Here is a 72,089-nt window from a genome sequence, read left to right as displayed (position 1 = left end):
CGAGAACATAATATGTCAAAAAGCCTTTTTCCAATTAATTTTCAAGTTTTCAATTTCTTTCATAAAGAAATGCAGTGCTGCTGGTACTCTTAAATGTTATAACCGCAACTGTCTTAAAGTAGTTTCTGATTGGCAACCTTGAAATGTGTGTTCAATAGACGGAAGGATTGTTTGAGTTGAATAGAGCTTCTTGTTTTTGGCTCAGTGGTCGCTGTCTGGCCTAATAATGAACAGCTCTCAGAGGTAGGCCTGCAGAGACAGTCTGCCCTAGTCGTGTCTTGTTGAATTTGACTCTTTTTGTAGATAAGTACTTATACAGATCCCACTCTTTTTCTTACACCAGGTTTTGGTTGGTCAAATCAACATTGCACAGGAATTAAGTAAAATAATCATAAACATTTTACAAATTTACACATTGTTTTTTTTTTTCTGCAAATGTTTGCAAGCATGAACTAAAACCAGCGCTGGCTGGTCCTCAGGCAAAGTCATAGTGGTTGTTGTCCACTTCCACATCCACGCCCTTAAAATAAAGAACACATAGTGTGCAGCAGGATACAATGTATTGTATAATGCAGTATCTCAACAACCTCCACCAGTATGAGCCAATACTTTGGATATTTTTACCTTACTGTTTATTATGTTCAGGTATTGCCCATAAGTGCTCTTCTGAAGTTTTGATGTATAGAGGCATCCTGAAAACTGCTGACATCAAAAAACAGCACAGATGGGAATTACAGTGCATGCATGCTGTACCTCCACCAAAGCACAATAGAACCATGAACCACGGGTGGAACTGAACATAAAATAAATAGAAGTCTGTGACATTCATATGATGTTTATCGGGTAAACACCTGTTTCTTTTTTTTTTTTTCTAGAGATGTTAAATTAGACTATTGATTAATATCTAAAATCAGAAGCCCTAATGATTTATTTACAATAATGTATTACTGTCCAGTGTATTTCAAAAAAAAGTTACTGGGACCAAGCATATTTATTTATTGCAAAGAAGATTATGAATCCTGTACAAAATTTCCTTTCCAGTATTTACTGACTTGTCTGTACCCAAAAAAAAAAAAAAAAAAAAACTTTTTTTTTTTTTAAAGTCAGTATTAACAATGTATCTGTCGTTCATTTTTAACTGGGCTTGTCTGTACCCAGTTTAATACACACATAATAAAAGCCTTATTAAATGATAGCATCGCATTTAAAATATTCTGTTCCTAGCCAACAATAGATGACAGAAGAAATGTTTTACATACTCCGATGACCTGCTGAGATGTCATATTATGTAGCTAAGGATATTACATTTGTGTCTTAGAACTTGTGGATGATGCACCTTGCGTCAAAGAACTCCATTCCCATGTTATCATTTACAAAGTAATTATGAAAGTAAGCCTTGCTCTCTCTACAGAACATACGGCTGTGGGTTGGATTTATTCTTAAGACATCTCATTTTAATTATTATCCTTAGGGTCTACACCCAATTATTATTTTTTTTAATAAAATGACATTCATTATTTTAAGGTGCCGTTATTTTATTCCCCCAGTTCTTACGACAAACATGAAAGCAGGAGTCTTTCACCTTCCCAGACCTCTTTACTTTAAACTGTACTCAAATGTTAACAAACATTACATCTTGACGTTGTTATGTTCTAAGAATAAGCTATTTTTAATTTTACGACAACAAATGGACAACAACTGTTTAAAATATTGCTGTCAAATGAGTTTTAAGTTATTTAGCCTTCTGGGTATAACATATCAGACCTATCTGAGAATGTGTATTGGAAATTCAGGTCCTCATATTACCAAATTCTAGGCCATACATTTGTCATTACATATCTTAATACTACATATAATAATACATGCTGTATAATAATACAACCCATATTTCTCACAAACTATCTGGTATAGTTTACTTTTAATATGCTCCAAAATTATAACACTACTCTTCTAGAGTACAGTTCATGAATGAGTCTTTAACCTGCATGAAATCAACCTAAACAATTCCTGAACATTTTATCCTATGTATAATTGTTATGGCATAGTCCAAAACAAAGAGTGTCTGAATTAATCTCATCTCACCGGCAGGGGGCAGAATGTGTAACGGTACTGCATCACTCAATACTGCCCATTACACTCTTCTCCTTTTTAATCACGCCGATCAGCTGCAGCCAATCTTTGAGATCTGGGTCACGGATAGCACTAATGTAACAAGAAGGCTAGACCTGAACTGACAATCTTGCACATGGCAAAATATCCAGGCTTGTCAGCATTTGTGGTTATAGAGCTATTAAACTCATCTCACCTAACTGACAGGGACAGAACCTGTTACGGCACGTCTATCTGTCACACCATTACTGTTTGATAATATTTTGTTGAGCTGCTCTTTATCAATATTTTTTGTTACATGATGACAGCTAGAATAACGTACAGTTCACAGATTGCATTATTTTCCATTTTTATATTACTTGACCTAGAAATGGTTGGTCAATCTTAAAAATGTTCTTTTACATGCCAAAAGAGAGATATGGGGCTCTGCTTTTGATTAATTGTTTGGTTATTTTTTTTTTTATTTCTTTCTCAGTAGCAATAAATAACATTTTGAAATGTTTTAACATGTCATATGGAGGTCCCTGTTTTGTGTTTCATTATTATAAGTTTATTTTTATAACACAAACTGATTTTACCATTCTATATCCTTAAAAGTTAACATCTATATAAACATTTATATAAACTTGAAAGGGAAGCAGAGTACTTAGTACTAAAAATAAGTACACCTTGAAAATGGTATAATTGCTGTTGTTAGCTGTAGAATTGACACAATAATATGTAACATTCAGAATGTCAAATTTTATATAATATTACATTTTGGTATTTTAATATAAACTATGTAATTAGTTTAAAAAAACACACACATTCTAGTAATAACACGCCAATGTCTTTAGAACAATTCATACATGTTAGAATGTGTTGTCTGCTCCTCTTATATGTAGAGGGTTACAAAAAAGGTTTTAAATAATAGATGTTTGCAATAACTAGAATGTGGGGAATTGATCCAGAAATCCACTTTGCATCATTACAGGTTATTCTATGTGATATATATTAGATCTGACCAAAAACAATGACTGTGTGTCAAAAATAGACACATTACACATGCTTATAGCAATTGTCTAACCCTCCCATTTTCTTAAGCAATTCTTACTAAGGATTAGTGAAAGGGTATCACCCTACAAATGGTTTAAAATAAAATAAATAAAGCAATGCCGGCTTGTAAAACACATGAGATTTCAAGAACAATGTTATTTTTGTTGCGGCCATTTGAGATTTAGTCAGCCATGTCGATACCACGTTCCTGAACTGACTTGTTCCTTGTCCATTCGCTTAGCAGAAGCAGATGCTTTGAAGCAGTGAAATATTAATGGCCAAGCCCATTCTGCTTCCTAATTGACTGAGGTGAAAGGAAACAGCCTGAAGCCAGGCAGTAACAGTCTGCTCTTAAAATTTTAAACATCATAGCTGATTCTTTTTAGGCTTGTGCCATATTAGCAAAGGTTTTTGTTTAAACCTTTTATATATTGACCTTTTATTCATATTTTTAACCCTCTATCCCAACTATAGGGGAACATCACACACACACACACACACACACAGATATATATATATAGAGAGAGAGAGAGAGAGAGAGAGAGAGAGAGAGAGATATAAATGGCTCCTCTCGGTCAGTTTTGCCATAAGGCCCACAACCATTAACCTTTAATGCCTAGGGTAATTTATATTTTACATTTTCTACATCGACGTGCACCTACTATCATGGTAACTGCAAGCATTTATTTTAGCAGTCTCAGAACAATATTTATGCCATAAACTGTACTGTATGTGTAAAGTAACTATTTTTATTTATAAAAAACCTCTTCAGTGGAGACCACCAGTACTGACCTGAGTAGTTTTCTTTCAAAATCGTCACACCCTGTAGTAAAAAAGGCAGTGCAGACTTTTTATATATTATTAAATCCCTGCCTAAGCTATCATTTGGGATTAACAAAAGCTGTGACAAGTGTAATCAACCCATCTAGCATAGTACCTGGGTGTCACCAGAATAAGATTACCAACTATTTGTGTGCTACGTTTTTATTTAAATTAAGAAGAGATGGGGACCCCTTTCAGGTAATGATCTACACTTATTATTAAAAGAAAGAAGACTCTATAAATTAAAACCTTAGTCTAATAAGAGACATATTCTGAAATTCTCTGTATCATTACTTAATACCGAGTGTGTTTAAAGACACACATATTTATGCAAGTTAATGACATGATCTTCTCTTATTAGACTGTATTTACTTTATGGGTGAGCAGGTCCTTGGTTGGGAATAATGACACACATCCTGCAATCATATATGCTTGTTTTCTTTCTGATCACGTATCATGCATAGCATACTGACAACTACTATCTGGCAACAGAAGTGTTAGAGAATGGGAAGGAGCAGGCATTTTATCAATTGGTGTACTGAAAAAATCTCTGGGTACATCCGTGGCTATAGGAGTATCTATAAACAAATAGAAAACATGTATAACATTTCTGATCAATTTCATTTTCCCATTAAGCAAATATGTATTTTGTGACTGGCACCTGTCTTGGCTCGGGTGTAGTCTTGGCTGCCTTTCTACAGTCACACAGTGTAACTTGGTTTGATGTAAATCTTAATTGTTTAATTAGAAAAGTGTGGAATGTTTTAATTAGTTAATTAGAAAAGTGTGGAATGTTGCCAGGTGTTAATTTATTTATTAATCATTAATTAGCCCCTGGCCACATACTATATAAATAATTGTTTTTTGGTTTGTTTGGAGAGAACAGAGAGAGTGAAGGTGCTTGCCCAGGCTTAAAGATGGGAAAGGAAAGAGAGAAGTGTACCAGGATAGTCAAACTTGGGGGCTGTTCTGTTTAAAGGAATTTAAGTGTTTTGCTTAAACCTTTTATTTTTTTTGTGTTTTGGTTTTGTTATAAAAAAAAGGGCATTTAAGGGTAGGAGTCCCTTTAGTCAGCATATGTGTAAATACAATTTTTCCCCCCAGTGGACAAATCTATAACTTTCTTTTGCATATTCATGCTGCTGTAGTATCTTCAATTCAATAAACTATTTTGTCTTGCACTTTGCCCAAGAGCTGTAGCCAAATAAACTGGTGAAAAACATTTATTTTCCCCAGAATCTAGAAATGTGCATTTATGTATTGCATTTAATGTTTTTTGTTAAAGCAATATAAATATACCACACAGGCACCCTTTAGCAGATTTGAACAGACATTGCAATAGGTTATCTCCAAAACTTTTGAGGCAATTGTTTTGTTTAAGATGCAATTTATACTTATCTTGTAATATATATTATATCCCCTTGAACAATAAATGTAATGCATGTTATTCCATATTCCAGTAGAAACAATTTCATCTGCAGGTTTTACACTCCCGCCCTTTAGCCCATTAAACCCACTTATGAACAGCGTTGCTCTTTGATTGTAGTTTTGTTTTTATGTTAATGCGTGATGAATCCAGAATACCAATATTCACTAAAAAAAGGACAGTACAATAGTTTTTACATTATACAATAGTTTAAACATTATATATATATAATATATATATATATATATTAATATAATATATATATATCTATATATATATATATATATACAGTGCCTTGCAAAAGTATTCAGACCCCTGACCAATTCTCTCATATTACTGAATTACAAATGGTACGTTGAAATTTCGTTCTGTTCGATATTTTATTTTAAAACACTTAAACTCGAAACCAATTATTGTAAGGTGACATTGGTTTTATGTTGGGAAATATTTTTAAGAAAAATAACAAACTGAAATATCTTGCTTGCATAAGTATTCAACCCCCCACACATTAATAACAGAGCCACCTTTCGCTGCAATAACAGCTTTAAGTCTTTTGGGATAAGTATGTACCAGCTTTGCACACAGTGTCAGAGTGATTTTGGCCCATTCTTCTTGGCAGATTTGCTCCAGGTTGTTCAGGTTGGTTGGACGACGCTTGTGGACCGCAATTTTCAAATAGTGCCACAGATTCTAAATGGGATTGAGATCAAGACTTTGACTGGGCCACTGTAGGACATTCACCTTTTTGTTCTTGAGCCACTCCAATGTTGCTTTGGCCTTGTGCTGGGGATCATTGTCCTGCTGAAAAGTGAATTTCCTCCCAAGCTTCAGTTTTTTAGTGGACTGAAGCAGATTCTGTTGCAGTATTTTCCTGTATTTTGCTCCATCCATTCTTCCTTCAACTGTAACAAGATGAACAGTCCCTGCTGATGAGAAGCATCCCCACAGCATGATGCTGCCACCACCATACTTCACTGTAGGGATGGTGTGACTTGAGGCATGGGCAGTGTTAGGTTTGCGCCACATATAGCGCTTTGAGTTTTGGCCAAAAAGCTCTATCTTGGTCTCATCTGACCACAAAACTTTTTCCCACATCACAGCTGGGTCACTCTCATGCTTTCTGGCAAACTCCAGACGTTCTTTCAGCTTTTCTTGGTACTTTTTGAGTAGTGGCTTCTTTCTTGCCACCCTCCCATACAGGCCAGTGTTATGCAGAGCTCTTGATATGGTTGACTGGTGCACCATTACTCCACTCCCAGCCACTGAACTTTGTAGCTCCTTCAAAGTGATTGTTGGCCTCTCTGTGGCGTCTCTCACAAGTCTCCTTCTTGTTTGAGCGTTGAGTTTTGATGGAAGGCCTTTTCTTGGCAGTGCCTGGGTGGTGTAATGCAGCTTCCACTTCCTGATTATTGATCCAACTGTGCTCACTAACATATCCAATCATTTGGATATTAATTTGTACCCTTTCCCTAATCTATGCATTTGTATTACTTTATCTTTAACTTCTGTAGAATGCTCTTCGGTCTTCATTTTCCTTCAGATTCACAGCCTTACCAATGATCCTTCAACAGTGGGGTTTCTATCTAGAAAATGTGACAGGAACTTTAATGGTTCACAGGTGGAGGCCAATAGTAAGGTAATTGTGTCCTCGTTAGGGCAATTTCTCTCATCGGTGCAAACTGGGAGCTTCCAAAGCACAGGGGTTGAATACTTATACAAGCAAGATATTTCAGTTTTTTTATTTTTCTTAAAAATATTTTCCAACATAAAACCAATGTCACCTTACAATAATTGGTTTCGAGTTTAAGTGTTTTAAAATAAAATATCAAACAGAACGAAATTTCAATGTACCATTTGTAATTCGGTAATATGAGAGAATTGGTCAGGGGTCTGAATACTTTTGCAAGGCACTGTATATTTATATAAGTTCTTTAGTAGTTAAAAAAAGAGATACAATCAGTGTTAGTGGTAACAGCTGTCCTGAAGTTTCTGTCCTGTTGTTGTCCTTGTTGCTTGAATAAAATAAAATCACATATTTTAAAATAACTTATCTTCCAATCCCACAGTCAAAGTACCTTGCGCATGTTAGTCAATGTCTATGTGCCATTACTACATGTACAGTACATCCAAGCTGTAAAACTGAATAGCAGCAATATGAAGTCATGTTTTCTATTGCTGAGCTATCCTGTAGTAAATCATTTAAATTATTCAAAAAAGGCAAATCTGTCTTTTCTTCCTATTATTAAATGTGTTGTGGGGTTACTTTCACTAAATTGTTTCATTAGATTTAAGTCATTTTAAAGAACAAAAATGTAATTTTGAAATAGAATTACCTCTGAAGAGAGCTGTTGAACTCTGGAGGGAGTATGGGCTAGCAATTTGAAACTTGCTTTAATAACTTCAGTTAGCTCCCTGGAGCTAGGCATGTAGCACATCAGGCAATTGAGTTGTACAAGTCTGGAGTATTGGACTGATACTGCTGTCAAACGAGTCATTAATTAAATGAATGCACATTTAAACTTGCTATTGTAAATTCTTTTTTTGGTAACACTTTACATTGTGTCTCTATTTACAGTATATTAACATAGTAATTACTTAGTAAATAAATGTACTTACACATAATTACAATGTTATTATGCATAGCTGCAATGTACCTAATGTGTATATTTTTTGCATCATATAACCCTAATCCTAACCATAATCCTAACCCTAAACCTAACCCCAGTCATTTTTAATTGTGTACTTACATGCATTGTGTACTTACATAAAAAGCTTTACATGTTAAGTACATTGTAACTGTGCATAATAAATTGTAATCATGTGTAAGTGCACATGCATTTACTGTGTAAATAGACAGTAATTAGAGACACTCAGTGTAAAGTGTTACAGATTTTTTATTTTATAAAATGATTTCTGAAATCCCCATTTTTAATTGCTAAAGTTCTGATTGGTCGAAACTTACCAACAAACACCTGGTAGGCGTGTTCTTGTCAGTTTGATATAACCTGGAGTGAGGCTTGTAGGAAATAAATATCTCAGTAGAAACCATTCTAGAGGCATCAGACTGGCAAAGGGCATTTAGTCTCCCTTCTCAAACTTGTATAAGATCAGGGGTTTTAGTGACCTCAACACTGTCATTATTTGTTAGAATGCATATTATGTTTTAGACTTCTTTTCAAAATATCCAACGTACTATGATAGCCGATTAGCAACATTTTTAATGAGCCTTGCATTGGCATATTAGAGAGCTACTATAGTGAGACAGAATTATTATTATTTATTTTTTTTTTTTGAAGTGCGCCTACTTGCATTCTGTCTGACAGTAATGGATTCTGACTAGCCCTTCGCCAGGTTCCCTTCCCCAATTAGTCCCGGATTCATCTTTAACCAAAAGTGTGACTAGGTTTAATGTAATCCAGTCAGTCAAATGATGAATCTGATGACATATTTATCTAACCTGTGAAGGTAAATTCATTGTGTGATATTTTGTTGTTTACCATTTTTCTCACGTATACTATTACAGACTTTTATGAGATGTACTACATTTTTTATGTACAGGGTTTTTATTATTATGTTCAGGGCATAAGCAAGGAGTCTGAATGGGGTAAAATTAGCAACAGCATCCCAATTTATTTGTTTAGATTTTTTGGAGGATTGTGTATACAGCAGTTGTTAGTGCCTGCTCCCTCACAATTATTTCCAACACAATTGGCATGTTCAAATGGATTCTGTATTTACATATCTTTGAAACATTAATAGGTGTTATACATTTGAAAATTGTATACAAGTTATCTGTTGAAGTTGTGGCTTCTTACTCCGTGTCAGTGCATTAGAAATAGCCTCAAATAAAAGCTTTTTTTTTTTTGCATTAGTTCATTTTCCAAAGGTTGGTTTAACATGTTCTGTAAATTATGTTACTCATGTTAATCATAGAAAATGTGTTTATGGGCCTAGATAAGTATTACAAAAACAATATCTGGGCTTTATTTGAATGTTGCTTTGGTAACTATGGTAATACATTTGAATGCCGTTTTGTTGTCATACTAGATATTACAGTGCATTATATTTTGTAGATGTGCTTGTTCTTGAGATTTAAAAAAAAACAAGTGGATTAGCAAGGACTGGGTTGAGTATTCAAATTCAAATGGAAATATTCTCTCTCCGAAAGGTCAAGCTGGCACAGAAGAGTGGTACAACCAACTGAATTCTATTTAGACATAATTCAAGTACCATATTTATTTGACATTAGGCTGTCTCTGAATTCAAAGAGAACTAATTAGCATAAGTAAATCTGTAGCTGATTTAGGTCGTTTTGAATCCCTGAGGTGAAGTTGAAGTTGGTTTTATATCCAGGATAAAGCTCCATCCTAAAAAACCAAACAATAAAGTAATATATTTGAAGTTTGAAAGACTTTGAAAGTAGAATAAGCAGTAGTACAATTTCTTTCCAAATGCAGAAAAAAATATCTAACTTTATATTATACAATGCATGTCTGAAGAATCTATAGTCTCCAGTATTGTGGATGCTTTATAGGTTTTAATTTGAACTTGTCCTTTTAAGATTAATTTGCCCCCAAACTGTTAATTACAGGAAATGAGTAGTGACTACATAAAGCTATTTAATAGCAAGTTGTCATCTTTGTCATACCTCTTTCAAATGAAATTGCTCCGTGGTTTTGTTGAACTTGTCCTCTTTGCTTCTTAGTTTGATGCAAGGTCACACAACACACTGATGTGTTCTTTCTTCATTATTTTTAATTAATGTGCAGTCATTTTTAGGTCTTCAATCACCGCACATGTATTCTGAAAGAGAAATGATAAACAGTGATTAAATGTGCAATATAAACAGCTAGGCTCAACCAGTTCTCTGTTTACACCCTCCCCAAATAGATGCACTCATTATTCCACCTTGTTGCAGTCTTTTTAAGTGAGTTATCACGTCTAGGGTATTATACAATAGAAACTGATTATTTCACAACAAGCCTTAATTTATCAAAATGAGTTTAGGTGTTATAAATGGATTATACTGTATATGAGCATATAGATGCAAGTCAGTTTACTGGCTGTGTTGACTCAACTGGCATTGTATTATTGCAGAGGCAGTTGTGTGATGTATTTATTGTTTTTTAATGTTATAGCCCAGTTTTTTTCATGAATCCCAAACCTGCAGATTGCCTTCCATGACTGCAAATGTACTGAATGTGAGTGAAACCTGTTTTCCTTTGTTTGGCTCTACAGAGGTAAAGTTGATGCTGAATTTCATTGTAATTGCCTGTCTTAACGGGTCGTCCTTTCCCGACCTGCTTGGACAGAAATGACCAGAAATAATGTACATTTGAGGACAGAACAGTACAAAAGCAGTCCGAGTAATAGCAGCCTGTGGCAGAGCACAGCTCTGCCCTTTAGAAATTGGCAGGGATGGGGTTAAATTCCCCTACCTACCTGGGCTCATTGTTTTCAGGTGGCTGGGGTTGATTAGATGATTAGTTTAATTAATGATCAATCAGCGCCCAGCCACCTGACATAAAAGGAGGCCTCTGCTTCTCATTTAGGAAGAGGGAGCTGAGGAAGCAGGTTGGTTGTATGGTTGTATGGTTGTATGGTTGTATGGTTGTATGGTTGTATGGTTGTATGGTTGTATGGTTGAATCCAGTGAAGACATTGCTCAACCTGGAAATTGGTATTTTTGTTATTTTTGCTTTTTGTCTTGCTTTATTTGTGTTTATATCCCTTTATTTTGGCCCTTGTGCCCTTTCATTTTTGTGTTTATTTATAATAAAATAGTTATTTTTTTGAACTTCAGACTGTCTCTGGGCCTCTATCCACTTGCCAGCCTGCCGCACAGCCTTATACAGTATCTAGGTCAAATGGACAAGAGAATATGATTTCATTTATATAAACATTACACTACAATTGTATACTATATTTTAATATCATTTTCAAATATTCTGTGCATGCACACGTCTTTGTAATTAAGGCAGCAATTGTATTTTGGAATGCAATAATATTTTCTCCTATGAAACACTAGTCTGCTAATACTATCATTCCCTGTGAATTCCGTTCATGTGCTGGTCTTAAGATGCTATCTCAGTGCTGAAGAACCTAGAAGAGTGTGCTCTATGAGAGGTGGTGGGGAGAGGCACAAAACACAAAACAGAGAGGACAAACACTTGCAGAATGAATTAATAATGTGAAAAAACACCATTGTCGTGAGTGACAACCTTTCCAAAATATAGATCATTTTATCTTGTTCAAAAGCTTGTAAGACACGTAGCGCAAGCTGCCAAAGGAAAGTGATTGAGCTGTCCTTGTTTACTTCCAAAATCAAGATTACTTGCTTGGTTTGTGTTGCTTTAAAATGGATACGATTCAAAATAAGGATTTCATTGGCTTTGTGGGCTCAAAGAAAAAGCAGTTCTGGAGGGGTGTGTGAAATTGAGATCTGGGAAATGCAGATAAGGAACAAGACGTGCTGCTGCAGTAAAGGTCACTCATGATTGCAATACAAAAATCAAAACCGGTGCAGATCTTATCTACCTAATAAGGATGTGTTGACCTTGTTATATTTACGATCACTTAACACCACTGTTACAGTGAACAGAATAATGTATTATGTAGAGTGGTGCTGATTCACAATTTTACTTATTACCAAAGAATATACTTGGCTGTGTCTTGGCTGACTATCAGAGTCTGTTATAAACCAAAGCGGTTTCCTAGGCTACTGTCCTTTACATTTAAAGGGATAGCACACTTTTTTTATTTTATTTTTATTTTTTATAAAACTTGTATCCAAATGAGTGCCAAACAGTATTCACTGTCTCCTGCAACATCATTAAACAAATTTCCCACAAAATAACATACATAAACGAAATGTAATGGAGAAAAGGGGCCTAGTGTACTGCAGGTATTGTATGCATGCACAAGAAGAGCTGTGTAACATACACGTGGAGACTCTGTTTGAAGATTGTATGACAATAGTTTTTTTCTGGATGTTGGAGAGGACATGCACAAGCAATGTTAATTTCATTTTAAAGCTTGTTTCGAGAGCTTCAATAATCGCACTGTTAGTCCACTTGAGCTGGGATTACTTGTTATAAGTGCTAATGGGTGATTGATATATTACAGATATGCTTTGAATACCAATAATTGTTGAATTTTCTGTCTGTATTGCTAGAGAATGACTGTAGATATGGGCTTTTACTCAAATTGTTTTTGACACCTGTGATCTGTAATTCTAGAATATATTTGTATTGCCACAGCGAAAGCTAGACAGTCAGTGGCCAAACATTATTAACCCCTTGACTGCCTCCTGCTGTATTAATTTTTACTTTTAAGGTCTAAAAGGTAATTGACTTATTTTACCCCAACCTTTTCTGTAATTATTATTAACACCTGAGGTGAGAATAATTATGAAAGTGATTCACCCATGTACACTTTTTTTTTTTTTTTTTTATGAAGTTAATCAGCGTCATTATAAGCTGCCAGTTAAACTGTAAAACTCACATTATTAATGGATTCTTAATGATAAATGTATTAATAAATGAGATTTTGTAATGGAAATATACTGTGACATTTATTCCTACAGACGTTAAAGCAAGTCAGATTTGTGTGGTTACGTCTCTCAGGATCAATAGGAAGATTAAATACAAATGGCACAGATGTTATCAGTAGGTTAAATGCACTGACAAAAAGGACATTCCAATGACTTTAGCCAATCATATTAACTGTATCATTTAACAGTGTCTGGCATTCCCTAAAAATTAAAAAAAAAAAAAAAAAAAAAACTATTTGAAAATATACAATATCTCCTAAGACATTTATTGTTTCTGCTCACAATGCTCTTGACAGAGTTAAGGATGTTAGAACTTCAATTCCACTCACAGATTAAAGTAATAATTCCTTGAAAGGATTTAAAGCAGTTTATATTCAGTGTCTCTTCCCGTCTATCAACGACTATTCCAATTCAAAAAGTGGCAATTCCTATTCTTTCATTCTTTACAAAATCTGAATATATTTATTATGTGAAGTAGCTGTGGAGACACAGTAAAGGTAGCTTACTGTATATTTTATAAGGGGTACACAAAACCACAATGAATCATTCTCCTGTAGAAGAATGCATTTATCTTGACTTATCATTAAAAAAAAAAAAAAATCTGTTAGTTGTATAACAGGTCTCATTTGTTCATACCTTATTATTATTTTTTTTTTTTTTAGAACTGCTGAAACACTGCCTTCAGTGTGGCTGGGTGGATATATCGAAGGAATGTTAGGTGTCACTCATATTAACAAAACAGAAAGACATCCTCTTTCTTTATTGTATTGTCCCGTCTTTCTTTCACTTCGCTATTTGAGCCACCCCTTTCCTTCATATTGAAATGTGAAGAAACACAGATCTACAATGGAAGAAAGTGAAAACAGTAACACTGCAGAAGAAGACTGATCGATCTACCTAGCAATTTTTAAGATGCTATCTGAAGAAAGTGCAAGACAAAATTATTAAAATAGTGAGTTGTCAGTTTTATCAGTTTATCAATTGCTTTTCTTCTTCATTTTACATTTTATTTTAATATTTAATTTTATATTTTCTTCTTATTTTATATTTTTCTGCATACTCGTTTTCAGAAACAATGTGTGCCATTATTACCAAAAAGCTATATAAACCTGTTGCAAAACCATAGCCTTGCTGATCTGAAGATTTTTCTCAATCCTAACATGTTAGATAAAAGGGAAAACTTGAGGATTCACAGACTTTAAATCCACATGGACTGAATCTGGAAGACAATATGTCATTTTAGGATTGGAACCACCTCAGAACTGTCTATAGAAGTACATTTCCCTGAATTCCTTTGCCAGGGTAATTGAGGGAACTAGCATGCGTATAAAAGGACAGGTTAAACAGACATTTGGTTGGCTGTTCTGCAAGGAGGACCTCCATGGACCTATTCAAATATGCAAAAGGATTTGGAGACCTGATTTGCAGATGTGTGAATGTTCAATTTTGTTATCTGAGTTAGCTGTTTTTATGATTATTTTGACTACCCAGTGCATCAGCATACACAACGGCTGCGATGCTGGCTCCAGGGAACAACCACAGTAGGGTCTCCCCAGCGCACCAGCATGACAACCGTCTGGATTGAGCTCAGTAGGTTACATCTCTGGAGTCTTCAAGTGGGCACCTTCCATCCTCAGTGTTTCGTCGACTAGCCAACGACACCTCAAGGGGGCTCGACAGTGATTCTGGCATCCCAGCATCACCCCCTTCCACTCCCCTCTCATCTCAGCCCAGCTTACTTACCAGCACATCAGCGTTGCTTTCTTTCTATTGTGCTTGAGATCCCCAACCAGAATCTTTCCGTCTCAACCACAACCAGTTGCTGCTCCTCTCTGCTGCTTCAGATAAGTTCTTCACTGTGCGATGCAACTCTTGGCCACTGAACCCGACATCTCTAAAAACATGATTGTAGAGTGTGCCACAAATCCTTGACACCCCACCTCCACTGGGTAAACCCGAACACTCCATCAACGCTGTTCCGCTTCAGCAGCTAGTTTCTTTCTCTCATATGCCTCATCCGCAGCATCCTCCCATGGCAATGTTAATTCTACCAGATGAACAAGGCGTGCTGATCCAGACCACAAGGCAATGTCTAGTAGAAGGTTAGTGGTGGCAATCTCAGGTAGAAAAATAAACGTTTTTTATGTGATTTTTTTTTTTACATCATGTTTTTTTGCGGTTTTTTTTAACAGAAAGTTCAGGGAAGTTTGGCCAATTTGTTTTAATCGACTACCGGGTGAGTAGGTACCATCTTAATTTAAATACCCTCCTCCCTGTAAACTTTGCACAGGGAACTAATGCTAAATTTAGTTGATGGACTTGGAGGGAAGTTCAGTTAGGGGGAAGTTTACAAACCCTAAAAACGTATTTCCCTGCAGGAAGATTTTTGATTGATTTGAATCCATCATCAACACTTGGATCCTTGGAGTGAGAATTTTACATTTCCCAACTTTTTTGATGAGAGATGAAAACATTCCAATTTTACTTACCTGGGTTTGTAACAGATGGAGCGTTCTACTTGTCATCAATTCTTTTTTGTTATCTCCGAGGATGGGTAAATGCAATTATTTTTTAAACAGTTCCCTTAAGATTCCGTCAAGGTTTGTTACTGGGTTGTGCTAAAGTTGCGCCAGTAGGCTTTTCCTGTTACTTTTTCCACTGAAGTTTATTTTTTTAATTATGTACTATTAATATGTTTTATTTTATTGGTTAAAACAAATGTGTCTGGTAAAACTTACACCATTCTTAATTCAACTTATTTCAAAGAAAGGCTATAAATACTATAATTATTATATAGTATGTATTTAAATACTTTCACAGTTAGAGTCAATGCAATGGCCTTATAAGCCGTAAGCAAAAACTTTAATGACAATCTTTTTTTTTTAATTTATAAATATATATCTAAATAGATTTAAATGGTTTGAGATTACTTAGGGAAGTCTGTTGTGAACTCTTTTCACAATTGTGGCAATAAACCCATAAAGCTTGGTGACCCATAACCCATAAAGCTTTTATTATATGGCGATAGGAGGTATGATGAAAACGTCACTCCGGACCTTAACCTTTGCTGTAACCAAGAATTCCAGACCTTCACATAAAATGATTGACTGCCCCTGCTGTAGAGTGTGACAGACAGATGAAAAGGCAGTCAGAAAAAAAGTGGTTCAATCTAGCCTCAGAAGTGAAAGGTAAATAATGTAGAAAAATGTCTTTAAAATGCAGTCTTCCATTTTCCAATAAAACAAGGCAGCAGGTGGGATTTTAACCTTTTAACACTGGAGTCAACATTGTGCAATGCTACAAAGTAAAGCCTAAATGGTTTTCAGGTACAAAGCTATACACTTATGCTAAATTACATTTTCTCCCTCTCTGTGTAATTCTTTTTGATGCCTTTAACTTCAAAACCTTAGTGATGTATGAAACATCAGACAAGCTCTTTTGTTCTTAATCTTCATCCTAAATGTGTCAAGCGTTGGAGAATTTTCTTCAAGGCTTAAGAAAAACTGACACTTGCATGGGTTATGGATCAAACAACATTTGTCATCAAAGATCATTTTGATAGACGGCCAGCTTCCTCCTTCATTTGCAATTTCATTATCTTTTTACCTGATATTTTAAGATCAAAGCATTGCAATGTGTAGTTATGTTCACAGAAAAGTGTGCTTTTATGACCCCATTAGTTCAGTAGCTCTGTTTGAAATACTCAATTTGAATGTCACCTCACCCATTGTAACCCACCTACCTGGGCCAGGGTGTCCTACTTTCCCTCTGTCTTGCCCATCTCCTGTTTTCACCTGTCGAACATAAGCAGCAGATATTCCCAAGCTACTGAACCCTGGAGGAAAGAGTTTAGCTTGCCTGGACTTCAAATGGCACTGAGCTGCAAACCCTCCCTAAACCAAATAAGAGCAGTTGCAAATGTATAGTCTAATAATTTATTTCAATATACACGCATGTTTAAAAAAATATAACATTTTAAAACAGAATTATAACAGTACATTTCAACCATAATGTATCTAATACTGTAGTGTACCCCTGTGACAGAGTGTCCCTCCCCTTTATGTTTATTAGTGTTTTATGTTGTATGTAGTGTGTTAATGTTGTTGTTTATGTACAAAATGCACGGGATATAAATATGGGTTACAAGCACGAGTGTTTAAAATTTATGTTTGTATTTAGGCATGAGGATTGCACAGCACTTCATGTGCAGGTAAAATGTAATAATATGTGAGCACAGGGAATTGTACTTTTATTAATTCACGTGCAGTTGTACCGAGACTCCAACTGAATGATTGATTAGCAGTTGAGTCTTGGTAGAGGTGCATAAAAGCAGCATGTTTTCACTCACTCAGGGTTGTGTGTTCAGAAGTGGAGAACAAGTGAGAGAGAGGAGAGTTAAATTACAATAATGTAGCAATTGCTACAGCGTGTTTGGCCAACATGCCCTTTATTTTCAGTGTTGTGTGTTTCGTTTAACTCTTTTTGTTGTATTATTATTTAATAAAACGCTGGACGCCATAGCATCTCAGGTTCACCGCTATCACGTGTTTTGGAAAAAAATGATGTTTAAAAAAACAGCACAGCAAATGACGCTCCTGGCACCAAACGATACATTTTAAAATAATTATCAATCATTTCACTATGTAACAAAGACCTACACAGTCATAACAAATGGAGGTGTAAGAAGATGTACTTCTTTTATATCAGAACCTGTGCATGACACTGAATTGCTCTGAGACAATTGCCAACCGAGTGTGCAAGGCTCCTCTGTGCTGCAGTCAGCCACTATAATAAGGTTTTATTCTGGGGGGGGCAAATGGCAGGTATTAACAAAAATGAATTTCCTTCAAGAGAACAATACAGGATGTGCAAGCAGTTGCTAGGCTCAAGGCTAAAAATAACATTAAAAAGTTGCAAAAAAAATACACTGTCTGGTGCTCATCAGCATTCAGTACTGTTGCAAAGCTTAGGTATAATGTCTTATCTGTTGGTATAAAAAAAAGGCCTATTCATGGTAATAATAATTTATAGCAGTTGTCACCACCACTATTACTTTTAGAAAAGCCTTGGGCCATTCTCATGTTCTGAGTTTGAAGGGTGAGTCAGGAGAATAATTTGTCTCTAACCACTATTACCATATCTTTGGTCGCCACACAAAAGCTATGATGTTTTACCACAAGAAAACTGACTAAAGCCAACAGCTTAAAAATAGATAGATTTTTGAAAAGCATTGTGATCAATTTCAAGATAGACAAACTGAATTTTTGATTCATTTCCTTTTGAAAAGTGTATTTTTAAGTGTCATTTTTCTAAATTGCAGGCTTTTCCTAATGGTATTGTGCTGTATTAAGAAATGTGATATGCCCCATTTATGGACAATAACATATTGCAGCACTTTTTTGTAAAGCATTAGAAAACAGCATTTTTATTGGAATGTTTGTACATCTGTCAATTTTGCTGGCACTATATAAACGTAGTTCTGGTTGTATATTACATATACATTAATAAAACAAATGTGTTTTCTTAGACATTTTACTTCACCTTGAATATTCTTTTGCTGTTATAATATTGGAGAATAAAATCTTTCTGAAATTGGTTTTATCCCCTTGGCAGTGTTTATTTTTATCTCTCTCTTGGCCTTTCATGGTAGGCTGGTCTCAACTGCACGATACTATCAATACCTACTATATGTGTTCCCTATCAATTTGAAGACAACCACCAACCAATACTTTGCAGAGATGCCTGCCACATGTCAAGTAGTTACTGAGCATTTATGTCCGATAGGACCCTCCGAAGGAACAAACAGTCACTCCACGGAGCGCACTTCCTCTATTGCCTCTCAAATCAGATAGTAAGGAAGGTATACTAACCTTTCCAGGTGCTGTGATTGAGCCTTTGTGAAAAAACTCTCACTTAAGTTTTTCTGGAGTTCTTCTACAATATTTATATTGCTGAAAATCGGCTTGCCACTTCCCCGGAATCAGAAACTCGGTAAATGAGACTGAGGTATAAATACTTTGCAATGGCTCTTTGTTTTAAATCATTTCTTTTCAACAGCCTGCATCGCTTGGTGAGTGCAGTCTGCTTTTCTAACCCATCAACATCTGTATGTTTTGTGTGTCTTTTCTCCTGCTATTGCAGCACCACGCTGTTGAGTAGAGCACACTTGGCTAACAAAATAAATTAATAAAAAATAAAAATGTTCACAATTCTTTCTCCTGGCATGATGACTGCTCACCACCCCCCACTGCTTGCTGTCGTGTGTTTTTTTTTCTTTATTCTTGCAGAAAAAAGAAAACACAAGCAATGCATTCTCTACTATGGCAGCTCTTCAGCCTGTGCTCCACCCCGGCGTATGCTAAGCGCTGCCCCAGTTGTGTGTGACTGCACACAGTTCAAATCATTGCAAGTGCTGCACCTTGGTGCACCACCATGTTTTCTGTACTGCTCCCCTGTGTCTAACCACAGCTACCAGAGCTTGTGTATCCACCCTGGCATATGCTATTCCCTACCCCAGGTAACTACATGTGGTTAAGGCTAAGCACCTGCCCAGTACCTTGGTGCCTATGCCCTCAGTGTTCGGTGCCCTTGGTGCCTTAGAGACTCAGTGTCTTGTTGCTTCAGTGCCCTCGTGCTTCAGAACCCTCGATGATGACACGATCTGTGCCTTGGTGCTTCAGCACCCCGACACGCCCTCGGTGCTTGCCACGCTTGGTGCTTCAGTGCCTGTAGTGCTTCGGTGCGCTCGGTGCCTCAGAGCCTTGGTGCTTCAGTGTCCTTGGTGCTTAGATGCTTGGTACTTCAGCGCCCCAGCACGTCCCTGGTGCACGTGCCCCTGGTCTGCCCCTGTGCCCCTCACAGAGCATTCCCTGCTCTCAGGCTTCGAGGCCTCATTCTCACACCCACCCTGAGTCTCCTACACAGAGTTTCAAGCAGGCCAAACACTCAAGACAGGCTGAGGACATTACATACTTAAAAAACCAGATGGCCCAAGTCCTTGAGTATTTTGCCATGCAGCAGACTCAAGCCCCTGCTCCGGGCCCGGCCCTGCCAATAACACCTGCCCTGGAGCAGACCCCACACTCACCAGTGGTTACCCCGGATGTTCTAAAACAGGTCGTTTTTTTAACATTCCCAGCACCCAGCCCTTCCCAGTGTTCCCAAAAGTATTGGTTGGTGGTCGTCTTCAAATTGAAAGGGAACGTTAGGTTAAGGATGTAACACTGGTTCTGAAAAGAGACGATAACCACCAAATGACCACAAAACCTTGCGAGGTAGCATTGGTTGCTTCTGCGGGTTCGATGCAAAAGAGGAAGTTACCTCTGAGGAGTGACTGTTCCCTCGGGAGGTGGACCGAGGATGTCACTCCCCGAAGGGGCCTATCGGCAGCTCTGACATAAAATTCTCTGTAAATACGTGACCTGTGGAGGGCAAAAGTATTGATTGGTGGTTGTCTTCTCTTTCAGGGAACTAGGGTTACATCTGTAACCTAACTTCAATGGTTACCCAGAGATGTATTTTTTAAACCAAAACCTTTCAAGTTAACAAACTAAAGTATATCATTACATCTTATGCTAATTTATTAGCAAAACAAATAAGAAGCAAACCATTTACATAATGATTGACCTAAAAAAATGTAATCAAATTACATTATGTTATTGAAGAAAATGTTAATTGAATTTGAAAAGCTTTGGGGGCAGTAGCTAGACAGACACATGTAATGTATTATATCTCTTCTTTTAAGTGTCTATGAAACTGTTTTCATAATTGTAGGCTTTTTCTCTATGGTGTTATGCTGTAGGAAAGCATGTTTTTTTAATTTTCTGGACAGTTTCAGCATGCAGCTGGTCTGGTACTAAAGCTACAATTATATGCTACCCCCAAAGCTAACAAACACGATTTTTATAGACAGATGTGAAAGTCAAAACACTGCCAGTGTTGAAGGATGGGATTTGGTTATACTGTTTACACACAAAGAAAATGTTTGTGTGTAAAATATGTAATAAAGTATGTTAAATATGTAATAAAGATAAAAATGCAAATGGTAAGGGATTATGGGCAAGGGATTAATGTGCTTGATTCATTGTATATTTTTGTAAAATCTGCATGTATATGTTAACTCTTTAAGTCCTGTTGGAAACCGTAGCAGGACCATGTCAGAGCTGATGGTTTGTGGTTTTTAACTGGTTAAACAAGTTAAAGATGTTTCAGGAAAAACAGTCAATTTCATGTCACTATGTATAAACCTGAGCACTTATACCTGCCTGGCATCTAGTACAAAACTCATAAATATGAGTTTCAGTTCCCAACTCTTGCTTTTCACCAGCCAGTAAGCATTAATACATTTTTTTGTACTGTGTAACAGCATTTAAATTAAATATGATATTGTTAAGGGGAAACGGCACTAAAGGTTTGACCCTAGGAACAGTCCTTTTGCCTTTGGGACCTTTAAGTCGGTTATTTAAAAAAATAAAAAACAAGGCCACGTCAGGAATAAAATTGCTCATTGGCTGATGAGTTAAATTGGATTTAATAATGAACCTGCAGTATTCAACACATCATATTTACAGTCAGCAGGTTCAACTGCAAATGGGCAAGCACTGAGAAGAAGTGACAGTTTGGCGCATATATATATATATATATATATATATATATATATATATATATATATATATATATATATATATATATATATATATATATATATGCTGTCTGTGATCTTGTCAAAATTGTGTTCCCAGCTGCCGCATAACAATATGTTACTGTATGTGTATTTGGACAAATGGCATTTCAATTTACTTGTCTTCTGAAAGAGCTTTTTTAACGTTTTTGATGTTAAACAAAAGGCTTCCTGCTTCAGATAGTCTGTCTCAAAAAACAAACTGATTTGTTCTTAAAACAGAGGACTTCAGTTCTGCTTTGTTCTTTGTTTTTTTACAGCTTTTTTCTCTCTGCCACCTCCTTTAAAAAAAAACTGTTCAGCTTTTATTTGCATATTTAGAACAATACATAATATAAGTAAGGTATAAACCACGATGGGCCATGCTGCTCCCTTGATATATACCAGGCCGAGCCATCAGCCAAGGGCCTTTAACCACCGCAGAAGTGGTATATATCATCGGAAAGTGGTTTATACCTCTTATAACACAGCTACCTGTCAGTAAAAGAAAAATAACTAAAATAATTAAAACACATTTCAATTAAAACCAGAAACTTTTATTGCATATACATCCGCAGTGTAACATAGTCCTAATTTAAATTCAATTTAATTAATTGTTTACTTATTAAAAATAAATTGCACATGTTTGTTTATTTCGAATTTCTGCATCGAATGTGCCATCTCTCTAGAAACTAGAGGACTGAGTACAAGCTGTGATGATGGGCGGAGTTTCAAATGATACTAAGGAAGTAATGAGAGCAGCTGTGATGGAGACTGAAGCTGGATCTTGAGGTGAGTTTGTGAACTCGTTATATGCGAGGCACATGTTTTTGTTAATTGTCCGACACCCTCTCGTCCAAGTCGTGCCAGATTAAGTTGATGACCAGACTTTACGCACCTATCTGACCGCAGTGTCAGGGGACAGTACCTCAGTTTCCTGCAAACGCTTAAAATGCAGGCTGGTAATTCGGGGGGTAGTGTCTGGCCTTGTTTTTTACCTGCTTTTCTAAGACTATTTAGTCCAGCTCAGCACTGACATAAAATTCCCTTAATGTTGTTGACATTTTTTGGACTTATTTCCATAAAATGAACATCCATATTTTTTCTTTCTTTAAGTACATGAACCAGCCCATGCTGTAGTTTTTGTGTGTGTGTGTTTCAATCTTTGTTTTCTTCTATTTCATTTAGCTGTTCCTCATCTTCTGTTATGTGTCTACTCTTGCTGGCACACTTATTTTATTTATTTATTTATTTATTTATTTTCAGATGGACTGCTGTCTTCACTCAGAAAGTTGGTGTTGTACCAGTTATGTGGAGTTGCATCCCCATATACATTAAAGGAAATAGTTGAAATGCCACTCATTTTTGACTTTTGTTTTGTAGCTAATAACAAATAAAATGGCAGTTTTAGAATGCAGTGGTGCGTAGTGGTTTATTCAGTGTGAAGAGGCTCATTAGTATGCAAGCCGTGCTATACACTAGACATATGCACAGTCATGTGATGCTGTTTAACCAATCAGAGGTGGTTATTTTTCCAAGCCGTGTTATAATTGTACTTATTCTGACAACAGCACCATGTAAATTGGTTGTTTATTTCCTGTTATAAATTCTGTACTCTATTCATAGCAACTAGAAATATATATTTTTAAAAAAATAAAAGTAGTTGTTGTTGTAGTAGTGAAATAACAATAATAATAATAATAATAATAATAATAATAGTAGAAGTTGTTACTGCTTTCTTGTGCACAGTCACTTCATGTTGTGGTTTAAACTCTCTTCAATACAGTCTATCTGTATTCAGACCATATAACCTACAGCACAGATACCAGCATACAGTATATGTAGCGAAAGCTTTATATTTAAAAAAAAAACATTAAAAAGACAAGTGAAGAAGCAGAAAGTTTAGCTAGCTAATGAGGTAAAACAGATGTAAAAGCAATGAGCAGCACTCCTTTAAAGTACATGTCTAATATACTGTAATTGGCAAAACAGACATTTCCAGTGTCCTTTTTGTGTTATAAAGCTTAAAACTCCACAGGGTAGAACTGAATTATTTTTAAAGAATGCAATGTTTCGTATCCTATAAGTGGTCCCTCTAGAGCAAGACTGGGATCATTTGAATGACATTTGTAAGTGTAAATGTATTTTCCCAACAGGTACCCCATAGCTTTCAATCTCACAATTACTTATTCTAAGTATAGTATATTACTATCTCCCACAGTTGAGGTACAGTTATTTAAACATGTTCATATAATGTGCAGTCTCATACTGAAAAGAATGGACAAACTGCTATTATACACCTGCTATTATAAAGTAGTTTTAATTTACCAGATTATGGTGTAAAGTCATGCTTTATTGCAAAGCACAAAGGAAATGCCACTAGAGACAGGCTCTCTCATCCTTTCCATTACTGAGCTGAGAAAGTGAATGAAAAATCTGAATTAATTAACAATTATGTATTATTGTATTGCCACTATGCTAGGAAATAGCAATTACATTTTAATTTAGCAAATAGCTAAGGGGGTAGAAGTAGAACAAAATAGTTTAATTTTTAATAGTTTAAGTTTTCACTTTTATAGTTGTTTACTTTTAGTTATTTTCCAACAAATGTTCTTAAATATGTCAATGCTCATCTGAAAAACAGGAATTGCTAAGTTATTATATTTCATTTTTTATGTCCAGCTTTTAATGACATTCTATTTTGACCATCACTGAATTAGCAAACAAAATTAATAAATGTAAAAATAATAACAGAAATCTTTAGCAGAAATATTTCCCATCTTGGATGCAGTTGGTGGTTTTTTTTTTTTTTTTTTAGAAGACATTTTGAAGAAATCGTGCCACTCTGTGCAGTGTGCTCAATGATTTACCGGAAGCAAACTAAACCGGTTGCCATGTAACTAAATGTAGTGTAACAGGTTATTAAAAACAGTATGTATATTTACGCTATTCTTTTAGAAGTGGGAATTTTCACAGGGAACTACATATTATATGGAAATAGGTCAATTTCACCAAAATTGTGAAATCTTTGATAACTGAAAAAAACTACAACCTTAAACATGAGTTACAATGTACATGAATCAGACTTTTATATTAATAAAAGCAGGGTCTCGAATCGGACTGACACCGGTATTATGAACATAGCAGAATTAGAGGAAAAGTAAGCATAGATTTCTGTTATTCTGATTATCTATTAATTGAATTATTGCAATCTGATCTACAGTATAAGTATTTAGAAGTACATTGTACAGAGGATGCAGAAGCATAGAGTACTTAGCTATCCCACAAATAAGATTAGCTGAGTAACCAAGGAGCCCCTGGAAAAAAATGCAAATTCATTCTCAGGTAACTGGTCCCAAGCTTGAGCTCGGCCCTGAATAAAGCCACTGAAATCCGGGGGGATTCATCAGTTGCTACCAAACCCTCAGTCTGAGAAATACTGCACTGTCAGGTCAAGAAACGCCACTGCATGGGTGGTTCATTTATAAGAAGTGCTTACTGCTTGACAAGATTCATTCAATTCAGTACAATATAGACATTTTATTAATTTTTTAAACCAAGTGTTATTAAATGAGTTTTAGAAATCAATATCTTACAAAAATAACATATTTACATTATAGCTATATAATTTGAGAAAATGAAATCAATGGGAACAGCATGGCCTCTTTGATATCGCAGGCATTCTAAATCAACATGACAGATAAATAAAGCAATCAAGCACAGATTGCATAAATTGTAGGGGCTGATAATGATAGACGTGACTCCTGGTGTTGCACTTTCAAATACCATACAAAGGAGGCAGTCAGTGTAAGATTAAAATTAACTTCTCTGTTTTCTGTATAAAAAGCATGCTTCCTTATACAAATTAACATTAACTGTGTGTTGATGGATTTGATTCCCTTTCCCTCGAACGAAGCCCCAAATAGCCTGGCTATTCCTTCCTGGCTTTTGTTTGTTCATATTAAGACTGAATTATATTGTAATTAGGCTAAAACATATTTTAATATCATACCGCTCTTGTTTCTTAATTTCAAGGTGGGTAATAGAAAGTAATGGGTGAGGCATGGGCTCATAAGGTTTTGCCTCTGGGGCAGATTTGTTAAAAGTACACACAGCCTGTGACATCAACCAGGGGCACTAAAAAAGTTATTACTTTTTAAAATTCCAGTAATGAATAATCCAGTGCTCCATATACAGTTGACGTTGGCACTACTGAAAAATAAGACATTGTAGCTAGCAGACATAATCCTGCTGTTCTGTGTTTGCTAAGAATCGATTTAGAATTACTTGATAATCAAAGTACAAGAGAATGACCTTGCACTTTAAAACAGAACTGAGTTCCACTAATCAGCGTATAGATGCCCAATATTCTGGGAATGTCAAGAGTGTTGTCAGGCAGTTTTTATTCAGTCCAGTTACCTATTGTTTAACCAAGGTGGAAACTACTAAAATCTACATAGAATTTCCAAAGGTGCCCTGGAAGACAGGATTCAGACAACATACAGTCTTCTGACTGTTTAAAGTAATGTTTTGAACGTTTTCAATGCCCATTTTGATCAACTGAACTCCACTCTGTGAAACCCAGAAAAAAAAATCACTGGTCTGTGTCAATTTCAGCAGCACTGCAGCATTTAATTCGACTTGACTGTGGTGAATCTTAATTTCCATATTATTTTATTTGTAAGCATTTGGAAAACCAGGAAATGATGTTAGTCAGTGCCACATTTTTTAAAACTAATACTTAGGACATAAGTAGAGGTACAGTAGAAGTATCGTTTTAAATGTAGTTTTTTTTTTTAACAGTTTATAGAATTTTAGTTTGGAGTAATGTGTTAGGTTTGTGTGACGAGGTGGCAGCTGCTGTCCCTCCAGAGATTCCGGAATGTCACTAGCCAATCGGAGTGATCCCTCAAACCACACAGTCGCATTAAGCTACAATACGTTTCTAAATAAACAAATAACTGGATGAGATGCTGCAATGAATACGTTACAAAATAAATGTTTTCTTTTCTTGTGTTGCTTTCATGCTCCTGACGTAGGTGTCTGTGAGGTTCCAGTCCCTTCTTTTATTTTAGTGTAAATTGCTCTGATTCATTGACATTTTAACTTCAGTTCCATCCCAAAAGTTAAAACATCCCCACATTAAAGCTCTTCCCATTTTGCAGTGCCTTAAATGTCAGGAATTGTTTGGTTTGATGCATGAGGTAAGGGAAACCTGCAAACTGGAAAGGTGCACAATTATCATAAGGTTCTCTGAATGACATCCATGTTTTCTCCCAGGCCTGTGGTTTATTTAGAAGGAGAAAGTTCTAGAAATGTCTATGTACTGTTTTACCCATTGTAACATTACAAGTTTGTAATGTCTAAAACAGGCACTCTAGATTAGCATCATGTGTTCATGTTCATAAGAATCAAATACAGCATACAATAGTGCAATTCAATTGACAAAATAAACCATGGGCCACAAACATCCCTATAGATCCATCTCCTTTTGTTTAGACCATTCAAGGACATGTTAACTACAAAGCAATGCTGTGTACTTAGCTAGAGGTACGTGAAAATTGCCTAAGGATTGTTTCATGGAAATATGACAGGAATTTGGTAGAAGAAAAAGCAATGTTATTATGTGCCTTGATCTTATATGAGAATCACATAGATTCAGAGTAGTTTTTCCATGAACCTCTCAGGATAGTATAGCTCTGAGCAGATGAAAGGTTACTGAGGCTACATGGAAAATAGATGCTCTTGGGTAATGATCAGTGGAACATGATAGCCTCTTGGTAGAGTGGTGAATAATAGGAAAAGATGTGCTTCTCTAGCACAACTCCATTTTTTGTTTTCTAGCCAGTTTCCAAGGCTATTCTAATCCCTACAAAGGCAGAAATAGCAGTTAGTATTTTCATTAAATAGGAACGCATAAAAACGACTGTTGTGCTGTTGTTTTCCTATTTGTGAAAAGAGAATTCAATGCATGTGTTCAAAATTGAGATACAAACAACATGAACATGCTTAAGAAACCTTGAATTCTGTTACTTACTTGTTTGGTTCTACCTTAACAAGCTGTTTTTCTACTTTCAAAAATAGAATTTAAATAAAAAATGTACATCTACCACAAGTGTTGTATAGTTATGGAAATAATGAAATTAAAGTAATAACAGAACACACACACACAAAAAAAAAATAAAGAGGAAATAACATGACAGCTTTTAACATAATGAGTTTCCAGTTTCATAACAAGACTGCTTTCAGTCTCATCCACATAATCTTATCAAACCACATTATGCGAGATGGTGTGCGGAATAACAATTTAGTTATGAAAGACTAATCTGATGATAAACACATAGGCTATTCTGAATTTAAACAGCTCAATAAATCTAATCTTACTCTAGTAGTGAACTGTCGACAAGCCTCTTTTCAATGTTTCAATCTTTCAGTCACATACATAAGTGATTAACTAAAGGATGCAACAAGCATAAAAAAACAGTGTATCTGACTACGAACAAAGAGACAAGTTGTTTATTTACAGTAAACAAAGGAGCTGTATCCTCAAGTTATAGGAGGTGTTAGCTTTGATTCATTGTGGTTCATTAGCATAAACTCCCTCCCCTGCGGACTTGACCTCTTTCATTAATGGCCTTGTTACAGTGTCCTCTTTCTGCAGATGCAAGTGACTGTATAATTGCCAGCGATCGCCCACTGCATAATATAGTAATGCAAACAAGCCTGATGTTAAGTTATTGCCAGAGAGAGCCCCCGTATTGGATTAAGTCTGTTTTTTATAAATATATAATATGTTTTATGGATATTTTCTTTCATAAATAAATAAAGCAGGACCATGTTTACATCCCCAGGAGACCAGATATGCAGATTTCCTGGTTTATTTTTGTTTAAACCAACATAGAAATACTGCCAAAATGCCAACATTTCTAATAATTTACTAATACACTTGTTATATATATATATATATAGTCATTTTTTTATGCAATTATTTTTTTTTTTTTCTTAAAAGTCATAATTAGTTAGGACTTTTCTGCATTTTAAATGTTATCGCTAAATATGCCAAGGCAAGAGATGGTTGAGTCTTTAACCCTTTATTGTACAAACCTCAATACTGTTTTTTTTACATTGTATTAGCTTTATTAACATTATTACTGGTCCCCTTTTGCAAATGATTAAATTACAAATGTCCAATTTATGGCAAAGCAAATTTTTATGAGCATCTCTCTATATTCTCTGGAAAAAAATAATATTGACATCAGCCATTGTAAATTACTTTTAACTATTAACACCAAAACCCTGCTCTTACTGTAACCGTGAAAAGCTAAATAGAGTAAGAGAAAGACAATAGTTAACATTTACAGACAAAATATTGTACCAAAAAGAGTATGAAATGTGTGTATATAATCACAATCAAAGTTTACAAACACCAAAACTATAAATATACTATATGGTGGTATATTTCTGAAAGAAACTTACAAACTTCAGTGTCACACAAACATAATTCTTATTTCTCAGACACTGAGAAAGACCTACATTTGAAACTTTGGTCATTGATTATTTTCATTTCCAGTCTACATATTTTTAAACATTATCTAAGCTGTAGCAAGATGAATTATCCTTCTGAGCTGCTTGCTATTGGTTTTGTAATAGTAATATATCTAAGTTTTATTTTTATTTTATTTTTATTTTTTTACACAAATGAAGGGGCAAACATTGGAATAAAGACCTTGATAAATCCTGCCAGATGTGTCTAATGTGTCATTAATGTTTTTCATTAATTGTGCAGCGTTGGAAATGTTAGCTTCTCTGCAGGGCTCTATATTGCCAGAGTAACTGGCTTTTCAATCTGTCTGCAGTGTGATGTTTAGCTACTCTTTTAGTCTTCATGATTAGAAAATGCCTAATCATCACCTCTGAGGCAGACATTACAGGGAAGTGTCTTTAACCTACTGGAGTTTTCAGCTCTTAAAATCAGTTCTTCAGGATGAGCCACTGTGTACTCATCTCAAGTCGTCATTCACTCTTTGATAATTGATGTCCTGCTGGTCAACTAATGCCCTTTTTTTCTCATTGTGTTTATGAAATACAGCATTTAAAAACAAGCTTCAAATGTCAGTTTAATTTCTCTTTTTAACATTTCCCTTTCTATATTATAATGTTTGCAAGAATTATAATAATTGGCTCTGGTTTCATTTGCTCCAATTTTGAGTTGATGTAATTGAGTTAGTATCTCATTCCATTTAAGCCATGTGACAAACTGACCTTCAAGACTACCAGCACTACATATATGCATATTTGACACTGCCCTCAAATTGGAGATTCAAGTTAGGTTGACGTCATGATGTGACATGATGTGATCCTAGCATCACTATAAACCTGTGGAAGCAACACAATTGCAACTAGTCTAACAGAAATTGTGAAATGCAGCATTCAAGACAGGCATGAGAGTGGGAGCAATCAGAGCTTGTCATGTTGGTCAGCAGCTCTAAGACATCAGTCATCAAAGTGTATCAGTTATAAGGAAAAGTGTTGACCACTTTTAGATAGGCAGAGGGAATAGGCAGAGTTACTTGTCAATACCGCTGGAAAAAAAAAAACTTGGATCCCAACAATGCAGCAATTATATCATAATACACCCATCGACCGTGTTAGAATTGTGCACAATTGGTTTGAGCATGCAATATACTTCAGACATCTTCCTTGGCCACCTCAATCCCTGGATCTCAATCCAGTGAACATGGACTTGAACAAAATGTTTCTCATCACAATCCTCTGTCTAAGCCTCTGCTTCGATTGCATGAGATTATAATGACTGTATTGATTAACATTCTTCTAAACACCTTTCAGAACCTTGTGGAGTGTATGCCAAGGCTGGAATCATGACACACGATGGTCCCACCTCACATTAGTTCTTGTAAATATGTACTAGATGGTGCTCTGCATGATCAGAATGGAGAAGTCTGTTCAGTGCAGGCATGTGATCTCCAGGGCAGATCAAAGCGAGGTCAAAATTAGATGAAGCCAATTAGAGAAAAAATTATAATAACTCAATACTTTACTGGAACAACAAAACCCACCCAAGGATATTGTGGAAATGCCTCATAGAGGAGGCAGTACAGCACTACTGTACATTAGTATGTTGAGTACTAGATTACAAATTTAGATTGAGTGTTTCATAATGGAGGAACCACTATGGTAACTTCTGAAATGAATTATATACAGCTCCAGGCTTTATAGTGGGGTGCATTGATGGAGAGCGAATGAAATATTGATTACTTGATTTTGTCTTTTTTCTTTTTACCCAGTCACTATCAGTAGAAATTTGCAAGTAAATCTGTATCATTTCTATTCCAGCATCTGCTAGATACAGTCAGACATTGATGCATTTGTTTGTCAGGTGCAAGCAGAACTCTGCATGATTATTTTGTGAAGTTCACTTTTATTTAAAAGGCAAGTTCCTGCAATTTTCAATTTAATTATCATAATTTGCTCTCACTCAGTGTGATGAATAAAGATACAAGTAAATGGAAAATCCAGCTGCCTTAGCCTTGTTCTTCAGAGGGTGGTCTTTCCTCTGCTAATAAATACTTAGAGATAATAATGAGAAAGATCAATATGCACTCCAGTAAGGCTATGGCTTGTCAACAGGGAGTATGATAGAATGCATATAGTTCGGAGGCTGGTGAACAAAGTGTGCCAGTTTCAAGGAAAACAAAGATCAACAGATAAACCAACAGTAGCACAGGTGATGTAAAGTATATATTTGTATTTAGGCACGGGGAAATATACAATCAAATCAAATGTGCTGATTAAAGTAGGTATTAGCATGGAACACAATTAGTTCACGTGCAGCTGTGCCGAGATTCTAATTGAGTCTCAGTACAGCTGCATAAAAGATGCAGTGTTTCACTCACCCGGGGTTGTGTGTTCAGTGAGTGGAGAACAGACAGGGAAGAGGAGAATTATTTAAAATATAAATAACAAATGCTATTTCGTGCTGTAAGCACCAGCACGGTACTTGTTTGTCGGTCTCACTGTGTTTGTTAGTGTCTGTCTGTTTTGGCCACCGGTTTATTTTGTGTTTTTTGCTTAAACCTTTTATTTTTGTTGTTTAATAAAGAACTGAGTCTGTGTGGGTGTGATTGCTCAATGCATATCATAACTAATGTATTTGTGTTAAAATTTTGTTTTCCTCTTAAGATAATATCTGAACACAAAGCACTTAGTAAACAACTGAGCCACACCAATAAAGACTGGAGAAATTTCTGCCCATAGTTGAGATGCTATGTTAAAACAATTTGTTATATGGTTGTGACTCTGTGAATATAATTAAGGGGACCAATTTCAATAGGCATATTTTATCTCTGTTTTGTAAATTGAAGCCAGTTGTTTTGTATGTTGTAAAAATGATCAAGTACTAGTGTGAAATTAATGAATGTGGCCGTGAGACCTTCCAGGTCTTAAACAACTAATTATTTCAGAATACCAATAAAAGCTGAAACACCTTGAGGACCAGATTTGTGCACCCCCGCTGTATGAGCTTCAACAGTGACACTTCTATATTCCTTTCACTGCAAGTGGCAGCAGGAGCAAGCTTTTAGATGTAGAGTGACATTGTGAAATAAACAAAAATGTATTATCTTTACCGGGGGGGGGGGGGGGGGGGGGGGGGGGGGGGGGGGGGGGGGGGATGTTCTTTTGCTAGCTTATTAAATAACTTTTTAGTTGTTTACTTCTGTTAAGAACTGATTGATTGACATCAATGTGGATTTCAATGTTTTGCTTATACAGTATACACGCCTAGAGAGATGGGCAGCTGTTTCTTTCAAATGAGCCTCAGTTCTTACTTGGAGGGCCAAATAGCCAAAGGGATTGTGAGGTTAATTAAATTTACGTGTGTGTTCGGCTCATTGCCCCTACGTAGCTTAGTCAATGCTAGTAGGAGCAGCAATGCAGGCCCAATTATGAGGCTGCTTTCAGCTGGGTTCTTGTAAACAACAAGTGTTATATGAAGGATGCTGAGTTGTCAGATCAGTAAGGTTGGTATATTGTCAGTTTTCAAAAAACTTCAGTTGAGTATAATTATATTGAACGTTGTAGCATTGAATAACTTGATTAACACAGCATTGCTAAGCAGCTGTTTAATTTAGGGTTAAATGCTTCGTTTTCCTTAAAGTGTTTTTAATCAGAATTCTTCATAAAAGATGGACGTACACTTAATAACCCACTTGCCCTCATTGCAAGCTCATTGGTTATAGGGGCATCTTCACCCATGGATTCACTACTGTGCTCCATGAGAGTCCATGAAGTAACCTCTATGGAGTATAGCTGATTAGCAAGTCTTTAATGCAAGGTTTAATGCAGCAGTGCTCGTACACATTTTTTATTCAATTCTACCCTTTTAATCCTGGGCCACTCTAATCTGAAAAAAAAATGTGTTTATACATATTTCTTTGAATATTTATGCTGCTAAAGACTGCATCTTTGTTAAGATGAGGAAGATATGGGTTTAAACAATAAAAGGGTGCCGATGTACTGTATTTTCTAATATGATGTTTTGGGGTTTTTTTCTGTTATTTAATATGGTCATGTCTTGCATTACTACTGTAGTTCTTATTTTCAAATGATAAACAACCTTCTTACTGTCTGGAATAAATTAGGATAAAAAATGTTTTTTGTGGGCTCCCGAGTGAAGCATCCAGTAAAAGCGCTCCACGTGGAGTGCAGGATGTGCCCTGTAGTCTGGGGATTGCAGGTTCAAGTCCAGGCTATGTCACAGCCGACCATGACCAGGAGTTCCTAGGGGGCGGCGCACAATTGGCCGAGCGCTGCCCGGGTAGGTAGGGCTCAGGTCCGCAGGGGAATCCACGGCTCACCGCGCATCAGCGACCCCTGTGGCCGATAGGGCGCCTATGGCTCTACAGTGGAGCCGCCAGATCTGTGTTGTCCTCGGGCGCTATAGGTCTGGTGGCCTCGCTGTGGATCCGCAGTGCAAAAAATTTCGGAGGACGCGTGCTCCAGCCTCCATTCCCCGAGTCGGGGGGGGGGGGTTTACGAGTGGTGAGCCAAGGATACAGATAATAATTGGGCACACTAAATTGGGGAGAAAACCTGGGTAAAAAATTGGAAACGACTAAATTTAAAAAAAAACAATTCAATTGTAAATTCAGATAAAGAACTGTAAGATAATTATTGTTCACGTGTACTTCTTTTGTTTCCTTATTTCAGGGACTTTCACTTTAAACTATAACAAGGTCATGAAGGCTCAATTTTCTTTTTATCATTCCTTTTAAAGTGCAGGTAGTTCGATCTCTTCTGAAAAAGTGTGCTAGAAATAGAGTTTTCGAGCTCTGTATTAGTATCATTTGTGACATCAGGAACAGCGACAAGAACTATCAAAGTGAAGCTTGAGTCTAATCCTCGACTGAATGGATAAAAATGAGGACACAATGGTCTCAATCATAACACAGACTGTAGGTTTTTAGTTGGCAAGATTACTTTTAATTTGAAAATGATTCAGTACTGCCACCCATTCAGTTTCCAGTAATACCAGTTCTAAAGCACTGTACTGTATATACAGTATGTTTGTTTTTTCATTCCAGTTTCATAAGCCTGTCAGTATCCATTGTCAGCTTGACTATCTCTTGTTGTAGAGCACATCAAAATAGGTTAGCACCTTGTTTTTGCTAATGCTCGTCTAAAAGTTAGGCTACTATAGACCCAGAATATTCTCTGAAACCTTTCATGTTTCAATTTTATTGCAATATGATTATTTTTTTTCTTTTTAAACTCATCAGGACTATTTATATTGTATGCTATTATATTTACATTTCTCATCAGATGGTTAGCCGACAAATCATTCAACAACAAGGAAAATCCAGCTTTTGAATGACATTTGTAAAGAAAAAAACAAGGAAAAGAATTTAGCAACAGTGCCCTTTTGATGAAGGCTTTATGGTCTGGTAGAGGACCTTGACATTAGTTGACATCATTGCAGTCATCTTCATTGACGGACACATGCCTTTATTCTACTACTTTCCAAAGATATTTATTTATATGTGTTAAAAAAAAAATAACAGTGACTATTCACTATTCACATGAATTCCATGGTATATGCATTCAGATATCTGTTTCATGCACAGATCTCTCCTAGAAATGCTATCACAGGCTTCATACATGATACAGCCCACCTATTCCCAGAACATCTTAGGAGTAAAGTTTTAAAATAGATGACTGCCTCTGAAAAACATTAATGCCACCCACAAAAATGATGTCAGCCAGCCTATAATGTGTGGCTTTCATCTGATACGGTATTTTTCTGTGGGAGCTTCTTTTTGTTTCTATTTGTTTTTTCTTCTGATCATAAGAATTCCATTTACTTTAATTCTTGCAGTACTTATTATTCATATAATTGTTAACATGGAATTATAGTAAAGTTAACAGCTTTATCTTTTTAATTTTTAAAATTTAACCATCCCGAAATATATATATTATATATATATATATATATATATATATATATATATATATATATATATAGCCTATGTAGTAAAAATTTTTTAAAATGTGTACATACAGATATTGCATTTTTTAGGTAAGTCGATGATACATAATTTTTAGCTTTCAAATCAGAGACCAGTGTGCTGTGTAATATAAGAAATGGATGATCCGTGAAGAGGGCACAACCAAGGGCAAATAGATATTTAAAATACTACTCTTTTAAGCTGGTAACAAGGAACATATTACATATTAAAAAAAAAAAAAATCAGTATCATCAGCCAATCAGCTTCCAGCTCTAGCAGGGGCTTCTAATCGACAGTAGATGCCCTCTGGAACGTCATCGAATCAACTGTGAAGCAAAATGAAAATCAATCCACGCAAGTACTGGCTTCTTCACTTTGACTTGCTGTATTGAAAGTTCAGTACACATCTAGAGGACAGCGTCAATTGCTCCAAATGTAATTTATTTTTCTGCTTTTACTGCATCTTGCAAAGCACTTTGTGATGGTGGTCCACTATGAAAGGCATTGTATAAAATATTGATTGATTGATTGGTTGATTATCCATAAAAAAATCAGCCAATCAATACTTAGCAGTGATGAAAGCAACCAGACATTTTGTAATACCTTTTCCCTTTAACATTAAATCTGACACCAAAAAAGTGGTAAAATCATCAAAATACAAACCCTGTATACAATTTTTTGGTTGCTTGTTTTTTTGGGGGGTTTTTTTCGTTGGGGGGGGGATTTTTGTGTACATAGAGGGAGTGCTGTATCTCAATACATATCTAAAAAGTCACATGCATTCTATTTGTGAGCACTGTATAGAGCAAAGGCTTTGCTGACAATTGAGCTTATTCAATCGAGCTATGCAAAAAAACAGTAATACTGTAGCATCACAGAACAGCCTGTATCATGGGAATTCGGGATCTAATAGAGAGATGAGCACAGCTGTCAAATGTCAATACACAGGGTGTGAAGGTTCAGGATGAAACACAAGATAACGTGAAATCTAGTTTACTTGAAATCATCTGTTGTGGCACAGTGCCTGTTGCCTGGTTACCTGCTTGCTGCACAGTTGGTTGTACTGGACAAAGTGGAAGAATACCACAGAGTAATAAGCAACAGCCTTTTATAAACAATAAATACACATTGAAAATATTAGAACCTGTAGAAAGTTCCAATGGTACTTTGAAGTCAGAGAGCAGAAGCTATAAATGAGAAGTAGATTTTCTGTGAAGTTTAAAGTATTACAATGGGTCCAGAGAACCGTGCTGTTCTTGTTCTTACTGTGTACAGTGTAGTTAATACTTCTGTATTGTGTTGTTAACTCTATTGATACAAAAAAAACCCTCTCATTTTTATGTTGTTTGTTACACCTCTGCTTTTGGTGTGCCTCTAGGTCTGAAACTAACTGCATTAAAGCATGCAGGCCTCAGCTGGTATGCTTCCAGATTTCCTCCAGGTCCATCTGGACCTCTACCTGGGTGCAGCATCTATCATGACCTCTTTGGATCTCTGTCTAGTCGTCTGAGGGTCTCTGCACTGGGCTTCACAGTGATTTAATACACACTGTTAATTCCTACAAGATAAAGCAACAAGACAGACAAACAAAGGCTACAATATCGGCTCCTCAAAGTTCAGGGTAGCGTTTCTGTTTCACAGTTATTGCAGACTCCTGTGGAAATTCAATAGTCATTTTAATAAAATACGGTACTGTAACCCGTAGCTTCCCCCCCTTTTTCTGAAGACCAAATCTCCTGAATTTCAGGGGGCTTAAAATTGAATTGTCTTCTGAAAATACAGCAATAAACAAGGAAAATAATAGACAATTTTGAAAATATAATAAAACTCTTTCGAAGTTTGTAGCTGAAATGGCTGTCTACTTGACTTAGCGATTGATTTGATCAAGCTACTGTGTACTTTGTGTTCATAACAATCCATAAAAAAATATAGGATTTATTAAATCCAGGGGAATTACCCAGTGCTGTACTATACTCTGTCCAGCTGTTGTTTATTCAGGATGGAGTATAGTTGATCAAAACAACTCCTTAGTTTTTCAGTGTTTTAGCTATTAATACTGTGGTTTATTATTTCTTTGGAGTTTTACTTGTTAGAATAGGTTTGTGTACACTTGATTTTCATTGTTTTTATTAGTTTATTTTCACTTTAGGTTCACGTGTAGTGCTCTATTCCCGTTCTATTTTCACATTGTTTTTATTACCTTTTTTTTTCACGTTATGTTCACGTGAGACTCTCATGTCAATTGCAATCGACACTTATCTACTGATCACCATAATACTGGTGTGGTTGGAAGTTGCCTATACACAGCTGCCCCTAAATGTTAAATTTGACTGAGGTGCTGCTCCGGCATAAAAACCCTTGATGGGGGCACATAATAGAGGAGAGGGCTGGGAAGGGCAGGCAGCAGCAGCAGCAGGAGCAGGAGGTAGTAGCAGAAGCAGGTAGCAGCAGCAGCAGGAGCAGGAGGTAGTAGCAGAAGCAGGTAGCAGCAGCAGCAGGTAGTAGCAGCAGCAGGTAGTAGCAGCAGCAGGTAGCAGCAGCAGCAGGTAGCAGCAGCAGCAGGTAGCAGCAGTAGCAGGTAGTAGCAGCAGCAGGTAGCAGCAGCAGCAGGTAGCAGCAGTAGCAGGTAGCAGCAGTAGCAGCAGCAGGTAGCAGCAGTAGCAGCAGCAGCAGTAGCAGCAGCAGCAGGTAGCAGCAGCAGCAGGTAGCAGCAGCAGCAGGTAGCAGCAGCAGCAGGTAGCAGCAGCAGCAGGTAGCAGCAGTAGCAGGTAGCAGCAGCAGCAGGTAGCAGCAGCAGCAGGTAGCAGCAGCAGCAGGTAGCAGCAGTAGCAGGTAGCAGCAGCAGCAGGTAGCAGCAGCAGCAGGTAGCAGCAGCAGCAGGTAGCAGGTAGCAGGTAGCAGCAGTAGCAGGTAGCAGCAGTAGCAGGTAGTAGCAGCAGCAGGTAGCAGCAGCAGCAGGTAGCGGCAGCAGCCACCGCCACCATGATAGCCACCGGATTCCCTATGGGAAAGTGTGCAGCGGAGCTTTCATTTGGGTTTGTTTTCTGTTTGTAAAACTAAGCTGGAACAGGGCAATGCTGGTCTTCCTTGTTTTCTTTTTTCTTTTTTTTTTGATCTGCCTGGTTGTCAATCTTGAACAGAAATAGATGGGTACGCTGTGTTAATAAGAGACTTGGTGTATAAGTAGATAATTATGCAGATAATTCCTGGTACTGCGGCACAGCCCTCTGGGAATTGTAGTTTGGGACCAGCTGAGGTGAGACTATGAATCTGCTACAGATCTGCACCCGGTGGATACTTGCTGACTTTTTTTATTTTATTTTTATTGTGGATTTTTAAATAAGTTTTTAATGTAATTTTTCTTGACATTTTTTGCATTTTTTAAAAATCACATAAAACATTTTTTAAATTGAAATAGCATTGTCACTGTTGTGTACTATTTTTTTTTTTAATTATTATTTTTCTGAACCAATTCCAGATAGAAGACATCTGTATGCTAACTAGAGCAAAATTCCCCTGGTGGCGTAGATTGGCTACTACACTTTATTTATCACTGCGCCTCTTTTTACAGCTCTCTTTTTGGTGTAGTCGGCAGGATTCTAACCTACGCAGGGAAACCCCAATGGTATATGAATAATGGATGGACACCTGATCTAGACTATAGGGAAAAACCAATCTAATACAAAACACTGGTAGAACCACTGTAAGATCCTAAATGTTACTCAAATATTAAAACACAATAGCCTGATATCCTAATTTAAAGGAACAAAATAAGTAAATGGACGGCACTAGAAAGAACTTAAAACATTCTGAAGCAAAGGTTTTCACTAAGTGGGAAACACAAATCCACCAACTATATTTATCTGTTGATGCAATCTACTTAAATTTGTTTTCAATTAAGATAATGAAGTTGTTGGTACAGCTAAGAGATATTTTGTATCTCAATAGTTAAAACAAACCGCAGTGTAATTGATATTTTCCTTTGAGCATTTTAATGACAAGTATAGCAATCCCAATATAATAAATACTTCAGTTACTGGTACATGAAATCTGGTAAATATCCTAATATGGTATTGTAACAGGGAGAGCTCTGTGCTGACTCTGCTGGCGTGTTCACGGGCTGCAGGAAGAGGCGACAGTCGTCCAACAACCGCCTGTGAGTCATGGCAGTGACACGGGAAGGTGGGAAAGTGGGTGTGTGGACTTTCCCCCTCTCTGAATGGCTGAGAGACGAGTCTTGGCAGATTGCTAGCCCTATAAAAAAATGCTCTGCTGTTTCCTCAGGTCTGCCCACTTAGACGCAACGAGAGTGCGGAAGCTCTGATCCAGGACCGGGAATCAGGCGAAACAAAAAGTTTCATAGCGAGACAGAGAGAGTGGGGAACCCTTGGGCAGACCCCGGCGTATTGTGAAAGAACAGGCTAGTTAGCCTACAGAGTAGGACGGTGATCCGGGTCGTGCGGGTAGCGACGACCGGGATAACGCTGCCGAGTGCAGCACCTTTTATTTGTAGTTTTATTACTGTTATATTTTCCATTGTTCTTTTCGTCTTCTGTTTTCATTATTATTTCTTTGAGCACCTGCGAGTGCACTTGCTGTTCACGTACCAGCTGTGGTATTTCCGTGGTGCTGTCTATCATCGTTGATAGGCAGCCCACGGTCAACAGTGCCCTCTGCCGGAAAAAGCAAGAACTGTTTGCAAATAAAACTGGGCACCTGTGTGGTGTTTTCAAGTACACCTGTCTGTCTCCTAATCAGTGAATTACCCACACCCCTTCCACAGGTATGAAGAGTTTTTATTTTCAATTAACCAAGCAGAACATAACTAAAGAAATAGTATTAAAGAATATAAAATAGTAATTACTAAATAATGTAAATAAGTCGATATATATATATATATGTGTGTGTGTGTGTGTGTGTGTGTGTGTGTGTGTGTGGCAGGAAATGCAGTTCTGGTGACGTCAGACCAGAAGAAAGCACACACAGGTCAGGAAGCTACAGTTTCAACAAAGACATGGCGTACACCGTTTTTTATTTTAATAAAAAAATAAATAAAATGTTTAAACAAAAATAAACACTTGCTCACACAGCACAGAAAATAAATAATTAAACAAAAATAATCACAAGCAGTAATAATAAGTTAAGGTCCGGCTGGACAGTAGCCTTCAGGGATCCTTTATCTGCTGTTTTTAAACATCTCTTTCGCCTCTCGCTCTCCAGTTCCTCCTCCGAACACCCCACCCAGAGCAGGGAGAGCTGCAGGTTTAAATACAGTGGCTGAGGGGTTTGACTAGTTCGTAATTATTCTATTATCCCCCTCGGCCACAATCTGCACAAGTTTATTAATATGTGTGACTGCCAGCTAGTTTACCAATGCACTAGCCAACAGCCACACATTCACACAAGGTTTTTAAATAAAACATACACCAAAACAATACCGCACGGCCATGCCGTCATATATACGAATACAAAACAATAAACAAAACACACGGTTCGCCATCATCTATAAACACACAAAATAAACACAATAAACAAATACAAATAACACAGGGGTGGAGGGCGAGACCCCATTCTAAAAATAAATAAACAAAATGCATTAAACAACAGGGCTTTCCTACCGCCCTGCTACAATATATATATATATATATATATATATATATATATATATATATATATATATATATATATATATATATAAACACATATTTTCACTGTTGGCTGAGACATGCACTTTTGCTAAGTAGGGTGATTACTCCATTCTGCAAATGATGTGCTTTATCACCAGCCTTGTAGAGAAGGTGGCTTAATCAGATGTGATATTTGAAATGTAGATGTGCTGGATGAGGTGTGATTTTCTCTCTTTCTTAAACAAGGAGAGCAGCACAGTAGACTGTCCCACTGTGTCTGATGTCAGTTTTCACATCTTTGTTCACTCATGCTGTTTTTTGTTAATTATCAGTTCTGCCATGAAAGATCTAAAGCTGCTGTTAATCCCAGTAAATGGTTAAATCTTTTCATCATATTTCCTATTTTAGTTGTAATAATAATCTTTATATAGCACCTTTCATAGTGGACCTCCATCACAAACTGCTTTACAAGATATGAAGCTAGGATGTGTGAAGTATGCATCAGGTGCAGAGTCACTTACAGTAATGTCTCACCCGGAAGACAGAGCACAAGGAGGTTATATATATATATATATTTACACAAAGAAAGGATATAAAATAATGCACATGGACCGAGCATTACTGTCTCTCTGGCTTAATACATTAAAGTGTTAACAAAGGTGCTTGAAAACAGGCTTTGGTTCCGGTGATTACTACCATGGTAACACCGCAGCAATTCCATTTTCAGGTTCTTTTTCTGGTACAATAATGAACTGTAATAACACAGCAGAGAAAGTACTGCATTGTTCGCTTCCTGCTGTCCTTGACCTTGTTAAAAAATTACAAATGCTGAATGAAATGCAAAAGCAGTCATTATGAAGAAGCCATATGGAACCATTGTAAGCTATTAGAAAATTAAGCCAGATTCAAATTTGTGATGGTATTCTAATTGGGTTTCTCCAGATAATTGTTTATTAATGGGCAATGTTTCAATGTCACACATACATCAGATGCATTGCAGATTTCACTTTATTACGCAGATAGGTTACAATTTTTACAATTCTACACTGAATTGTTCTGCCCTTTTAAAATATTTTAAAAATGGATTTATTAAATTTAAAGCAAATGGGTATAAAATGTAGTTCAACAGGAAAATACAGCACCAAAAATATAATTAAAACAACATTTAAATATAGTATTTCTATGTATAACCCTGTGGCAAAGTGCCCACGCCTGTGTGTATTTTGTGTTGTATGTTGTGTGTTAATGTTGGTGTATAGTCATTGGTACACGGGATATAAACGGGTCTGTGTAACACAAGTGTTAAACCTGTTAAACCCCCAGCCTCCCACAGGCAATTTCCGCCTGGAGGGTTATGGCCTTAAATAAATCACATTATCTTCCAAAGTATAGACAGCTCAGGCATGGTTCAGGGCTTGAATTCAAGGTAACCCCCTAGCCATTAGGAATAAAAATCAGATTTGATATAAGTCTTACCCAGTACCACACTGGAAGAAGATATCCAGAAAAAAACCCATAAAAAACAAGAAACGCTTTTCATTTGTTTATATTCTTTTTTTTACCTTGTAGCACATGAAAAGAGCCAGATTTTTTTCTAGTGCTTCCCCAACATGTCTACTACACTGGATAGAAAACTGATTGAATAAAGGGATACAATTCTGCATGAGTTTTTACAAAGCTAGATCCAAGGTTCCCCAAACCTCTCCAACCTCTCCAAAAATAAATATTGTGTAAATCTTTATGGCCAGTCATACACTAATTTCTTGAGCAAGTTCTAAAAGGGAGGTTACCTTCTGGCACCTCACATGCTATACATTCCCAAATGAATTAGATTTTGTAATCCTCTTTTTACTTATTTGTCCAATATTTCATTCAAAAGGTGGCCTTTTTGGAGAGCTTTGGGGTGCCTGAAATGTATCCATGATGAGTATGCATGACAAATATTCTCAGTTCATATACCACAACTGTCAGGCACATTGCTCTCACATAACTGTGTGTTTGTGCAGGAGAATGTTGCCACTGAGATTTTTTTGTAGCTCTGAATTTTCAGTACCTGACTGTACTTTTGTTACTCACTTGCTTGAAAGTATGTAAATATCAAGAAGCAAAATAATGAGGAGATTTGTTTTGTTTTTTTTAAATAAAGTGGTTACACTCATTCAAGCACTGCTGACATATGTTAATCATTGGATAAAGGCGTCTACAATAAGAAGAAGAAGAAGAAGAAGAAGAAGAAGAAGAAGAAGAAGATTGCAGACACCTCTGCTGCTCTAAATCAGGCTGCCAGATTGAAAACTTCAAAGTTCCTTTCATCTTTACTTTGATTGACATGTGGCAAACAAAGGAACTGAGTGAGTGATTGTTTGAACAGGTAGACAGCTTATCTGGAAAGGCAAAGAAACCTACACTGTCTCTAGGTGAGTAACATCACTCCTTGTAATCATGGAAATATAAAAAAGTTAGCTAAACACTCCCATGCAATAATCTAAATCAATGAACATAAATGAGAAAATAATAAAGACAGCCGGGAACCAACAATTACTTCTTGCAACTTGTACTGCATCGTAAAGATCAGGGACCGTATACAGCAGCACAGCACAGATGAGACATGGTGTTGCTCTTTACTATGCAATAAAAAATTGTTAAAAAAAATATTATTTCTATGTGCCCCTCGAGAGTCAAATGGTTGCATTTTCTAATAACATTTACAGTAAAAATGCATATTGAAAATTATAATATAATAATAATAATAATAATAATAATAATAATAATAATAATAATAATAATAATAATAATAATAAATGTAGTGTGGATCCATTATACTTACAAATCCTGAAGAGGCTCCAATCCATCTTCAAATGCTGCTTCACATGTGCTGAATCAGTGCTCTCCAATCCAGAAAGTTGATCATTTTCACCGTCATTTTCACTATTATCCATCTCCTCCAAAACTTCAAAAAGACTGAATCAACTTCTTTGCTTTGGAACACTGCTTGCCATTTCATTTGATTTTATAAATTTTACAAATTGAAAAATGATCAGAAAACAGTAAGAAACCTTGATCCTAAGTGCTTAATAAATTCTGCGCTCTCGCTTGCAAATATGTGTCTTGTTTACATACGTACATCGGTTACTCTTCAATGGATTAGGCTACAAACAAAGTCAAGGAATGAATGGACAGCTTGTGACCTTCCCTACAACGTGATCACCGAGATTTCACCATCAACAGATATGTGTAAGACCAGAGTAGCAAAACGCACAGCTAGTCGATCGGAGTTGTTTTTGAACAGTGAGGTACTAGACACATTGCGAAGGGAATATCTCAGTGGAGAAATGGCAAATTTGAAAAATTCCTTCGCTGGTTGACGGTAGGAAAACAACGTTTTTGATATTGAGTCAGTTTTTTTGCTGTTTTGCTTTTGTAATAAAATTACAGATGATTTTATAAATGTAATGTGTAATTGCAGTACCATGTTCCGCCTGCTGAACAGGGGGGCGTAAGAGGTTAAAATGTATATTTGTATTTAGGCTCGAGGATTGCACAGCACTTCACGTGCAAGTAAAAAGTAATAATATGTGAGCACGGGGAATTGCACTTTATTAATTCACATGCAGTTGTACCGCGACTCTAATTGAATGTAATGTTGTTGAAGCCAACACCCTGGGATCCTTCAAGAAGCTGCTTGATGAGATTTTGGGATCAATAAGCTACTAACAACCAAACGAGCAAGATGGGCCGAATGGCCTCCTCTCGTTTGTAAACTTTCTTATGTTCTTATGAATGATTGATTAGCAATCGAGTCTCGGTACAGCTGCATAAAAGCAGCATGTTTTTACTCACTCAAGGTTGTGTGTTCAGTGGGTGGAGAACGGGATTAGAGACAGAGGTAATAATAATAATAATAATAATAATAATAATAATAATAGTAGTAGTTAAAAATATCAGCTCACCGTGTTTTGTCTGTATAGTTCGTTTTGTTTGTATAGTTCGTTTTGTTTGTCTTTTTGTTTTGGCGAATATGCCATGTCCTGTGTTTTTGTTTGTTACAACCTTTTTATTTACTGTTCTGTTCACTCATTAAATGCTGAGCAAAACCAATCACTCAGCTCCACCCAACTCCACCTCTCTGTCGTTTATTTCCTGGTTCCTGTTTCTGATCTGTCGTCACCCATTCCTGCTGTCTTTGTGACAAAACCACCACACAATTTCCAAGATCTAAAGACTGCAAGAAGGTTTACTTATACACTGAATATTAAGGTAACTACAGCAATAAGCTACTGTTGTTATACAGTAGCCAGTCAATTTCTTTTTCAGGTTGTTATCTGTGCTATTCAACACTGAAATAGGAATTAAACTAGATGGCGCTTAACAATACCAACCCATAATTCTAGTCTGTCTTTGTAATTCTTGAAAATTATTTTAACTCAATGTTCAGTAGGGAATATAGATTATATATTTTACAGCATTCCACCTTGCCCTTGTGAATATTTTTTAAATTTAACAATAGACACAATGCCTTTAATAGTGTTTGAGTATCAATGCTACAGTGTCATTTTTTTTTTTTTTTTTAAGTGTTCAGTTTTATACAAACAAATATATAATATGTTGATGTGTATTTACCTTTACAGGCAGCTATACTGTACTGTACATTTTGAATGCACTGTGCTGTAGCTCTGAGGAAAAGACAGACAGACAGACTATACGTAATTGTAAACAATACCTCCCCCCCCCCCCCAAAAAATGGCAAAAGTGTGTAATAAAAGTCTTTATTATTTCACTTGACAAGTATGTGACATGGCATAATAATGAACACATTGTTACAAACTTAGAGGTTGAGTTGCTTGTGTTCTATGTGGAAAATTTAACAGAGCTACTTACTGGTATTACAGCTGAGTTGACTATATCAAACATAACAAAGTCAAAAGGATTGCAAATGACAATTGCAGGGAAAACTAAAACACTTTCATCTCTTGTTTCTTTATTTCTCGTGTCAAGCTTTACATTTTGTTTTCACCCGTGCTTTAACAGTTCATCACGTGACCCCTGTTTTATTTCTGTGCAGTATTTTTCTGTCACTGGAATGTAGTGTAACCTCACAGTGGAAAGTTAAAGAGCAAGTACTCTATCTTTTTTACTCTTCCCTTTTTAAGATACAGTGTTTGCAGTCATTCATTGCAAAATAAATAAAAGACAAAATAAAAGGGAACGTATAGTAAAGAAAATATTGAAATCACCTGAAGCAGCTTTAATATTTTAAACATGCATTCATTTTTTTGTGGCTGGCTGCCCATGGTGATTCTATTCCCGTATTAACTGTGTTATGTCAGGGTTATCCAATATTTTGTGGGCACAATAATATGTTTTCAAGACAGTAGTTGTAGATTGGAACAACTATGAAGAAATAATAATAATAATAATAATAATACTAATAATAATAATAATAATACTAATGTTATTCAGTTAAACTGCTGCATGTATTTATAGTACTCATCATTATTGCATTTCTTTGGCACTTGTTCATGTTTATATTGAGTACATAAGACAAATGATTATTTAAAATATCCTGGCAACTGTACTAATGCTCGCCTACAGGGACATAAAAATTATCTGATGGGAAATACAACATATAATGTATTACTTTATTTATTTATTTATTTATTTTGTTTTACAAAAAGCAAAGTATAAAGTACTGCACTACAGCTTCTTTATTACAATACACATTACAATCCCCATCAATCATGACATTACAACATTATTATGACACCAGTTTGCATGTTCTCCACTCATACACACAAAGCAAAATCTTTGGATTATTACGAAATCTAATTAATTAGATGGACCACCTGGTCAGCACACCCAAGAGGATGATAAATATATATATATAATATATATATTATAACTATATCTCTATATATATATATAATATAATATATCTATATATTTAAAAGTGCCTTATAGTCATGTAATAATAAAGGTAAAGTACTTGAGCTGTTGCATAGATATGCATATTTATTAAAAAATACACAGGGCATATTTTCACTAAGAAATAACCCAAGTTACAAAATGAGAAATACAAAACTGGAATTGGGCTTTTAAGAATAGCTGCTATGGTTGTTCTGGTTACCATATTGTCACTGGCACTAGCAAACACAATGCTTGATTAGTTTTATTAAACTTTATTTTCTATACTGACTTTAAATAGACATATGAATGTATAGGACAGTGAGGAAGCTGACTTTAGTGTGTATTGAAAGACAATATTCAGAGGGCATTTAAACTGATCATTTCTTTAACCATGCTGAAAAAAGGGTAAATTACATAAGGGAACACTATGTTTACGTATTTTTTGTTGGATTCAGTTATTAAACATAATTTGAATGATACCATCCAAGCTCCTTTACCACAGATTAGGGACCAATCAATTTAAAGGAAATCGCTGATCCATTTTCTAATGCATTAATATTAATTCATTCATATTTAAGGAGTGAATTTAAAATATCAAACTTCTGACAACTAGGTGCCGCTTCTATTTCAAAAGATAAGCATTCACTTGAGACCCTGTCATCTTTCTTTTAAGGCCAGTAATAAGAGGAGCACCTAATTAATTTGAGGAAGGGCAGCCTGATGATGAGGATTAAAATGATTACAAGCTCCTACATCACTAATGAGTTGAAGCGCTGCAATAAACAATGTTGTGCTAACCTTATTGACAAGTCCCTCTTTCAGTTATTTCTATTAACCTGTATTGACAGGTATTGACAATGTTGCTAATGGCGTGACCCAAAATGGTGGTCAGGTAAATTAGATTTTAGGAAAGGGAAAAGATAACACCACCAAAAATGAAAAGCAGTATATAAATATAAAAATGCAATTAAGTCTAAGAAGAATTGTAATTATTTTTACTTTGACATCAAGGATTATATTGTTCCTTTTTGAGTTTTCAGTGATTATGTTTTCCACCTCAGTGCAATGTTTATTTGATACTGTTTGGCCCTACTGAGTCACTGTAATTTAGTTAGAAGGATACATCTCCAAGGTTACTCTATTATTATAATTACAGGTTGTTGCTGGAGTACACATGCAACAAAGGAAACATGGAATGTAACTTGGTGGGCTACAAAATCCTAGAAACAGAAAAATAGCATCCTCAAAATAAATCCCTCGGCTACAAGGTCTTGATCTTCTCAAACTCAAATGGATTATTTGCAGATTGCCAGACAAATACATGTTCTATATGCAGAAGATTTGGTGATCTGGCTTGTCATTAATTTAACTTTCAATTCAGTTACATTGTGCACTGTTTCAATGCTGTCATTTGAAACTGCAGTTTCAGTTGCAATTAAATAAGACGTGTTAAATAAGACGTGTTAAATAAGATGTTTTAGATGGTATGAGTACTGCATGCATTTTTTATTAGTAAGTATAGAAACACAGAAACACCTTCATCCTCTACCCTCAACATTACCATCTATAATTACTCTCAAGACGCTGATGTAATTAAAACAGGACTGATTGAATTACATTCCAGTTGTACAGTCTGTCATGCTTAACTTAACTTACTATGATACTAAATCATGATTTGAACTAAGACAGAATTATATAAACGCAGTTGTTTTAAAGCACACATTGCAGCTAGAACTTTGTTTATTTTTTAAGCAAAAAAACCCACTGCATTGGGAATTGAGCTTGTCGCCAAACACTATTGAACTTCTGCTTCAGACTGACAGTGTTCTGGGTTGATAGGGACATTGTTTGTATTTGTTTACAACATAATGGAAGGCCATTGGGTGAACGTGCATGTCGTGCAGGAAAATTACTCTTGCCCAAAGACACCTGGCTGGGATGCTGCGCCCAGCAAGCACCACAGCAAGAAAACCAAAATGGATCTTTAGTATTGAAACTATTAATGTTTGGTCTACTAACAGCATACACAGGTATGTATGATTCATTATTATTATTTGAGATGTTTGGAACAGCTAGATAGTTAGTCCATTCTTAATCTGTATCAATGTTAGTGTAAACTCTGATTGGTAACCTGATTAAGGGTTATTTCCATAGGATTGCTTATCTTTACCTAGCATATCTGCATATATGACCTCTCTCCTTGTTGTTTTACATTGGTTTTAAAGAAAGTTTTTTGTTGTTAAAATAAATACAATGTTCCATATAATGGAGAAAATGACCATGAAAGGACCCTGTTTAAGCAAGGTGGCTGTCTTTCCTGGGACTGTAAAAGGATATACTTAATGTAGTATAGCCTCATCAACTAGTACAAAGTAATTTCTTTCTTTAAATCACCCCAAACACAATAATCACAAGGATAAATATGGGTTCAATTTCTCCTTATCAGTGTGGTTTTAGATTTCACCATGCCTTCCTGGAATATAATTGTTGCTTGAGATGGGTCATTTCCTTGGTACACTATTTATAGCTCTCCCCAAGGCATTTGCAAATTACCCTTTTCTGATATTTTCATCCCAATGTTTTTTGGATTGTTTTATACCAGTCAAGAAGAGCCCAGTGTCCAAAACCAAACCCTTAAATGTTAGTGTCCCTTGTGACCTTGTTCTAGACCTGTGTTTTCTTTCAGTCTTCATTAATAAGTCACCCTGCTCTTTCCCCAGCCAGTCTCAGAATACTCGCTGGTGACATGCTGTAGTGCTATTCTTATTCTGAACTAACCTGCTGGCATCTGAATTCATTAGTCTGCTGAAAACATGCTGAACAGAAATGCAACTAAGGACCCGGGAGATGTTTACCTCTGAAAGCAGGCTATGCTCCAGACAGGAGCTGCATGAAAAAAAAGCGATGTGTCCTAGTTTCAACTGTGACTCTTCACATATTTCCAAACACAATGATTTGCTGATTAAACAGGTCATAACAAGTTGACTGATAAAGATACAGTATATTAAAAAATGTAAGTGTGACATACAGACAGATTAACAGATAGACAGACACCCGCCCTATGTCCCTGGAATCTGATATTCTCACTAACATAAACAATGTCACTACCAAGTTTCAAGACAATTAGGACAAGAGGTTCTCCAGATAGATGTAGGAAGGTAAGTGTGATATACATTATGTGCAACAGAAACATTGCCTATATTCCCTTAATGTTCTGCAAGCTGTTGCCTGTTGGTGTTAATGAATACAGTTACAGTTTTCCCCTGCTTGTGGCCTTATTCTTGAACTGTAGCTTGATTGTTTGACGTGTGTCAAAATTGAAGGAAATCTAAAGAGACAAGTTAAGCCCTTTGTTAGCTTGGAGAGCTAATCTGACATGATAATGAGTCAAGTTACACACTGAAAGGGACAAAATGGAAGATAAAAACATTTTGACTGGACATGCCTCCAGAGAACTGTAATAAATCAGGACGTCAGAAGGACATTGAGAAGGAAGTTAGTGGAGGATGGGCTGGATATGATACAGATTTTTTTTTTTTTTTCTACATGCATTATGTGTGCTTAGTGCAAAGTTTCATTATTATTTTTTTTCTAATGAATTTTCATATTTTTATTCTAATCACCAAAAAAAAATATACGTACTAATACATATTTTCTGCTACCATATCAACAATACGGTATAAACTGTAAGAAATTGATAGTAATAAATGTTCTGTATGTTTTGAATAAGGTTACAGACTTACTGTGACCAAAAAATATGTCAAAATAATGTCTGAATTCCAATAGCACTTCATAGAAGTAACATCTGAAATCGTTATGTTTTTTTTTTTTTTTTTTTAGTTATGTGCATAACTAGTTTTACAGCTAACAGAAAAAAAATTGGCCATATTCATAGTTCATTTGGGAGAACATCCCAATTTAAAAAAAAATAAATAAAAGTAAAAAAAAAAAAAAAAAGATTTTTTAAACAAATGTAAATAAAATTACAGAATGGACATACACTATAGTATAATGCCGGTCATAAGGCTGTATTTAATACCAGTAGCTTACAGATGCTTGTGTCAACCCTATGTAAATACATTGCATAGCAACTGCTTGTCTCCCGGTTTTAATGGATACTAATTGAACAAACAACTGTGTGAAGAGGCTACAGCCTTCTTTCTGCACATGTGAGAAATTCTATACTCTTCTCTAATTCTGTGACTGGTAAGCGCTGGCATCAAAAATCTGCAGTTCACGGTGAATAATTCTCACCAGCATTTTGCTGTTTGTAAATGAAGCTGAAAGGAATTTGTAAAGCTGTAAAAAAAATGCAAAAAGAAGAAAGAAAGAAAAAATGAAGGGTATTTTAAATTAACTCTTGATTCATTTTGTTTTTGATGTCAAAGATCAACAGACTTGTTCTCATTGCCGTTCATTAAATCTCATCTCAATAAAACAGCTCTGCCTTCTGGGACAAAAAATAAATAAACAGGTTCACGTCAATTAAGGGAATAGCTGTCAGTACTGTATCTTTTTTACTCTTACCTTTTTAAGATACAGTGTTTGCAGTCATTCATTGCAAAATAAATAAATAAAAGACAAAATAAAAGGGAAAGTACAGTAAAGAAAATATTGAAATCACCTGAAGCAGCTTTAATATTTTAAACATGCATTCATTTTTTTGTGGCTGGCTGCCCATGGTGATTCCATTCCCATATTAACTGTGTTATGTCAGGGTTATCCAATATTTTGTGGGCACAATAATATGTTTTCAAGACAGTAGTTGTAGATTGGAACAACTATGAAGAAATAATAATAGTAATAATAATAATAATAATAATAATAATAATAATAATAATAATAATAATAATAAAGCACCCTCGATTTTGGTATGCTTGGACAGTATTTTAAATATAGGAACTGTACTCCTCGCGTTTCAAATTATTGTATAACAGGTAAATTGTAGGCTACTGCATACTACTACTGCTGATAATAGCAATAACAGTACAAATAATAATGTATAAAATAAAATATCTTCAATTTTAAACAATAACATAACTGGATTTCTGTATGCTTGGATAATATTTGCAATATGAGATTGCAATTTCATTCCTAGTGTCACCACAGAGAAATAGTAAGAGGCTATGTAAGAAATCACTTGTCACAATTATGAACTTGCCATTTGCTGTATTTTGTACATAAACCAATGTAAATTTCATAACTACCACACAAATGTATTCAGCACTGTCAAAAAGATATAAAGTGCAGCTGTGCTATCAGTACTAAATAGAAACACAAATATAAACTACACAAACAACAGGTACAATCTAGTAAACAACCACGCAAACAATCTGTCAGCACATACCAATCCCCCCAAAAAAAACAACAACGGCCAAAGAACTCGCACACATAACACAATTAAGACGTGACACATCTTGTCTACAAGTCTCCGAGCCTTACTATCATGACTACATTGGCAGGAAAGGGTATAGGTGATTCTTTATTCCTGGGTTGTTATTTTTACCCAGAAAAGATCTTAACATCAGAACCCAGAGAGTGAGAATGAAAGTGAGTGAAATTGATTGTTGTCAGATAGGCCCGAACCCGCCAGAGGACAGGATTTGCATAGCGATAATAACAACCGTTATTGACCTCAGACATCAGAGTAAGGTTAGAACAGAAGTAAACTGTGGACTGTTGCATTTTGTCATGTACAAGTAATGAGTTTAACCATATTGTGCTGAAACAATACTATACAATCTCTATGTAGTCAATACACACTAATTGCATCAAGGGGAACAATTCGCTTTTGGTTTAATTCTTACCTATTGCTGGTAAGGGTGTATGTGAAATGAAATTGCATCAAGGTGACAGAGAGAGAGAGTGCATGGGGCTAGGAGAGTTGAAAATTATCTTGTCACTTTGCATGCCAAAGCATGGAAAAGACAAAAAAAGAAAAAAAAAAACCAAAAAAAAAAAAAAAAACAACCAGAATAATAGAACCAAATGAAAAATAGTAAGGGAAGTGCATAAAAAGCAATTCAAGTTTGTTTGCTATAATAATATCCAGTCTTTTTGTTACTCGTGTTCAGTTTATTATTAGTATATCTTTTTTTATATATATATATATATATATATATATATATATATATATATATATATATATATATATATATATATTGGATATGTTAGTAATTAGGCACTTTTGATGGCACAACTTGCTCCAAATTAAAAGCACAGACCATTCATCTTTGTTTTATTTCTTACAAATTGCTGTTCAGGGTGTACTGTATGTACAGTGACATCTGGTAGCCTCAGATGAATCACATTAAATAGGAGTGTACATCACAAAAACTGACACTAATTGCAACTTCAACAAAGAGCAATCCATAGAAGGTATGACTATTGGGGGTGTGAAGCAAACACGAAAGCAGGGATTGAGGTTAGAAATTCAGTGGTGTGTTGAATAATAACTATTTACTGTCACGGTTATAAAAACAAAGTTTTTGCAGTGTATGTAATTCCTTTTTAGTGTATTCTGTTAATGCTGCACTCAAGTATTATTATTTGTTTATTTAGAAGACACCTTTATCCAAGGCAACTTACAGAGACTAGGGTGTGTGAACAATGCATCAGCTGCAGAATCACTTACAACAACATCTCACCTGAAAGACGGAGCACAAGGAGGTTAAGTGACTTACTCAGGGTCACACAGTGAGTCAGAGAGCCGAGATTTGAACCAGGGACCTCCTGGTTACAGGCCTGTTTCTTTAACCACTGAACCACACAGCCTCCTAAAAGGTATATATATGTATCAACGTGAGTGAGCTAGAACTGAAGAGTAACTTGAACTCAGGTGAAAGCACCATAACAGACTTATCAAAGAACAGAGTATCTGAGGAATTTGAATCAGAACCATTCTGAATGACAGCAAACATCATATAAAGATAGTTACTTTTGAAGCTAAATTATTTACTCCTTTGTGAAGTGTCAAATAACATTGAATCAATGATTGTAAAAGATTTACCAAGCTGATATATATATTCAGAATGGAAGGAACTTGTTTATGGCAACTAGATCATTTTACCAGTCAGATCCACAACATATAATAGTCAATTCACTTTCAAGTGAAACAAACCACTTTTTAAAACAGTATAGACATCCCTTTGGACTATTAGGCAACCCAGACACTAGGGCAAAAAAGATGTTATTCTAATTACAAATCCTCAAGAATACATAACCTTTCAGTCAGGACATTTTTGCATTAAATAACCACCTTTATTATAATGCAAAATCTTTCATATTTCCAAAAACATTGAACCCTAACAATGGTTGAAGAAAAATTAAAAGTAGATTAAAAATAGTTGGCGCACAGCCTCATCCTTCAGAGCACTATGGTGCTTCCTGCTAAAAAACAAAGAATAAAATGATAAATCTATGCGACGTGTTCAACCCAGTGAACAAAAAATATTAGGCAGAGGAGCATCTTATACTACCCCCCTCCTGACAAGGCTGGGAGGGAAGTGGTGGACTGTGTTTATGAAGAAGGGTTATATACCTAATGGGTTGATGGTAATTGTCTTGTAGTTTGACCAATGAATACATGCACTGTATTAGGAACTGTATTAATGATACTATAGATTATAGACTGGCTGAAAAACTTGCAAGCTTTATATTAATTGACTTGCCTGACTTGCATGATGATGACAATTTAAACAGCATTTTATCAATATTCAGAACCCATTGTAAGTCATAAAAAAGAATGATAATATATGTATATTGCCTAGTTTATCTTTCTACCAGTGGTTGTTAATTTTACTATACCAGGTAATAAATCTTATATTTAGTTGCAATTAAATGAAATGTTCTTGTGATACAAGTAATTTCACAACTAGATTATTTTTTTATACATATATAAACACAGAGTGCCCAATTAGTTTACATTTACGTTATATAAAACAAAGTACAGAGGCAAACCGAACATTGCTGTACCCATTATCCACGATACAGTTAATGAAACAATTGGTAAGTAATGTAGTGTTTGGATCAAACAGCAAGAAAACCTGCCAAAAACAGTCAAGGGGTCATCAGATAGCAATACTGGTGCATGCTAATTGCATTTTTACCATAATGACGTTCTGGAATGTGTGTTTTTATTCTGTTTGGAAAGGTCATCATGAATGTCATAACATTTCTTGAACAAGAAAAATGAGTTGTACATTTCATGGATCCACTTACAATATTTTTATATAGCAGCAGCCCTACCTGTTTCACTCTACCCTGCTCAGGCGTCAAGAACTCCTTGACCCATTTCTTCTATTGCTTTATCTTTTGTACTCCAAATGCAAACCGTCACTCTGTCGCTCTCTTTATGTCATGTTTCCCATTCCTTCTCTTGTTTGTCTTTCATTACATTTAGTATATCATTGTTACCTGGATACCAATGATACTTGTTGTGTGTTTGTGTAATAAAAGGGGCATTTAATAAACACACATTAAAAATAACATCACAGAATAACCCATATAAAAGAGTCAAACACAAAAATTCTCAAACACTATTTCAAACAATATTTGAGTGTTTCTAGCCACTAATTTTTGACACCCTGGTATGACGCTGACTAAAAACAATATTTTTTAATAGATGATGTTAAATTAACACTAACAAGAAGCACTTAACACTATTTTTTTTTTTTTTTAACTGTAAGTAAAGAACATGCAGGATAGTGTTGAATTCATTACGAATTTCAAAGTAACCACAGGAGAGGTATGTGTTTGTCACCTGTCACCTTTAATGTAACTAGTTAATGCATTTATTTATTCAGGTACAAATTGATTCAATCCACAGCAGCTGGTCGTTACCTAATTCTGTTAATGCTAAAAATCATCACTGTGTTATGGTGTCATACAAACTGTGTTATATTATGCTGTGGATGATATTGATATAACATGTGGATTATTACTGTAGATACATCACATTTAATATAACCCCCATCATCTGATCCACAGGGTAAATGATTATGACTGTGACTTATAATATTCTTAAGTAGTTATTTACAAGGTGCTGGCTATATGCTACAGATTTTTTATTTATTTTGTTTTGTTTATTTTTATATACTTTTCATCTGTTCATATTTATTATACACACTGTTCTTAAAATCCTTAAAATACTTAACGTGGTCTGTAATGGCAGTTTCAGCGAATTCTGTAATAATTATGTAAATAGTATTATTATACTTTTCCACTCATTACTTAAATCCTCATACAATCTGATTGCACTGTTGAAATGCTCTTAACTTTTTGTAAGTACAAGGTGTTTTTTTTTTACTGGAGCGGCATGCTCTACTGTTCTAGTGTTCTGCCACAGACATAATACAGACCAGAAGATCACGCGACGTGTCTGTGCGTGTAAGCATTCCCAATAAAGGCAACTCAACAAATAATGAGGTGTCTACTGAATGTTTGTGACGCACAGAAACTATACTCGTTTCTTTGTAGCCTATTCACTTTAGATTATCTATTGTTCTATGAGAAAGTACCATAACTGATGTCAGTATGAAGCAGTCTATTTAACCATGTATCTTATACAAACACGCGTTTTCCTGTGCTGTCTCCAGTGATCCTGGATTGTGCAATGAAACCGAACACTTTCCTCTCGATGACAGCTTAGCATCTTAGCAACAGGGTCGGTTGCTGGGCCCCCAGGCACCACGCAGCATGTTAATTAGCCCCTACTTATTTTTTGACAAGCAGGGACCTCCCATTATCACACTGAAGCGATAACTCGTGGTTGGTACCTATCTCTGTGTTTCTTCAAGCGGGCATGACGCCCAGTCACATCACCAGCCTTTTTTTCTGCTTGACACAGCTTTGCCGTGTACACAGTAGTACATCGTCGTGGATTATAATTAAATTGCAAAATTATCTATATATATATATATATATATATATATATCTATATATATCTATATATCTATATATATATATATATATATATAGTACCAAAGAGAATCGCCGATGACGTTCTATCTGCGAATCAATCCATCGGGTGCGCATCAGGTTCTGCCCAATATCTTTAGCTCCACCCCTCGTTTATTAGAATTAATATTAAAAGGGGTTACTAAAGCAAAGCTTTTGATCTATCTCGAAAAAAGAAGTCAAGAGCAATTGTTTCTGTCTATTTTTTGGGTGTTGTTGTACATAAGGCTCATCGTGAAGACGAGTGTTCTAGCAAGTCCCACGGGGGGGAAAAAAGAAAAGTTTTTTTGTTTTTTGTTTTTTTTAAGGATGCTCTAGCTACAAACTGTCAGCCTTGAAGTGCGAAAATCACTTTTTCAGAAGGTGCCGGAGTCTGCTTTCTGGATGTTTTCCTATCATCTGTTTACTGAAATACTGAGGTAAGCTGTCTTCTTCTTGACCCTGTTATTATATCAAACATATTGTTAATGGGTATTGTAATACTAAATGTAATGCATTTTATATATAGTGTGATCCTTTTATGTAAAGCAAACATTAGAAATGACTTATTATATCAAACATATTGTTAATGGGTATTGTAATACTAAATGTAATGCATTTTATATATAGTGTGTTCCTTTTATGTAAAGCAAACATTAGAAATGACTTATTATATCAAACATATTGTTAATGGGTATTGTAATACTAAATGTAATGCATTTTATATATAGTGTGATCCTTTTATGTAAAGCAAACATTAGAAATGACTTATTATATCAAACATATTGTTAATGGGTATTGTAATACTAAATGTAATGCATTTTATATATAGTGTGTTCCTTTTATGTAAAGCAAACATTAGAAATGACTTATTATATCAAACATATTGTTAATGGGTATTGTAATACTAAATGTAATGCATTTTATATATAGTGTTTTCCTTTTATGTAAAGCAAACATTAGAAATTACTTATTTTATAAACTAGGTTTTGTTTATTTGCTTAGTTATATTTTATAGGTTTGTTAAGGATAGTAACATTAATTACATAGTTGTATTAATAGTTGTAGTAAAATAATCCTATATGAAAAATGAATTATAAAAATGATGTCTCATTTATTCATAGGACTTGTGATACCGTCAATAAGTAGTAAGCCATTATCTGATTATGTCATTAATAAATGACGAGGAAGCTGACCAGCAAATTACTGCCAAAACATGAATATATTTTTCAAAATGCAAGCAGAGGAGAATTAACTATACTAAATATTGAAAATCAGGAAACCACAGTATTACAGTATTGCTAGCAAAGTTATATTTTCCAAATATAACCAGGAAGTCCTAATAATTTCTACTCCATTGTCTTGCTTTTCAGTCGTTATACTAAGGAAGGAGAATCAGGACTGGATGTGAAATGGTTATATCTACGCAGTTTGATCCATTTTTAATATTGGGTACCACAGGATTGCTTGTATTCTTCGAACTGCCTGAACGGTTAAGAAAAAGCCAGAATGTTTTCAGATTTTCTGCTGCTGCCTTCTGCTTACACTTACAGTGTCAGATCTGCATGCAAAAACATACTATTTGCACTCCTGCTTTGTACAAGTCTAACCAGCAGTGCATTTGAGAGCTGTCCAACTGACTGTATTTGTGCCAGCGACATTATAACCTGCAGCAACAAGAAGCTGCCTACTTTGCCTCATATTGTTTTCCAGTTTATTTCCAGGCTGGACGTGAGCTATAACAGGATAGTTCGGCTCAATACAGACTGGGCTCCAAATCCTCTTGATAAACTTAATACACTGATTCTCAGCCACAATTCCATAAGTCACATCACCACCGGAGCGTTCAGCAACACGCCTAATGTAAGGTACCTAGACCTGTCGTCCAATAAGTTGAGCAGCTTGAGTGAAACGGTTTTTCAAGACCTGACAGAGCTGGAGGTGTTGCTGCTTTTTAACAATGCAATTGCCCAGATAAAGGCAGGTGCCTTCGGAGGGCTGCATGCATTACAGAAGCTGTACCTGAGCAGGAACTTGATCACCCAGTTTCCCTTGGAAGTCCTTGTTGGAAAGCTGAGTCTTTCCCATCTTGAATTGTTGGACCTGTCGTTAAACTCTCTCAGAGAAGTGCCTGTTCAGAAGATTATTTCACTGCCAGCCAGGCAACAGCATGGGCTGTACCTTCATGGTAACCCATTTACTTGTGACTGCACATTGTACACAATGCTAATGTACTGGTACAAGAGGCAATTCCGCCCCGTCGTAGATTTTAAAAGTGATTACAACTGTTTTTTTCAGCCTCATTTGAAAGTGCCCATTAATCTGTTATCTCAATCAGAAGGCTTTATGAACTGCGCCAACAGCACCATCAATGGCTCTTTTCATTCTTTGGGAATGATTTATGAGGTGAGTTTTGGGGACAGGTTGGTGGTACACTGTGACAGCAAACTAATTGATGGAAATTTTTTCTGGGTGACTCCCAGCCAAGAATTAGTTCAGGCAGGCAACCACAGTCAAAATCTGAATGTTTTTGTCAATGGAAGCCTGGAGGTCAGCCATGCACGAATAGAAGACTCCGGAATCTACACGTGCATTGTCATCAACAGTAGAAGAAAGCTTAATGAAACTATAGAGGTCACAATTAAAGTGAGTAACTCCACAAGTGACAGGTCTCGGTCTCATGAGACATTCAGCACTGCCTTCACTACACTTGCAGCCTGTGTGGCCAGTATTATTTTGGTGCTCATCTATCTCTACTTGACCCCTTGCCGTTGCTGTTGCAGAACAAGGAAAACAAAAAGAAAACCAAATCTCGGCAGTGCTCACTCATTCAACCTAAGCACCACTCCGTCCAGTGACACCCAGCCCAACAGAAAAGCCACCACCGGCAAAAGAGTGGTGTTCCTGGAGCCAGGGAGAGAATCAAAGCAGGACCAGAATGGAAAAATAAAGCTGCTTCCTGCTGACCAGGTCATGACCGAAAGCATATTAAAGAACAGCAAAACAAAGTCAGAATCTGACTCTGCTAACTCGTTGTTCTCAGACACCCCTTTCTTGGCTTAGCCTGCATGATAAGATTGAACTGCCTCATATGCTGTGTGTATTCTTAGCCAGCTGGCTTGGTTGATGGAAAGATTAGATCTGTTAAACTTGCATCTTTTTTATTCAAACAGGTACTGTATAATTGTAACATAGCGATGTACATGACCAGCGACTGGGCATATGGCACCTCATCAGTGTCCCAGTGCATTATCCCTCCCTGATCATGATCACAAGCTTGCTGCAGGGCACTGCAGTTTAAGTTTGAGATTTAGTTACATCAAAGAGATTTATCTTCAGAAGTGAACAGACCGCACATGTCTTAATTTGGAAAAAAAAAAAAAAAAAGTCTGCTAACCCAAGTGCTGGCAAGCAATATCGACTGGGAATTTTGCTGCTATTTTAATCTGACCAAGAATGATTGTTTGTATGTGCTGGAAAATGAAAAACCTGTTGAGTGAAAGGGTAATTTATGTATAGTGGATTAAAAATAAAACCAATGGTAGGAAATGTATGATTTATTATTTTTATAAAGTCTTAATGATGGCACTGAGACTATAAAGCAGATGTATGATAAGGGTTGCTTAGATATTTTTTTTTTTGGTTTTGTTTTGTTTTACTTTAATTCTAGAAATACCATTATATTTTTGCAAACAAACAGCATACAATCTGGAAGACTTTTTAGTAAAATCACCTCTATTATGAAGCATCTCTGTATCATAAATCTTAGAAAGATTATATTCAGGCTCAGGGCATGTATAGTGAAACATTTTGAAAATAATATTGCCTACTGGCTGAACACAAAAGATGTACAGCATAGATTTTGGACCATTTGTGTGAAATGCAGGCAAAATAACTGTAAGCAGCAGATAATTGCCAGACCACTGTGGATTTATTGTAGGTTGAGACACCTGCAGAGGTAAACATATAGCAGAAATTCTCATTTTATGACATTTTATGTAATGGTTTTGTTTTGTATTACATTTTTTGAAAGGAAGAAGTACTTGGATGCTAAAATGTAAGAGGTCAATGAAGTCTGAGCATTTGTGTCCTGATATTATAGAGGTGATAAGATTGAACCTTCCATGCTTTCAACCTTTGCACTGTAGCATATTTAATTCTGAACATGTCATTTAAGTAAGCTTTAGGCAAGCAAGCAAACTCCTAATATGAGCAAAACTGTGCCTTCGTACAAGTCCCTTCATCAGTCATCATTTACTAGGTGTGCATTCATTTTCTGGTCATACATTATTTGTATGCCTTTTATAGAAGCATATGCAGTGATGACCATCAGATTTATCAAAAGCTAAATGATGTTCTCATTTTAGATTCTCTACTCTGTGATAAGGATAAAATTATATTACCAAACTTAATTATGAGACTGGGTTTTTAAACTGTAAATGTACTGACTGAGTATAATGTGTCATTAATTCTCCACATAGTCATGTCCTGTAATCTGCTTTTATGTATATCATCATCTTAATATAGTTTTTTTTTTTAGTTTTTTTTTTTTTATTAACCATATTATTTAATAACAGATTATTACACAAATCACATTACCTGAGGTCTTAATACGCTTTTTAGGGTTGTTGGTGCAGTGTCTTCATTAACTTAAATTGTTCAGTAAATACCTACAGTATTGCCCTAACTGGGTAAAATGAATTGTTGTGTGTCTAAATATTGATTGCATTATTCACACAATGAAATTTGTTTAAATGGTTTCATAATCTCCAAATATTACCCAAATTGTGTGTGCCAATGTATATGTGGTACTGTACAGTATTTGTGGCATTGGCTGAACATTATTGTATTTTTAGAGTTCTGTATTGGTCATTATTACGAATACATTTAGATATTTTCTTTCACACTGTTTAATTATTTTGGTTTTATTATACTTGACAAGCTTAACGAATATGGTTTCTTATTAGTCAGCTGTTAGAAATCAGAAAAAAAGTAAATTCAAAATAAAATAATGAACGTTTTTGTCTTTATTCTTTTTATTTGTATAAGCATTTTCATTTATATTTGTTTACCTTATAATCAGTTAAAAACATTCTACAATTTAAGCCACTTACTGTGTTTGCAGATGATTCAAAATGACATGTACTGGCACTAATGGCTTTCTTTTTTGTTTGTTTGTTTGTCTTGTTTTCTGCATTTAAAGAAAAAAAAAATACCAGAGCATTCTGATATGAGTCGGTTTAGCAACTGAAAGAATATTTTACTTATTGTTTTTAAAGTATATTATTTAGAGTGATTATAGCTAATGTAAAACAAATAAATGAGCATATAATTAGAAGTTTCAGTTAATGGCTTCACTGCAACAGCTAAAAAGAAAATCCATAAATATCATCTGTCATGCAATGTAGTTATCACATGTGCAGTTTTGAAACTTGACTTCCTAGGTCATTGTACCAGGAAAGTAAAATTCTACCCACGACCTTCTTTCATGTTATGAATATACTGTGCCAGACATGCATAAATAGATCATAATCATTTAGTAAAGATTCCAGTCATGTTGAGTTACATAGTATTTGATCTACATCATATTTTTAAATGAGTGTAAATAAATAAAATGTGGTTTCTGTGCACATGCTAGAACATCCACATTTAGCATTTCATTCCTGAGAGCAAGGGCCATGAACAAGACATACTTCATATCTGATAAACATGCTGCTACCATACTGTTGTAGTTTCCAAAAGACCCACAGGAAATATATTTTTGTCTAACCACTGCTAAATGTGCCAGTTGCTTGTACTACTTTATTTCACCTCCTTGATTTATGGCACTGGGAAATTGATGCTGTCTTTTATTCCGTGCTCTTGCTGTATTGGGACCTTTAATTAGACTCCTAGCATTTGTCATGCTGAAACGAAGGGCCTAGAACGTATTGCATGTGGGATGTTGCAATTCATCATTAGCCAAATAAAATGTAATAATCTAATTTCATTTCACATATATACAGGGACAGTTCTCTCAGTGGGATCATTTTAATGTAATTTTAATATTTTAGCTTCTTCAAAATGCACAGGAAGAGATGTGTACTATACTAGCTATAATGCTGCAAAATATGACGAGTAAAAATAAAAGACAGTTGGTCTTAAGGTACGGATAAAGTTTGAACTTAACAATGCACAAACAGCGGTGAAAAAAGAAGCACAGTGGGGTTATTTTAATGATCTAAAAGTCACTCATTAGCTCTGTATGTAACCTGCTGGCATTTTATTGTGATTTATTGACCCAAAGTAAAATTATGCCGGCAAACAATGTGAGGGCGGCAATAATTAAGCAAACTGGGCAGGAAACTTTTAATATCAAATCACCTAAACATTAAGCATATTTTAGGCACTTCAAAACCAAAACAAGTCGGTAGTCGAATAGCTGCTATTGTATTGGTCTTTCGATAAACAATGTGTCCAGTGATCAGATAGGAAGGGATTAATATCGAGCCTTAATGCATTACTCTCCTGCTATATGCTAGAGTTGGTCTCCTTCCCAGCCTCCACCTGTTTTTTCGGCTTCATCTAATGGGGAGAGCAGCTATCCCGCCGTCCTGCCCATGGATGTAAAAAAAAAAATAATCTGTAAAAAAATTGTATTGCAATGTGGATTCATTTGGTAAAGAAAACACTTTTCATTTTTGACTTGGTTAGTGTATATTAACTAAATATTATAGGTTTAATTGAAACAACTAAACAGGTTGTAAAGATGTATATACACTGGTACCCATGTTTTACCGTAGTAAAGTTTTATAAGGCAAAATACTTTTATGTGATTGAAACTATTTTATTGCGACTTAAACATGTTTTATCAAGTGAATTGTAGTTAGTTCTCTGGACTAATTATTTTAACATTTTGTAGCTTACAGAAAAAAAAGGTAATATGCAAAATCTGTGAATTTTGTAATCAAATTAATTAAAGTGCTTATGTAGAAAGCTTTGTTCCTCTTTTGTATCCTGCTTGGTTAACTGTGGTTGATAGCTTGTTTTCATTCTAATAACATTGTATCACATTTCTCACAAAGCTGTCTTTTGGGAGTAATTCTCACATTACATGACTGAGTTGCAGGACAGGCAGGTAACAAATACTCCACAAATTACATTGTCAGTCAAGCCATTATTACCTGTTTTGCTGCAGGTATCATCCAAATGAGAACTAATGTAAATCTCTTTTTTGGCTAAAGTCAGTGCAGTGTATAAGATGTAGTACAAGATATTTAGTGGCAAGTGTTGCGGATCTTACCAGCAGTAAACCACTATCATTAACATTGGAGGTTCCATATCTGTTGTATACATTTTATAATCTGATGTGCTTTTGCGTTATTATATATACATCATGCATTTAAATTAGGATTTTTTTCCACTTATCTACAAGTTTTTATTGAGAAAAAAAAATCTATATTAAAAATACAAAACTGAAAGATCATAATTGGATAAGTCTCCACCCCCCTGAGCTAATACTTCGTGGAAGCACCTTTGGCAGCAATTACAGCTGTGAGTCTGTTGGGATAGGTCTCTACCAACTTTGCACACCTAGATTTGGCAATATTTGACCATTCTTCTTTACAAAACTGTTCAAGCTCTGTCAAGTTCCTTGGGGAGCGTTAATGGACAGCACTCTTCAAGTCATGCCACAAATTTTCGATTGGATTTAGGTCGGGGTTCTGACTGGGCTACTCAAGGGCATTTACCTTTTTGCTCCTTAGCCAGTCCAGTGTAGCTTTGGCTGTGTGCTTCCATCCCAGTTTCAGCTTTCTTGTAGAGGGCAGCAGGTTTTCCTCAAGAACTTTGCTTCATTCATTTTCCCTTCTATCCTGACAAGTGCCCCAGTCCCTGCCGATGAGAAACATAACATGATGCTGCCACCACCATGCTTCACAGTAGGGATGGTATTTTTTGGGTGATGTGCTCTGAAGGGTTTGTGCCAAACATAAAACTTTGCATTTAGGCCAAAAAGTTCCATTTTAGTTTCGTCAGACCACAAAACTTTTTACCATATGGCCACAGAATCTCATGAGTGTTTTTTTGCATACTTCAAATGGGATTCAAGGTGGGCTTTCTTGAGTAATGGCTTCCTTCTTGCCACCCTACCATACAGGCCAGATTTGTGGAGTGCTTGGGATATTGTTGTCACATGCACACTTTGACCAGTCTTGGCCATAAAAGTCTGTAGCTCTTGTAAAGTTGCCATTGGCCTCTTGGTAGCCTCTCTGATCAGTCTCCTTCTTGCTTGGCCATCCAGTTTGGAGGGACGGCCTGATCTAGGCAGGGTCTTGGTGGTACCATACACCTTCCACTTCTTAATAATCGTCTGGACCGTGCTCCAAGGGATAGTCAAGGCCTTTGATATTTTTTATACCCATCCCCTGATCTGTGCCTTTCAACAACTTTGTCCCGGAGTTCTTTTGAAAGAACCTTGGTGCTCATGGTTGAGTCTTTGCTTTGAAATGCAGAGGGAACCTTCAACCCAGCAGAGGGAACCTACAGGAATTCTGAATTCATCCGGAAATCATGTGAATCACTACAATTTAAGACAGGTGGAGGCCACTTAACTTGGTGTGTGATTTTGAAGGCAATTGGTTACACCTGAGCTAATTTTGGACTGCTATTACAAGGTGTCTGGACATTTACCCAACCAAGTTGGAAGTTGTGGGGTAGGATGTGTAGATAAATGAAAAAATATTTTAATGCATTTTAATTCCAGAATATAAGGCAACAAAAGGTGAAAATTTTGAAAGGGGGTGTAGACTTTCTATAAGCACTGTATATATGTCTCTGCAGAGTTAAAAAATAGTTGACAGCATTGACATATAAACCATGTAAACTTGCTAGATGATGCTCGTATAGATGAGGTTGGTCACACAGTCAAAAATCTCTTCTTTTAGACTTGCCCGCTAAAATTATGCATCAGATTCCTGTTATATTTTGTTTTAAAAAGTGTTTGGTGTCATTGCTGTTAACTATTTTAAAACTCTGCATAGATATTAATATATAAATTGCCGTATGTTCAGCACTTTGACGGGTACACCCTGCCCCTGTGCATATTGTGTTTTTTATTATTTTGTATGTTGTATTATTATTTAAATGTACTGTTTTATGTAATTAAAGCATGTTGTTTTGTTATTGTTTTAGTACCTTATGAGAATGTGTGATTGTCGATTAGTAAAATGTGGCCAAGGGGTTAATAAGATAATTGATAGCTAGCTAAATCCCTCAGTACAGGCGTGGAAAGGTGCAGAGCAGTTTAGAAGCAGTAAGGAGAAATTACATCTTTAATTGCTTTAATCAGAAAACACAGGAAATTGGGGAAACACTGCAGCTCAAAGTCAAACAGCAGCCTATGTTTTTCTGATAACAAACAAGCTGAAACTCGGAGCAGCTGATTCAAATTCAGCACCGTTCTGAGACACGGGCGAGGGGAGGAGCCAACAGCACAGCAGAACAACGCAGTTATTAAACAAGGCAGTCTTCCCAGCGACAGCGAGTGGAAGCGACAGCGTGGGAGAAGTGCAGAGCAGTTTAGAAGCAGTTTGAAAGCAGGTTGACAGCTGCAGAAGAAACTAAACTTAAAAAAAAAAACATCAACATGGTCTTCACACCAGTAATCTGTGACACCTGCATGATGTGGGAAATCTGAGAAAACCCAGCAGAGCTAAACCAAGTGCGTGTAAAGTGCCACGCGATCCAGGATTTGCATAAACTAGTAAGTATGCTAGAAATGGAGCTGGAAGAAATGAGACAGCAACAGGATCTTGAGGAGCTGGCACACCCACAATTCATGGAAGTCTGCACCACCCCTAACAGAATGAAAGCCACCAGGGAGATAGAAGGTCACAATAGCTGGGTTCAGGTAGGCAGAAGCAGGGAAAAAAAGAAACTTTGTCAAACACAACCACCAGAAATCAAAACAACCAACAAATTTTGATGAGCAAAACCAACAACAACAGGATGAAAGGAACAACATCCAGGACCCTATTGACAGTGGTGACCAGAGAGCAAAAAGAAGGGAGGTCATAATTGTTGGGGACTCCATATTGAGAAACACAGCAAGTTCAATTCGTAGTTTGGACCCCCTTACTACAACAGTGTGCTGCCTTCCGGGAGCCTCGGTCAAGCACATCACTGAGAACGTGGACAGGCTCCTAGAATGAATAAGAGATGACCCGGTGGTAGTCGTCCACATTGGTACAAACAACATTGAAAGAGACAGACCAAAATCCCTGCAAAACAAATTCAGAGAGCTAGGAAGGAAATTAAGACAAGAGCAAAACTGTGGTATTTTCTGGTATACTACCAGCACCTTGCAAAGGACCATATGGACAGCTGGAAATAATTAATCTAAACGCATGGCTGAAGATGTGGTGCACACGGAAAGGATTCACCTGTCTTGATCATTGGACCACATTCTACAACAAGGACTATCTCTATAGACGGGACGGACTGCACTTAAATAAAAAGGGAACCAGTCTACTTGGAGAAAAGATCCTCGAGCAGGTTCAGAAGCATTTAAACTAGAAAGGAAGGGGGGAGAAATCAACAAAAAAACAGAAGGGAGACCGCATCAAAACAAGGACAACAACTCAGGTAAGACAACCATTAAATTTATTGATCTAAACTCTAGAAGTATCAGAAACAAAATTTTAGAACTTGAAGCTACTGCACTAACAAGTAACTATGATGTGATAGGTGTTACAGAAACTTGGTTGTCTGAGAGTGATGGGGACAAAAGAAAATAAAGCCAAAAAAATATGGGTCAGAATAACGGACAAAAATTCAAAGGGCATAATAATAGGAGCATGCTATAGACCGCCAGATTCAGACGGGGAGCAAAATAATCTGTTATACAATGACATTAGAAATATGTGTAGCAAAAGAGAAGCCATACTAATGGGGGATTTCAACTTCCACCGTATAAAATGGGAAAACCCGATGGGGAGCACGATGGATGAAATTGAAATGGTGGAAATGACAAATGACTGTTTCCTAGCACAATTTGTCAAGGCACCAACTAGAGGGGAGGCATGCCTCGATTTAGTCTTTTCAAATAACGAAGTCAGAATAACTAAAACAGAGGTCAGAGAACCATTAGCAAGCTCACACCACAACATGGTCTCATTTGAAGTGCTTTTTAAAACCCCAAAAGTAATGACTAAAGCTAAGGTTTACAATTTTAGAAAAGCAAACTATGAAGGTATGAAACAGAGACTAACAGAAGTAGATTGGAGTAAAATAGAGAAAACATCCACAGAAAAAGGATGGCTGTTCTTCACAAATGTAGTACTAGAGGCGCAAAACAATTACATCCCTAAAGTAGACAAATCTAAATGTAAAACTAAATTGCCAAAATGGTTTAATAGATCAGTTAAAAAAAATATTCAGCGAAAAAAGGCACTTTACAGAGCGTTAAAAAGGGACCAAAAACAAAGTACACAGAAAGAGTACATGGAACTGCAAACGCAAGTCAAACAGGAAGAAATAGAAATGCTAAGGGGGCTAAAACCAGTTCCAAAATGTTTTTACAATATTACAACAGCAAGAGAATATTCAAAGAGGAAGTTAAATGTTTAAGAGATACAAATGGCAAAATGAAGAAAACAAAATAGCAAATATATTAAATGATTACTTTTCACAAGTTTTTACAAAGGAGGATACGGACAACATGCCCCACATGTCATCCAGTTCCTATCCAGTTTTAAATAACTTTAGCATAACCGAGGCAGAAATGTTAAAGGGACTAGGAGCTCTTAAAATAAACAAATCCCCTGGGCCGGATGAGATCGTTCCAATAGTACTCAATGAAATGAAAGAAGTTATTTACAAACCGCTAACCAAGATCATGCAACAATCTCTTGACACAGGGGTTGTACTGACAGACTGGAAAATTGCAAACGTAATACTGATCCACAAAAAGGGAAACAAAACTGAACCAGGTAACTACAGACCAGTAAACCTAACTTCTATTATATGCAAACTTATGGAAACTATAATAAGATCCAAAATGGAAAATTACCTATATGGTAACAGTATCCTGAGAGACAGTCAACATGGTTTTAGGAAAGGGAGATCGTGCCTAACTAACCTGCTTGATTTTTTTGAGGATGCAACATTGATAATGGATAATTGCAAAACATGTGACATGGTTTATGTAGATTTCCAGAAAGCTTTTGACAAAGTCCCGCATAAAAGATTAATTCTCAAACTGAACGCAGTAGGGATTCAAGGAAACACATGTACATGGATTAGGGAGTTGTTAACATGTAGAAAACAGAAAGTACTGATTAGAGGAGAAACCTCAGAATGGAGTGTGGTAACCAGTGGAGTACCACAGGGATCAGTATTAGGTCCTCTGCTATTCCTAATCTACGTTAATGATTTAGCTTCTGGTATAGTAAGCAAACTTGTTAAATTTGCAGACGACACAAAAATAGGAGGAGTGGCAAACATTGTTGCAGCAGCAAAGGTCATTCAAAATGATCTAGACAAGATTCAGAACTGGGCAGACACATGGCAAATGACATTTAATAGAGAAAAGTGTAAGGTACTGCACGCAGGAAATAAAAATGTGCATTATAAATATCATATGGGAGATACTGAAATTGGAGAAGGAATCTATGAAAAAGACCAAGGAGTTTTTGTTGACTCAGAAATGTCTTCATCTAGACAATGTGGGCAAGCTATAAAAAAGACCAACAAGATGCTCGGATACATCGTGAAAAGTGTTGAATTTAAATCAAGGGAAGTAATGTTAAAACTGTACAATGCACTAGTAAGACCTCATCTTGAATATTGTGTTCAGTTCTGGTCACCTCGCTATAAAAAAGATATTGCTGCACTAGAAAGAGTGCAAAGAAGAGCGACCAGAATTATTCCAGGCTTAAAAGGCATGTCATATGCAGACAGGCTAAAAGAATTGAATCTGTTCAGTCTTGAACAAAGAAGACTACGCGGCGACCTAATTCAAGCATTCAAAATTCTAAAAGGTATTGACAATGTCGACCCAAGGGACTTTTTCAACCTGAAAAAAGAAACAAGGACCAGGGGTCACAAATGGAGATTAGACAAAGGGGCATTCAGAACAGAAAATAGGAGGCACTTTTTTACACAGAGAATCGTAAGGTTCGGGAATCAACTCCCCAGTAATGTTGTTGAAGCTGACACCCTGGGATCCTTCAAGAAGCTGCTTGATGAGATTCTGGGAACAATAAGCTACTAACAACCAAACGTGCAAGATGGGCCGAATGGCCTCCTCTTGTTTGTAAACTTTCTTATGTTCTTATGTTCTTATGTCAAGGTGGTATGTTTGGAGGCAGAACGAAGGTTGTGAGGTAAAGCAAAGTAAAGCTTAGAATCTCAATTGCTACACGTGCTGGTTTGATTAACTCGATACTTGTTTGTTCTATGTGTTTTGTTTTGTTTGTCTGTTTTTGGCCAACGTGCCGTTTATTTTCAATAAGTATTCTGTTTTGTTTAAACCTTTTGTTTATTTATTATTAAACCATGCCACAGCACATTCATTACCCTAGCACTGTTGTCTGTGTCCTCTGTCTTCTGGGTCTGACGTCACCACCAGCCATCCTGGTCATATATGGTGTCCTGCGTGGCATAAAACAGCGCCTCCACAGAGACTCAGGCCAGGGATTATAGCGCCATGGTTATTGACCAGGAGGGAGACTGTGGAAAATGGGATTGGAGGAAGCCAGGGAGCTGTAGCATAACCACCAGAGGGAGTTGAAGGAAGGAGGGGCTCCTATTAAGACCCTCTCTTTATGAAGGCCTTCACTCGGGGTGAGGTTGAGACCGCTGAGGAGTGGTTCCGCCTGAAGACCCCAGGACCAGCCTAGTGCAGGAAAAAGGGGAGGAGCAGCTGTTCCCAGAGTCAAGCCAGGAGGCCAATCCCAGCTCATATGCCACCACGGTTGTGCCCTATCTGTGGGGGTAGGCACTTTGTGGCCAACTGCTGTGTCCTCCAGGAGGAAGAGAAGAAAGAAGTCTCGTGGTGCCCAGCATCCAGAAGGGGGGAGCTCGAGTGTTCAGCGCCCAGAAGGAGAGTGCCCAACCATCTAGCCCCCAGAACGAGGAGCCCGAGGGTCCAGCACCTAGAAGGGATGGAGTTTGAGCATCCGACACCCAAAAGAGGGGAAGCTTACCTCCTTTTTGAGGTCTCAAGTTGGTGCCATGCCTACAGGGAGTGTGAGCACTTCCCAGACAACTGTCCCCTCCAACAGCTATAGGGAGACACCCTACTGCCTCCAGTTTCGGAGGGAGAGCCTCGCAAGTTCCACCCGACCAAGGGAGAGCCGCACCAGTCCCCAGTGATAGAGGGAGACTTTATGCTGCTCCCGCCTTCGCCACCAGGGGAAGACTGCCCACTGCTCTCGCTTCAACCACCATGGGACTACTTGTTGCTCCAACCTCCACTGCCAGAGGGAGACTATCTGCAGCTCTCACCTCCACCACAAGAGGGAGACCACTTGTTGCTCTCGCTCTCCACCACCAGAGGGAAGATTACCTGTTGCTCCCGCTGCCTCCCAAGGATCAACTCCTGCCTGAGCCTGCACCTCCTAGAGCTGCCAAGACTGCGCCACCTGGGGAGGCCTGCAAAATGGCAGCCATATTAGATCACAGGCCAATCTCAAGGCCAACAACACATTTAGCATACAGTTTATTATATGTAACCTTGCTGTATAACATGTACCTTAAATTCTCACTGAAATATGAGGCTTTGACATTGTAGCCACAGCAATATTATACAATTACTGCCACAAATGGTTAAATTTACCTTTTACAGTATCCGCAATAGACTTTGAGAAACACACAATACATTTGTAGTAACTGACAAACAGATGAATCCACTGAAGTACAAGTTTACTATTTTAAATCTTTAAATATCTAAAAACCCTATTAGAGTAATACATTACTGTATATTTTTATTTTTTGTACATCAAATGATTTAAAAGGTCATATTAAGTCTGTTTTTGGGTGGGCTTGACTGTATAAAAAATAGTTGCCTTAAACTGGAACCTTATTAAAACAAATCACATTTATATTCACCAAAGAACAGCTCCTCACTAGAATGTGATAAGACCATCACAATGAGCATGGTGCATTGTTTAATCTCCAGTGGTCTCAAAATGCTGGACTACATCATGTTTCATCATTAGTCTTGAATTCTACTGAAACTGCCTTCAAGACTCTTTAACTGAAGTGGAACAGTGATCATTCCTATGAGCTACACTCCAAGAATGATTCATTGCACAGCAAGTCTGTTCATATCTAGCCACCTTCATATTATAGTGTCTCTGTGAAGCAGCATTTATTAAAGACTAGAAAGAGTGAATGACTATTGACAGCCATCCAAATTGAAGCAAGAAGATGTCTGTTAGAATGTAATAGAAATTAAATAGGATTTGTTCATTATACCTGCTGGTATGCTGGTTCATGCTGTGATAATGGAATG

At 36.3% G+C, this 72,089-nt stretch overlaps 1 protein-coding gene across 1 annotated transcript; it reads left to right on the top strand.

Annotated features, from left to right (window-relative positions):
- The first annotated feature begins 56,691 nt into the window (after nt 1-56,691).
- Nucleotides 56,692-61,526, top strand: LOC121319990 (amphoterin-induced protein 2-like). The gene is made up of 2 exons (XM_041258035.1): nt 56,692-57,033; nt 57,967-61,526. The coding sequence occupies exon 2, from the start codon at nt 58,103-58,105 to the stop codon at nt 59,654-59,656; it is 1,554 nt and encodes a 517-aa protein (XP_041113969.1). The 5' UTR covers nt 56,692-57,033; nt 57,967-58,102; the 3' UTR covers nt 59,657-61,526.
- Nucleotides 61,527-72,089: the final 10,563 nt, after the last annotated feature.

Source organism: Polyodon spathula, chromosome 8, assembly GCF_017654505.1.
Source record: "Polyodon spathula isolate WHYD16114869_AA chromosome 8, ASM1765450v1, whole genome shotgun sequence".
In the NCBI taxonomy this organism is placed as follows: Eukaryota; Metazoa; Chordata; class Actinopteri; order Acipenseriformes; family Polyodontidae; genus Polyodon; species Polyodon spathula.
This window is presented reverse-complemented; position numbering and strand designations above follow the sequence as displayed.

Bases quoted from the DNA above. Each gene is read 5' to 3' on its own strand.
- LOC121319990 (XM_041258035.1), top strand. From the start codon at position 58,103: ATGTTTTCAGATTTTCTGCTGCTGCCTTCTGCTTACACTTACAGTGTC.